General features: G+C 39.3%; 3 protein-coding genes across 8 annotated transcripts in view; all 3 read left to right on the plus strand.

The window, feature by feature from the left end:
* Window positions 1–11,046, plus strand: part of LOC133615155 (microtubule-associated serine/threonine-protein kinase 1-like) — a 137,546-nt gene extending 126,500 nt beyond the window's left edge. For both annotated transcript variants that reach the window (XM_061973531.1, XM_072915703.1), the window contains 4 exons: window positions 3,651–3,773; window positions 4,026–4,159; window positions 4,225–4,412; window positions 9,461–11,046. In XM_061973531.1, coding sequence (XP_061829515.1) covers window positions 3,651–3,773; window positions 4,026–4,159; window positions 4,225–4,412; window positions 9,461–10,782 — 1,767 coding nt within the window. In that variant the 3' untranslated portion in view covers window positions 10,783–11,046. The remainder of the gene's footprint in view (window positions 1–3,650; window positions 3,774–4,025; window positions 4,160–4,224; window positions 4,413–9,460) is intronic.
* Window positions 11,047–29,141: 18,095 nt separating this feature from the next.
* On the plus strand, window positions 29,142–57,288 carry LOC133615001 (cysteine protease atg4da-like). 3 transcript variants are annotated; one of them, XM_061973323.2, is made up of 11 exons: window positions 29,147–29,467; window positions 41,064–41,269; window positions 41,344–41,427; window positions 41,493–41,666; window positions 44,894–45,194; window positions 45,266–45,330; window positions 45,420–45,547; window positions 47,614–47,692; window positions 48,061–48,137; window positions 56,905–57,024; window positions 57,085–57,288. In XM_061973323.2, the coding sequence occupies exons 2-11, from the start codon at window positions 41,110–41,112 to the stop codon at window positions 57,265–57,267; spliced, it is 1,371 nt and encodes a 456-aa protein (XP_061829307.1). In that variant the 5' UTR covers window positions 29,147–29,467; window positions 41,064–41,109; the 3' UTR covers window positions 57,268–57,288. The 3 variants fall into 3 exon arrangements, with proteins under 3 accessions (XP_061829308.1, XP_061829309.1, XP_061829307.1); XM_061973324.2 differs by lacking the exons at window positions 56,905–57,024; window positions 57,085–57,288 and adding an exon at window positions 48,201–49,137 and having other exon boundaries at window positions 29,142–29,467; XM_061973325.2 differs by lacking the exons at window positions 56,905–57,024; window positions 57,085–57,288 and adding an exon at window positions 48,204–49,137 and having other exon boundaries at window positions 29,142–29,467.
* A 12,401-nt stretch (window positions 57,289–69,689) lies between these two features.
* smarca4a (SWI/SNF related BAF chromatin remodeling complex subunit ATPase 4a) overlaps window positions 69,690–72,089 on the plus strand; it is a 58,376-nt gene continuing 55,976 nt past the window's right edge. For 2 of the 3 annotated variants that reach the window (XM_061973528.2, XM_061973530.2), the window contains exon 1: window positions 69,690–69,833. The gene's annotated coding sequence lies outside the window, so the exon portion shown is untranslated. The other variant, XM_061973529.2, reaches the window with a different exon arrangement.

The raw sequence follows: 72,089 nt of genomic DNA on the forward strand, positions 1-72,089 counted from the left end.
ATACAGTATATATATATATGTACATATATTTATATATATATATATATATATATATATATATATACTGTATATCAGAGGTGTGGACTCGAGTCACATGACTTGGACTCGAGTCATGAATTTGATGACTTTAGACTCGACTTGACAAAATGTGAAGAGACTTGCAACTCGACTTAGACTTTAACATCAATGACTTGTGACTTCACTTGGACTTGAGCCTTTTGACTTGACATGACTTGACATGACTTGCCACTTTCCCCAAAATCCAAAGCTTAAAAAGTTATTTGGGAGCGCTCCGTATTTTTCATTTTCTTCGTCTGTCTATCAGCGTGTTATTCCTGTCAGCTGGTGTGCTGTCAGTACAACAGCCAATCAAATTAGATATACGTTGTTTTCATCACACAGCATTCATCCAATCAAATTGCAGGACAACCAATGAACTAGAGTTGTCCAACAACGTGCCAGTGATAAACAATTATGTTAAAGTTGGCTTCGTTCGGGTATAAAAACTACGACTTGGTCAACAAAAAACGAATTGCGGTATGCAAATCACACAGTTCGAATATTACAGACGGAGACGCAACAACTTCCAACTTCGTTCGACATTTGAAGTTGCACAAAGAAGGGTAAGTTTTGAATGTAAGATAACGTTTATTGGCTAAGTAACGTGACTTTTATTTGCTGTGTAGTTAAATCAGTGAGGCTGCAAACTCACTGCTGACGTTATAACCATAGACATCTTATAAGTAGACGCAGCATCGAGCGCTACTGCCTACTGGCGCAGACGAGGCGCGTGGCCGCCATCTTGGAGTGGTGATCCGCTCCACTCAGTGCAATTAATTTGGCAGGAGCAATGAACTGTCAGCGCATTTAATTCATTTTACCTCACTGAATACGACTGATTTTCACCCCCTTTTTTGTCATACGTGTAGCCATGATAACAGACACATGTTTTGGCGTGTTTTATTATTCATAGTTTGCTTAACAGTAATATAATATTCTTATACACTATAAATGACCAGACATCCGAGATCAAAACTGGGAATATAATCCCAGAGAAGGGGGAAAAAAACGGTAATCTATTTTTAAATTGAAGAAACAATATGATTAGGTTATATATACATATGTGTGTATCCTACATAAACAATGTATGAATACATTATATATCTATATATCTTAGGGACCTATAGACTGTATCTCTGTTGCTTCAGCAGCAGAGAGTTTATTCTGTCTTGACACTTTGTATTGATATTTTCTATTACATTCTTCCCTTAAATGATAATGTTTGCAGTGATTGTTTTATATGTATTATTTTATGTAAGTCGCTTTGGATAAAAGCGTCTGCCAAATACTTAAACATATATAAACACCTGAAAGTCTTCATATCAGCTAAAACCACCAATCTGTTTCACTGGATTCAGAATGAAACCAAATTCTGTTCAACCCAACAATGTTAGTATTTGAATATTGTTACTTGAAGACTGATTCCTGGTTACAATTATACTGTTAAGAAAGTATTGTCTTATACTTTGCCTAAAATGAGAATGCATCATAATCAGTGGCGGCTGGTGAATTTTGTTTTAGGTGGGGCTGAAAGTTTGTAAACCAAACCCCTGTAGGCGGGTCATCCTCCCCAAGAAGATTTCTTTGTTATTTTCACATACAAATATTGAAGATCTTTGATCCTTCTCAACTCTGTGGTAATATTATTTTCATAAAATACAACCAATAGTACGTTAATGTTAAATCTCACTTGTGAAAAGTAATCCCCCGATTCCTATTTTCAACAGTCCGCTCATTTGAGCAGGAAAACGGTGAACACCACCATCTTTGTTTTCTACCTGTCATCTGTCAGTTTCGGCTGCTCGCCGGCTCCTCATCAGCACTTCAAGATGGCGGCCAAATTGCTCACGTCACAGCAACCAATGCTGCGTCTACTTATAAGATGTCTATGGTTATAACGTCATTGCAAACACGGCAATCTGTTGCGTCCACTGCAGTTTGCTACCTTATTCATACTTTTTGTCAAGTGATTTTTTTTTAAGCAGGGTTTCATGAGGTACCTATACATAACGTTACGTTAGTCAATGTATCACACACAGTAACGTAACGTTAGACGGCAGTCAGCAGCACCGCGTATTTTAGCCACCTACAAAAAGACAAACATAGTCAAATAAAGGTCAGTTAAAATGTATACTATATTAAGAATATGTGTACATATTGCATAGGGTCCTGACATCTAAAAAGTACAACTCTGTTCATTGTTATGTTCATATATTTGTTATGTTTTTCATGTGTACGCACACATAAACACACATACAGTATGAGATGAGATCAATGAGATAAGGTAAGAACAGGATAGAAACTGCTGTGGAACTAGTTACAATGCAATATGCCATGGAAATACAATGTTAACACTTTTGTGCAAATAAGTACAGTTGCACTTGTTTTTTTTTCAAATGTGTTTATTCTGTAAAGGAATGAGTTACATGTTTAAAATGACTGGTTAATAGTGCTATTTTGAAGTGCAATGTCAGCACTATCTTTTTCCCTGCAATTTTAAATGCACTTGTTTTAATAAATAAATACAGCGTTTTAAAAGCATACACAATCTGTGTAAATATATTAGTCTGTGGTTAAATGACTTGAAAGGACTCGAAACTCAAAATGCAGGACTTGGGACTTGACTTGAGACTTTCCAGTCTTGACTTTGGACTTGACTCGGACTTGCCCTGTCTTGACTCGGGACTTGACTCGAGACTTGAGGGTAAAGACTTGAGACTTACTTGTGACTTGCAAAGCAATGACTTGGTCCCACCTCTGCTGTATATATATATGAAATACTTGACTTGGTGAATTCTAGCTGTAAATATACTCCTCCCCTCTTAGCCACGCCCCCAACCACGCCCCCCCACCCCGACCACGCCCCCCCACCCCCACCTCCCGAAATCGGAGGTCTCAAGGTTGGCAAGTATGACTTATAGTCCGAAAAATACGGTATACATTTTGTCAATTTTTTACGAGTCTCTTCTTATGCAGTATATTTGGCTAATACTTATTTTTCTAATCCGCCTGACCTAAGCCTAAGGTTTATGTTAAATAATTATAATATTTGTGATGAACACACATCATATGACACATTATAAGCAGTTTAGATATAATTAACGAATCCGATTCAAATCAAAAGCAAGATTACTAATTCAGTGCTAATATTTGAGTTTGCCCCGGGCCTCTGTGTAGTGGAAACATTGGGCCCTGGGGTCAAAAAAGTTAAAACCCCTGATGTAGGCGATCATATCTGCTGTGTTGGATACTTCTCTTCTTGACTTCATGACTAATATTAGTTGTAGTATTTTATATCAAAATGTCCCCCACATATTTAGACTTTCACATTTTGTTTTCCATTTTTAAATTTTTTTCTCATAAAATTAGGTATTTTTGCTCTTTTATTTTACATTTTTCTATTGTTTTTTTTCCCCGACAACATGTTGCTGGCCAACCAAAGTACAGCTGCAGGCCTCAAATTGCCCCTGGGCCACACTTTGGACACCCCTGCAGTCGCAATTTAAATGTCTATTTTACGTAAATGTGTTTACTGCAGTCAGGCCTGGAACCAATTAACAGTGCTATATTGATCTTGTCACTGTTTTCAGCATGTGGAGGACGGGGGCCCCGCCCAGGAGTCGGGACTTAGCGCAGGTGATCTCATCACCCATGTAAATGGAGAATCGGTGCACGGTCTGGTCCATACAGAAGTAGTGGAACTCATCCTGAAGGTGAGAATCTGTGTTCAGTAGGAAGGGGATTCACACCTTGGCCAAGGTTTACCTGACGCATGAAACGTGACAAATTTGCGGCGTGCACAATCCACTTTGGAGTGTTGAATATCTTAAAATGTGTTTTGTGGCAATTCCAACGAGAGTGGCCCTTTCTATCATTTCCAGCAGACTGCATTGCAAAATGATCTGGGGACCATATGGATGCCTTAAATAGATAAATAGCTGTTATATAATATGTGTCATCTTCAGAGTGGAAACAAGGTGACCGTTACCACCACCCCCTTCGAGAACACCTCCATAAGAGTCGGGCCTGCACGCAAGACCAGCTACAAATGTAAAATGGCTCGGCGCAGCAAGAGACCGGGAGCCAAAGAGGGTCCAGAGTAGGTCGACATAAAGCCTTTTTTTATGGGACCTCCATGACGTGTTTGGTTTGCTGTTCTTTCAGCAAGAAGCGCAGCTCCTTGTTCAGGAAGATCACCAAGCAGTCTAACCTGCTGCACACCAGTCGCAGCCTGTCCTCCCTCAACCGCTCGCTGTCGTCCGGGGACAGTCTGCCAGGGTCCCCCACCCACGGCTTCTGTGCCCACTCGCCCACGCAGACTTACCGTTCCACGCTGGAGTCCCCGCACTTGGGTGGGTATGATCAGCGCTATTCTCCCATGTGGGCCCTTTTTGGGGGAATTTGGCCGACCGTTCACAATCTTTACGTCTTTCTGTTTTGTTACGCATTCTAACTCGTAAATAAACGCTAGCAAGAGTCAGCTAACAATAGGATTCGCTCTATTCCGCCTATAAAGCACTTCCAAAAACTTCCAACATATCCGTCATAAAATATTTAAGTATGGAGGTTGAATTGTCTTTATCAACAAAGCTTTTTTTGACACTTAATTTATGTCACTGATTTTTTTTGCGTTTGAATTTTGTGAACTGAATTTTTTTTTTTTACATCAAATTATGCTGACAATTTCATTGAAAAATAAACATTTGTTAGCAAAATGCGTGTTTAAAAATTCAGTTTTTTAAAAATATGTTTCAAAATTCAGTGTGTAAAAATTCAGTGTACCGTATTTTTCGGACTATAAGTCGCAGTTTTTTTCATAGTTTGGACGGGGGTGCGACTTATACTCAGGAGCAACTTATGTGTGAATTTATTAACACATTACCGTAAAATATCAAATAATATTATTTAGCTCATTCACGTTAGAGACTAGACGTATAAGATTTCATGGGATTTAGCGATTAGGAGTGACAGATTGTTTGGTAAACGTATAGCATGTTCTATATGTTACAGTTATTTGAATGACTCTTACCATAATATGTTACGTTAACATACCAGTTATTTATGCCTCATATAACGTACACTTATTCAGCCTGTTGTTCACTATTCTTTATTTATTTTAAATTGCCTTTCAAATGTCTATTCTTGGTGTTGGGTTTTATCAAATACATTTCCCCCAAAAATGCGACTTATACTCCAGTGCAACTTATATATATTTTTTTCCTTCTTTATTACCGTATTTTTCGGACTATAAGTCGCTCCGGAGTATACGTTGCACCGGCCAAAAATGCACAAAAAAGAAGAAAAAAAACATATAGCGGTATACGTCGCACTGGAGTATAAGTCGCATTTTTGGGGGAAATTTATTTGATAAAATCCAACATTTCCGGAAATTTACCAGAAACTTTCCACCCCTTTGCAAACCTAATAATAAGGCCATGCAGAATAAGGCATTAATAAGTACTTAATGACTAATTAAGAGCCAATATGTTACTAATTTGTATGTTAATATGCAACTAATTAATTAATGGTGAATATGTGTTCCCCATACTAAGGTGTTACCAAAAATTCAGTGGAAAAATATTCAGTATTTAAAAATTCAGCGTAAAAAATATTCAGTGTTTAAAAATTGAATATAAAAAAAAAATTTAAAATTCAGAGTAAAAAAATTAATAGTATACAAATTCAGTGGAAAAAAAAATCAGTGTATACATCAGGGGTAGGGAACCTATGGCTATAGAGCCAGATGTGGCTCTTTTGATGACTGCATCTGGCTCTCAGATAAATCTTAGCTGACATTACTTAACAAGATAAGTACTGAATAATTCCGCTGGTAATCACAGTGTTAAAAATAACGTTCAAAATATAAAACATTCTCATGCATTTTAATCCATCCATCCGTTTTCTACCGCACCTGTTCAAGAAGTCGCATTAATGGTAAGAAGTATTTTATTTATTATTGGTTAGCTTCAGAATAACAATGTTATTAAAAAGAATGAGAGACTTACTCTAAAAATGTTGGTCTTACTTAAAAATGCACGCATTTAGTTGTATTCAGTATTAAAAAAATATATTATATGGCTCTCACGGAAATACATTTTAAAATATTTGGCTTTCATGGCTCTCTCAGCCAAAAAGGTTCCCGACCCCTGGTATACATATTCAGTGTATGAAAGTTCAGTGCATAAAAAAATCAGTGTTTAAAAATTCAGTGTCAAAATATTCAGTGTATAAAAATTAAGTGTAAAAAAAAAAAAAATCAATGTATAGAAATTCAGTGTTTAAGAATTGAGTGTAAAAAAATTAAGTTTTAAAATTCAGAGTAAAGAAATTCATAGTATAAAAATTCAGTGAAAAAATTGAGTGTAAAAAAGTTCATATATAAATTCAGTGTAACAATATTCAGTGTTTAAAAATTCAGTGTATAAAAAAATCAGTGTAAACAAATGTTATGTATAAAAATGTAATGTATAAAAAATCGGTGGAAACAAATTCATGGTATAAAAACATTCAGTGGAAAAAAAAGTTCAGTGTGTATAAATTCAGTGTGAAAAAAATTCAGTGCTTAAAAATTAGCTGCTTCAAAAAGCAAAAACTCACTTCCGGTAAATTAAGACTGAAGCACCCAATGAGGGGTGGAGTTTGGAGTCACGTGACACAGGTCTTACCAAACAGCATAAAAAAAGCAGTCAGTGGGCATACATAATACAACAAAATTAACATTTCAATGGATATGGTTCAATCCCGGGCTCGGGATCTTTCTGTGTGGAGTTTGCATGTCCTCCCCGTGACTGCGTGGGTTCCCTCCGGGTACTCCGGCTTCCTCCCACTTCCAAAGACATGCACCTGGGGATAAGTTGATTGGCAACACTAAATTGGCCCTAGTGTGTGGATGTGAGTGTGAATGTTGTCTGTCTATCTGTGTTGGCCCTGCGATGAGGTGGCGACTTGTCCAGGGTGTACCCCGCCTTCCGCCCGATTGTAGCTGAGATAGGCTCCAGCGCCCCCCGCGACCCCAAAGGGAATAAACGGTAGAAAATGGATGGATGGATGTTCAAACTATAGGAATGTTTCAAAGTGACACGAACACGGTGGGACAGAGTGGGCGGGGCTTGTTGGTCACACACATTTTTTTTCAATGAAATTGTCAGCATAATTTGATGAAAAAATGAACTTCACGAAATTGGAACGCAAAAAAGCAATTTTCAGTGTTCAGTGTAAAAAATTTTTTTTAAAAACGCTTTTGTAATAAAGACACAAATGAACCTCCGTAATAAGTCATGTAATAACATTCATAATACCAAGATTTTATGTATTTTGCTCCGTTTAAGCATATGGCGGCATATTAATTTCACTCACTTTTTAACAAGGACACTCCACTAATCATGGCAGACTTGATGAGAGACAACGACTACTTTGTGACAAATGATGATCCAGAAACTAATATTTTTAAGCTTGAATATGGTAAATGTTTTGTATTTTATATCGCGCTTTTACTATACCTGTATGATAGCCAAAGTGCTTTACATTATACGTCACATTCACACACTAATGGCGCTCATCAGGAGCAAGGTGGGGAAAGTGTCCTGCCCAAGGGCACAACGGCCGTGACCATCTGAGCCATTCGCACCTACATAAGTAGCTTGAGCTACAAAGCTAACAGAAATACCAACTAGGGAACGTAATAAAACAATCACTTACTGTACAATGTCTGCTCTCACTGGCATGCTAACTGATGGGATGTTTATATCTTCCCGTTTAGATGAAGATTTAAACATAATCCTCACAAAGGGTTAAAAAAAAGGTGTCTTTTTGTGTCTTTATCCCTATCTCCGGGTCTAAGTTGGATGTCAAAGTTGACCAACTTCTCAGTTTATGACCACATCCTTCTACTATCCAAGTGAGAGGCATGATTTACCGTATTTTACGGACTATAGAGCGCACCGGAATATAAGACACACCCACTACATTTTAGAAGAAAAAAATGTTTTCCATTAATTAGCCGCAGGACTATATGCCGCAGATATATATGTTGTGAAATTAGTTATTTACACAGAAATATTTTGTAAATGTTTATTTACATTCGGGCTGGGCGATAGGGCCTTTTTTTAATATCTCGATATTTTTAGGCCAAGTCACGATACACGATATATATCTCGATATTTTTTTTTGCCTTGAATGAACACTTGATGCACATAATCACAGCAGTATGATGATTCTATGTATCTACATTAAAACATTATTGTTCATACTGCATTAATATGCTCATTTTAAACTTTCAGGCAGAGAAGGAAATCACAACTAAGTCAATTTACCAAAACTGTATTTATTAAACAGTTATTAAGCAGTGGCACAAACATTCATGTCATTCCAAAACAGAAAGTGCAAGATTGTCAGAGACATTTTAAAACAAGCTATTAGTGCACTTTTGTGCATGATGTCACTAAGATGACTTATCAAAACAACACTAAATTAAAGTGCACTGTTTGTACAGAACGCCACTACAATAGTTTAAAAACATGATGTCACACAAGATATTTCAATAAGTGTCAAATAAAAATGAGCTGCATAATAGGAAATCAAATAGTGTTCGTCCCTCGCTATGTGGTAGGTTCCTGCGGACATTATGTCCCTTTGTTGTCTACTCTTTTTTTCATACGGTGTTGATCTGGAAATGTTTTCCTCGGCATTTTGATGGTGTGGGCGTGTGGCACCAAACGGAGATGTTGACGTGCGGAGTAAGCACTCTTCATTCCCTCGCAGGTGACTTTTCAAATGATGCTACATATTAGCAGTAATGCTACTTTTTGTAGAAACGCTACAAAAAAAAACGTGGAACTATACAGACATGGACTGTAATGATACCAAGTACAAGAGCCGTACATAGTCGATACGGCAATGATTATATCAATATTTTTTACTTTTCACAAAATCTTTCGTCTTTTTTTATTGTTTATAAATTTAGGAAATAAGGTCCATGGACACAGGAGAACTTTAATTATGACCAATGTATGATCCTGTAAATACTTGGTATTGGATTGATACTAAAACTTTTTTTTGAAAAGTATCACAATAAATTTTGGTAATGGTATTAAAATATTGGTACCGGGACAGGCTGTTGGCTGTTTTTCGATGTTTTTACAGGGCTTTATTATTATTATTATTATTATTATTATTATTATAAGCACAATAGAGTACTCCCATTATTTGCATTGTTAGCCACCTTGCCATATTTTACGAGCTAGAATGCATCAAAAAAGAAAGACGTGTGTTCTTGTCCTACATAAAGATTGTGAATGATGGACTAAATAAAAAACAAAAAAAGTGCACTTCCCCTTTAAGGCTTGCTCCAACCAAAGAGTGCCCTGTACCTGACCACATGTCACTTCCTGTCCCCGTGCAGGCACTTCCTCCCAGAGCAGCTCGGCGGCATCGAGCACGCCCAACTCCCCCGCCGCGTCCCACCACATGAGGCCCAGCTCGCTGCACGGCCTATCGCCGAAGCTCCACCGCCAGTACCGCTCGGCTCGCTGCATATCCACGGGCAACATCCCCCTGTCGCCCCTGGCCCACACCCCCTCGCCCACCACCTCCTCGCCGCCGCCCCTGAGCGGCCACACGGTGGGCAGCTCCAACAACACGCAGACGTTCCCCGCCAAGCTGCACCCGTCGCCCCCCGTCGCCCGTCCCCGCCCCAAGAGCGCTGAGCCGCCAAGGTCGCCGCTGCTACAGCGGGTGCAGTCGGCGGAGAAGCTGGGCGCGCCCGCTGCGCCTCCCTCGTCCCCTCTGACGGGCGGGGTGTGCCTGCGCAAACACAGCCTGGAGGTGGCGCACGGCGACTACCGCAGGGAGTCCTTCCACCAAGAACACAGCCTGCAAAGTCTGCTGGAGATGGAGGGCGAGAACGCACCTGCTCTTCCCTCCCCGTCGTCCTCCTCCTCGCCTTCTCCTCCTCTTGGAGGCCAGCCCAGCGCTCCCAAGCCAGTCCGAAGGCTCGGAAGGCAGGAGTCGCCCCTGAGCCGCGACAGGATGGCCGAACCAGTGAAAGACACACAGACCCCAGCATCGGATCTTACTCCGGGTACGACGCCCCCTACCGTTTTCCCCGCCTCCGCCACGGAGAGCAAACATGGCGAGGAAATGTCAAACGGCACTCCACCATCTGAGGCTACCAAGGGTAAGGTCTCTACTTCTATAGCATGCAGGAAGCTTGCTCAGACGGAAGGCGTCCCTTCGGACAAATTCAAACAGGTGGCAGCCGCAGAGCCGCCCAAACCTCGCAGAGGCGCGGAGACGCTGGATAAGAAAGTCAAAGGTCCCGCCCCGCCGATCCCGACCCAAGTCCAGAGCGCGACCAAAGCAGAGCGAGTGCCAAAGAGCTACCGCGGCGTGAAGGAGGACCGGGCGCACCTGGAGGTCCTGGAGGAGAACCCCGCGTCGCCGTCCTCCAACGCGTCCTCGCCATGTTCCGGCAAGCCCCGCGCCATGTCGCCCGGGGAGCGCGGTGGCTTTGTCACCCAGCTCACCAGCGTGGCCAAAACGGTGCTGGCGCCCATAAAAGGCGGGTCGCAGGAAGCTCCTCCAAGAGGCAAAGACAGGCCGCCGGCCGAGGAGAAGCGGGGGAGCTCGGGCGGGGCCGGACGCCGGGGGGCTCAGGCGGCGTCTGGCGGCGGCGCTCTCCAGGCGGAGAAAGGAAACAACCGGAGCTCAAAGCATCACTCATGATAAAGGAGCGCTCTGCTGTCGCAACATATCATGACTCAACAAACGTGCAGGAGAAAAATATCTACAAAAAAAGAGAATAATAATAAGATGCTTCAACTGCTGTGTGCACACTGGAGGTTCTGTTTTGGTCAAATATTTCAACACTACAGAAACATGTCGTACAACACGGGTCTCAAACACACTTGGTGGCTCTCCACTTAACTTCATAGTTTAATTGTGGCCATACAATATATATATATATATATATATACACACACACACATATACACATATATATGTATAAATATATATATATTTATATATATATGTATATATATATATATATATATATATACATATATATATATATATATATATATATATATATATAAAATACACATACTGTATATATATATATATATATATATATATGTATATATATATATATATATATATGTATGTACACACATTTATATACTGTATGTATATATCCATATATATGACAGTTAATACATATATACATGTATATACAGTATATATGTACATGTATATATGTATGTATACACACACACACTATATATATATATATATATATATATATATATATATATATATATATATATATATATATATATATATATATATATATAGCTAGCCATGGGAAATCCGCACATTGAGCAACACAAAGAGCAACTTCCTGTAAGCAAGCGGAATGGTCTCTGACCATCAATACCATTTTGACATGTTTGGCTAAAGGCTGAACATGGCTGAGGATCACTATAGCAATGGGTAGGAGTCGTTAACACAGGGGTGTTCAAAGTGCGGCCCGGGGGGCCATTTGCGTCCCAAAGCTTATTTTTAACAGCCCACAACAAATTCAACAAATACAAGTTACAATGTCGCTTTCCATTATAGCAGTCAATGCTCAAAAAATTATAATGATTCAAAATCAATGTTATAATTTATTGACCTGTTCAAATAAAAAATTCCTCTTTAAAATGTTTTTTGGGGAAAATATGCAATATTTCAAAGAAACCTTTGATTTCTTTGACAATAAGGGCATAAAACAAAACAAAAAACATAAAAAAATTAAATTTACTATTGACTATAGATCTGAAGTTGATCTAGATACTTAAGCGTAGAAAGTAAAAAAAAAAAAAAATGTAAATGCATAATTATTTTTAACACTTTTATGAGCTTTTGGATCCGCAAGAATTTTAGTGGTTCTTCTTTTTCTTTTTTGTCATTTGACAACGTTTATTCAATGTCAGGTTGTGATGTTGATTTGACATTGAAATTTGGTAATTTCCCAACCAAGATTCTACAACACAAATACAACAATGAAACAACATGCTTTTTGACAATGTTTTATCAATGTCAGGTTGTGACGTTGATTTGATATTGAAATTTGGTCATTTCCCAATCAACATTCTACAACACAAATACAACGTTGGAACAACATGCTTTGTGACAACGTTTATTCAATGTCAGGTTGTGACGTTGATTTGACCTTTGAAATTTGGTCATTTCCCGACCAATATTCTTCACCACAAATACGTTGAAACAACATGCCTTTTGACAACGTTTATTCAATGTCAGGTTGTGACGTAGATTTGTGAAATTTGGTAATTTCCCAACCAACATTCTACAACACAAATACAACGTTGGAACAACATGCTTTTTGACAACGTTTATTCAATGTCAGGTTGTGACGTTGATTTGACCTTTGAAATTTGGTCATTTCCCGACCAATATTCTTCAACACAAATACGTTGAAACAACATGCCTTTTGACAACGTTTATTCAATGTCAGGTTGTGACGTAGATTTGTGAAATTTGGTCATTTCCCAACCAACGTTCTACAACACAAATACAACGTTGGAACAACATGCTTTTTGACAACGTTTATTCAATGTCAGGTTGTGATGTTGATTTGACCCTTGAAATTTGGTCATTTCCCGACCAACAACATGGATCCAACGAGGGCTGCAACAAATAATCGATTAAATCGATTAAAATCGATTATAAAAATAGTTGGCGATTAATTTAGTCATCGATTTGTTGGATCTATGCTCTGCGCATGCGCAGAGGCAATTTTTTTTTTTTTTTTTTTTTTTTTGTAAAAACAAATGTTATATATATATTTATATATATATAAACCTTTATTTATAAACTGCAACATGTACAAACAGCTGAGAAACAATAATCAAAATAAGTATGGTGCCAGTATGCTGTTGTTTTTTTTTCCAATAAAATACTGGAAAGGATAGAAATGTAGTTTGGCTCTTTTATCCGATTATTAATCGATGAATCGAAGTAGTAATCGACAGATTAATCGATTATCAAATTAATCGTTAGTTGCAGCCCTAGATCCAACGTTAGACATCAATGTTGTCTCAATGTACAAATACAACCATTTTGCAACGTTTTTTCAAAGTCAGTTTTAAAGGACATGTGCGTTTAATCAACGTTGTATCAATGTCTTGTGCCTGCTGGGGAGGGGAGTCCCCAGCAGTCCAAAAACTATATATATATATATATATATATATATATATAATGTATACTGTATATATATATATATATATATATATATATATATATATTGTATATATATATAGGTTTTGAAAAAGATAAACTATGAAAGCGGTTCCAGTGTAAAAAGTTTGGACACCCCCGAGTTAACAAATGTGGACCCATGGTTAAAACTGAAGTGAATACTTAGTGAGAGCCACACTCTAAAGTGAGTTTGAGACCCCTAACGTACACGGAAGATGAAAGCTGTCAAAAGAGCGGATAAAAAAAAAAAGACCCTAAGGTAGAAAACACTGTGAGCAACTTAGTTTTAGTCTGGATTTAGATGTTTATGTCAGTGGGTGATGGTTTTATTGAGGTGTGTTAAGTTGACATAACTCCAGTCTGCACCAAGATAGCTGCAGAAGGAGCTGAGTGGTAAGACGAGCGTGCACCGGGGCGTGGTGGGGGTTGGGACACTATGCAATGTGTTGTCCTGCTGGGAGGAAAGAAGCAGTTGCAATAAGCAAAGCAAATCTATTTTGCTTTTTCAAGTCGTCCCTCGTTTTTTGCTCGCAATAATGACATGTGCAATTGTTACTGTATCATGGTGTAAATGAAGTAGCGCTTACCAGCTGCTTGAATACATGTTTGTTTGTTTACTCATGTGTACTCACGGAAAGTTAGCCATGTTCGGCTTTCAGGGGAAACGTGTAGCGTGTACCTAAAAAGCACAACAAGGTGGACTTGATTGGACTTTCTCAGTTTTCATAACCTAGTAGGTAGGGCTGTCACCAAAACAAAAAAAGATTTTCAAATGAATCGCGATTCTTATTCGATTAAAAAATGATGTTATTAAACAAAACCAGTTTACTTTTGAAGTAATATACAAACTTATCAGAGCTGTTTGTTTCATGGAGAAATGCAGTTAATCATTAAAACGTTAAACATTAAACATTAAAAGTTTACACAGTGCATTGCTTTAAATGTAAAACGATACTTTTATGTGTACGGTTGAATTCCGGCAACTAAGCAGCAAGTTGTGTGTACCATTAAATCTATGGCCGTCGTTTTTACAGTACATTGTTGTAAATGGACAAAACGGTACCGTGAAGTTGTTTTTACTGTGTACCATAAAGGGAAAAACGGTACCACTGTGTTTTACAGTAAAATATGGAGACTGACAGTTTTTGGCTTTTTTACCATAAAATATCAACAGTTTTTACAGTAGCAGCTAGGCGTTTATACCATAAAATCTTATTTTTACAGTTCATTGTTATAAATGGGAAAAACAGAATGTGTTTTATTTTTACAGTAAAATTCCTGCAACTTGTTTTACCATTAAAAATGTAAGGTCGTTTTCACAGTGCATTACTGTAAATGGAAAAAGGGTACGACTGTTTTTTTCATGGCAAAATGATGCTGTTTTTCACAGTAAAATGCCAAAACGGTACTCCTTTTACTTTGAAGTAACATTTTGGCGACTGAGCGGCCAGTTTTTTTTACCATAAAATCTCAACAGTTTTTTTTTACAGTAGCAGCCAGGTGTTTATACCATGAAATATTGTTTTTACAGTTCATTGTTGTAAATGGGAAAAACAGAATGTGCTCTATTTTTACGGTGAAATTCCGACAACTGTTGTTTTACCATTAAAAATGTAAGGTCGTTTTCACAGTGCATTTAAATGGCAAAAAAGGTAGGACTGTTATTTTCATGGCAAAATTATGCTGTTTTTCACAGTAAAATCTGTGGTATAAATGCCAAAACGGTACCCTTTTTACTTTGAAGTAACATTTTGGTGATTGAGCGGCCAGTTTTTTTTTACCATTAAATCTCAACAGTTGTTTTTACAGTACATTCCTGGAAACTGAGCTGCCAGGTGTTTATACCATAAAATATTGTTTTTACAGTTCATTGTTATAAATGGGAAAAACAGAATATGTTTTATTTTTACGGTGAAATTCCGGCAACTGTTTTACCATTAAAAATGTAAGGTCGTTTTCACAGTGCGTTACTGTAAATGGAAAAAGGGTACGACTGTTATTTTCATGGCAAATTGATGCTGTTTTTCACAGTAAAATCTGGGGTGTAAATGCCAAAACGGTACCCCTTTTACTTTGAAGTAACATTTTGGCGACTGAGCAGCCAGTTTTTTTTTAACCATAAAATCTCAACAGTTGTTTTTACAGTACATTCCTGGAAACTGAGCAGCCAGGTGTTTATACCATGAAATATTGTTTTTACAGTTCATTGTTGTAAATGGGAAAAACAGAATGTGTTTTATTTTTACGGTAAAATCCCGGCAACTGTTGTTTTACCACTAAAAATGTAAGGTCGTATTCACAGTGCATTACTGTAAATGGAAAAAGGGTACGACTGTTATTTTCATGGCAAATTGATGCCGTTTTTCACAGTAAAATCTGCGGTATAAATGCCAAAACGGTACCCCTTTTACTTTAAAGTAACATTTTGGCAACTCCAGACCCCCCGCGACCCAATAAGGGACAAGTGGTAGAAAATGGATAGATGGATGAATGTTTTCACAGTAAATTCATGGAAACTGAGCAGCCAGGTGTTTATACCATAAAATATTGTTTTTACAGTTCTTTGTTGTAAATGGGAAAAACAGAATGTGTTTTATTTTTACGGTAAAATCCCGGCAACTGTTGTTTTACCACTAAAAATGTAAGGTCGTATTCACAGTGCATTACTGTAAATGGAAAAAGGGTACGACTGTTATTTTCATGGCAAATTGATGCCGTTTTTCACAGTAAAATCTGCGGTATAAATGCCAAAACGGTACCCCTTTTACTTTAAAGTAACATTTTGGCAACTCCAGACCCCCCGCGACCCCATAAGGGACAAGTGGTAGAAAATGGATAGATGGATGAATGTTTTCACAGTAAATTCATGGAAACTGAGCAGCCAGGTGTTTATACCATAAAATATTGTTTTTACAGTTCTTTGTTGTAAATGGGAAAAACAGACTGTGTTTTATTTTTACGGTAAAATCCCGGCAACTGTTGTTTTACCACTAAAAATGTGAGGTCGTTTTCACAGTGCATTACTGTAAATGGTAAAAGGGTACAACTGTTATTTTCATTGCAAAATAATGCGTTTTTTCACAGTAAAATCTGCTGTATAAATGCCAAAACGGTTTGAAGTAACATTTTGGCGACGGAGCGGCCATTTTTTTTTTTTTACTTTAAAATTGACTGTGCATTTTAGGTACATCCTAAAAATATCACCTGAAAGCCCAACTTTTTGTGAGTATTGTATGACGCATATTGTGGAAGACTTGTCGTGTTTCGGTTTTTTGTTTACCAATAATGTATACCTGTGTCTGTTAATGAAAAAAAAGTAATGCATGTAGACGGCTCTTACCATTATTCACCTGAATACAACACAGAACTGGTACTTTATTCATCAATGTGATTCAACAATGAAAGGGGTAAAGACAAAAACTTACCCTGGATGTCCGTGGCCAGCGTTTTCTCAGCTTTTTTGCGATGAAAAAAAAAGAAATGCATGCATATTAATTGGCAATGTGCACTTTTAAGAACGTCTGCCGATTATTCGGCCACAGTCCAAGTGTGTGAAAATAAAATGTAAGTATTTCACTGGGCATGGACATTCAAGTAGGATTCAGATGTTCTTTAGTTGTGTTGTCAGTCATCCTGTTTGTCCTCTTCATCATCCTTTTAAGATAGGGCTTAAGTGTTTGTAGGATGTTTTCTTTCTAAAGGACAACTGGGCTTCCACTTCGAACATTTCATCCGATTAAGTCACGTCTGTTCCTAATGTGTGCTGAAAAAGAAGTCTTTTAAAGCGAAATTGGCCGTCCGTAGAGGGAGGGTCTCGGTTTCAGAGTGGGTCCGAAACATGGCGCCCGGAGGTCACATGAGTCACTTTCGACCAATCATTTAAGAGATACCATGAATCGATTTAAGTGGACCCCGACTTAAACATGTTGAAAACCTTATTCGGTTGTTACCATTTAGTGCAGGGGTGTCAAACTCAAATACGGAGTGGGACAAAATTTAAAACTTAACAAAGCCGCGGGCCAAGGTTGAACAAATTAACCTTTTGATAGGGACCCAAACAAGTTTTGCATTGAATATTGAACAAGCAAGGCTTATATAACTTCATAGTGACATGCAAAATCGAGTTTCAAATAATAATAATAACTAAAAAATATCAATGGCATATCAAATACAATTTAAATAAAAATTGAATGCCTCTTTTCTATTTGCAGCCTTCTGAGGTAAATATCAACATTAACTTTTTCCACAGGCTAATAAATTTGAAAATAAAATAACAATGAATAAAACAACCATTCAGGACTTTAAACTGCTCAGTCTGCAACACACTGATCTAATCTGATGTGCCCAAGCCAGATACCTGCCATCTTTTCTTGGATGCTAGTTCATTAATGTCGGGGCTCAGGCTTTGAGCTGAGGCAACCTTCATTATCGAACGAAGGTGTTCATCAGTCATTATATCTCGTAGTCCACCCAGACCACATTCTTGGGGGCGTGCCTTAAAGGCACTGCCTTTAACGTACTCTACGAGCTATCGTCACGTCCGCTTTTCATCCATTCTAACATCGTTCAGACCCAGTCACAAGATATGTGCGGTTTCTGTACGAACACATGAGTGAATGCAATGCATACTTCATCAACAGCGATACAGGTTACACTGAGGGTGCCAGTATAAAAAACTTTAACACTGTTAGAAATATACGCCACACTGTGAATCCACACCAAACAAGAATGACAAACACATTTCGGGAGAACATCCGCACCGTAACACAACATAAACACAACAGAACAAATACCCAGAATCCTTTGCAGCACTAACTCTTCCGGGACGCTACAAAATACACCCCCGCTACCACCAAACCTCCCCCCCCCCCACACACACACACCTTGTAGCGTCCCGGAAGAGTTAGTGCTGCGAAGGGTTCTGGGTATGTGTACTGTTGTGTTTATGTTGTGTGGATGTTCTCCCAAATGTGTTTGTCGTTCTTGTTTGGTGTGGATTCACAGTGTGGCGTATATTTCTAACAGTGTTAAAGTTTTTTATTCGGCTACCCTCAGTGTAACCTGTATCGCTGTTGATGAGGTATGCTTTGCATTCAAATGTGTGTGCGTGCAGAAGCCGCACGTGTTATGTGACCGGGCCAGCACTCGTTGGACTGGCTGAAAAGCAGACGTGACGATTTTCAGGAGGGGCACTGAAATTTGGGAGTCTCCCGGGAGAGTTGGCAAGTATTAGATTTAGCGGTGAATGCGGTGTTACCGCGGCACCGCCGCAATATATAATCGGCGGGCCAGCTTTAGTGTTAATTTGATATCGCCTCAAGGACCAAATTTGGCCCGGGGGCCAGAGTTTGACACCCATGATTTAGTGGTCAATTGTACGGAATATGTACTGTACTGTGCAATCCACTAATAAAAGTTTCAATCAATCAATCAAAGATTGATTGGTCAAAAGCCCCTCACGTGACCTTAGAGCGCCATGTTTTGGACCATACTCTCGGACCAGTGTTTTTCAACCACAGTGCCGCGGCACACTTAGTGTACAGTGAGATATTGTTTGGTGTGGCATGGGAAATTATGCAATTTCACCTAGTTGGTCGGAAAAAATTTTTTTTGCAAACCAATAATTATAATCCGCAAACAATGTGCCAATGTGTAGAGTGTCTGGAGATCAGCAGAGTAACTATGTAATACTCATCCCTACCAGTAGGTGGCAGCAGGTATCTCATTGCTTTGTAAGCCTACTTTGAGACAAAAGAATTAATGATGGTTATGGTTTGAAGTCATATCGAACAATTGCGTCAGGTATTTGATGAGAACGACTCTATATTGTCAATATGGGCTATTGGGTTTCGTTTTTAACATTTTCTGCTGGTGGTGTCTGTCATGTATTGGTTTACTCGGGTCACAGGACAATACCGGAACCATTGTAAGGGGAACTTTAGGGCGGGGGACACCGGATATGATGACACGTGTTGTGTGTTGGACACCTAGAAGTGCATAAAGTAAGAGCGGGAATATAAAAGGCAGAAAAAGACTATACGCTTTCTTTTGGTGTATTATTAAGCTTAGATTGCTAATAAGTGACACATTTGGCACACAACAATGGCGACGAGGATGGGATAGTGTCCCCTTGGATTTTTTCAATTAAAAAAATGTTCCTTGGCTCAAAAAAGTTTGAAAAACACTGCTCTATACCCGGCTCTGATTAGACTTGTGTTACACCGCCATCTCGTGGCGGACTTGTTACATGGCAGCCATGTGACAACCAAAGCGGGATTTGTGTTGGTTTCTGTAAGAAATCTGTTAGTAAAATGTTGTCGGTGAAGATATTTATGGGTTGTCATTTTCATATCAGCTTCTGACTTTTTATCTGACCCCATGTGCTGTGTAAGGGTAGAGGAAAGTGGCATCCTTTTTTTTTTTTTTTTGCATTAAATTTTGGCGTGTAATGTCAAGAGTTGTCAAATGTTTTTCTTGGGTTTAAACCCATTATAATACGCGTGCTTTTAAATGACATTTGAAGTTGTACATACACACAAGGTCTTATGAACACACAAATATATTCTCTTCTATATGGGAATCCAAAATGAAGCTCGGAGGGCATTTGCGGCCTTGGCTTGTTTTAAGATATTATAAACATACAATTAACACACAAAAAAATCTATCAAAATGTAAACATAAAGGTAAAAGGCCTAATGTAAAAAGAAAAGGCTAAAATGTTGACATTAAAATTTACAAAACATAATTTAATTTAATTTAATCCTCATAACACAAAGCTTTGTCTTTAAATATATACAGTATATAACATTTAAGCTTCCATAGAAAATATTAAGAAATGCATGAAAAAATATCAAATATTTCCGCTGATTTTTTTTTTTTCAGTGTTCAGCCCTCGGTGGAGAAAAAAGTTTGGCCATGCGTCATGTACCATTGTACTGTACGTGTGCAGCATGTTGGCCTGCAGCAGTGCTGCTCAGATATATAATATAGTATAACATCATTTATATAGTATGATCAAATATATCATAACCCGAAGTTGAAGAAGGTCTTGGTGCATTCAAGTGCTAGTCAACCATAGCTTGACCTTCACCTCATCCGGCACTTCATGTTTTGTGCAACAAACATTAATTTGTGTGGCTGAGCTGCCCAATATGGAGGACGATACCTGACATAAATACTGGAATACATAAATAAAAGAATGAACAAATAATTAAATGCTTGAATAAATCAATTAAAGTTGGTAAAGAAATGTTACAGAAATAATAAGGGAAAAGGGGTAGAAAATGGATGGATAAATAATCAAATGTTTTACATTTATACCTACATGTATTTTATTTCCACATTGATTTGTTTCTACATGTATTCATTTCCACATGTATTTATCTATACATGTATTCATTTCCACATTGATTAATCCCTACATGTATTTATTTCTACATGTATTTATTTCCTTATTCATTAATGCCTATATTTATTTATTTTTACATGTATTTGTTACTACATGTACTGTATTTATTTCCAAGTTAATTCATTTCTACATGTATTTATTTCCACATGTATTTATTTATGCATTTATTTGTTTCTACATGTATTTATCCTTCCATCTATCCATTTTCTTTCGCTTATCCGAGGTAGAGTCGCGGGGGCAGCAGCCCAAGCAGAGAAGACCAGACTTCCCTCTCCCCAGCCACTTCGTCTCGCTCCTCCCGGGGGATTTCGAGGCGTTCCCAGGCCAGTCGGGAGACATAGACTTCCCAACGTGTCCTGGGTCTTCCCCTTGGCCTCCTGCCAGTCGGACGTGCCCAAAACACCTCCCTAGGGAGGCGTTCGGTGGCATCCTGAGCAGATGCCCGAACCACCTCATCTGGCTCCTCTCGATGTGGAGGAGCAGCGGCTTTACTTTGAGTTCCTTCTGGATGACAGAGCTTCTCACCCTATCTCTAAGGGAGAGCCCTGCCACCTGGCGGAGGAAACTCATTTCGGCTGCTTGTACCCGTGATCTTGTCCTTTCGGTCATGACCCAAAGCTCATGACCATGGATGAGGGTGGGAACGTACATCGACCGGTAAATTGAGAGCTTTGCCTTCCGGCTCAGCTCCTTCTTCACCACAACGGATCGATACAGCGTCCGCATTAATGAAGACGCCGCACCGATCCGCCTGTCGATCTCACAATCCACTCTTCCCCCACTCGTGAACAAGACTCCTAGGTACTTGAACTCCTCCACTTGGGGCAAGATCTCCTCCCCAATTTGGAGATGGCACTCCACCCTTTCCCGGGCAAGAACCATGGACTCGGACTTGGAGGTGCTGATTCCCATCCCAGTCGCTTCCCACTCGGCTGCGAACCGATCCAGTGAGAGCTGAAGATCCTGGCCAGTTGAAGCCATCAGGACCACATCATCTGCAAAAAGCAGAGAACTAATCCTGCAGCCACCAAACTGGATACCCTCAACGCCTCGACTGCGCCTAGAAATTCTGTCCATAAAATTTATGAACAGAATCAGTGACAAAGGGCAGCCTTGGCGGAGTCCAACCCTCACTGGAAACGGGTCCGACTTACTGCCGGCAATGCGGACCAAGCTCTGACACATACACATACAGGGAGCGGACCGCCATAATCAGACAGTCCGATACCCAGTGTTGGGTTAGTTACTGAAAAGCAGTAACTAGTTACAGTTACTAGTTACTTTATTTCAAAAGTAACTCAGTTACTAACTCAGTTACTTACACCAAAAAGTAATGCGTTACTGTGAAAAGTAACTATTTAGTTACTTCTTCTACTTTTTGTTTTTAAAGCTCCCATTAATGCCCTTTTAGCCTTCATTTTAGTACTGTTATTGCACTGGAGAATAATACAATGTGTTGATCAACTTGACATGCATTTTTATCACTGAACTCTGCTAAGCAATGTGCTCTACATCAACACACAAAGACAAAGATATGTTACAAAGGGCCAATTTATTTCAGGCCAGAACAAATTGACAAAACTATTTTAAATAGCTGCAACATAACATACATAAGTAACAAACAGCATAATAACAGCATAGATGTAAAGCAAGAAAGGCACACACTACATACATAAAGTCTAACCAGGAGTTTTCTCAAGGAATTCTGAAATAAAATCATGTCTGAAACCCAGAACACTCTACACATTTCCCCAGTTAGTTTAGAGAAAAGGAAATACTGGCCTGGCCCACTAGCATCCCTCTTTATGTTTGTCAACTTTATAGTCTAAACATTTAGAGTGATGTGATAATCAAACACTCTAAAAGTCTAAAATGAAAGAGTATATAAGAGAATTGACAGAGGTGTGTACCTTCAGTGTGCAGTGCCTCGTTAAAATCCAGCCGCTGTTGGAGGTGGAGGTGAAGTGTGTGTCTCTTTACTAGCTTCGTCGAAGCATGTTGTTTTTGTCGCTGTTTCAGCATATTTGAAACTTACATTCAGCTAAAATGTTCTTTTCTTTGTGGCCGATAAAAGAAACGTACTGAAAATATCTCCATTTTAAGAAACTCGGCTTTGGGGTTCGCCATGACGTCTTGATAGTAGGCACAGACACGCCCCCTCCACACACACACACACACACACACACACACACACACACACACACACACACACACACACACACACACACACACACACACGTACACACAGACCTCTTTTTTGTCGCCTCTTCAGCAGCACTGCAACACTCAGATCTTCTCAGTTTCTAGCCAATACTACATAAAAAATAACGCAAAATAACGCAGTAACGCATCATGTAGTAACGGTAACTGAGTTACTGAATATAAAAAATAACGCGTTAGATTACTAGTTACCGCCGATAGTAACGGCGTTACAGTAACGCGTTACTTTGTAACGCGTTAGTCCCAACACTGCTTATATGTCACTTATATGTCACTTATATGTCCTGTTCATTCACCGCCCTTATAGCCTCACACTTATGTCACTTATATGTCACTTATATGTCACTTATATGTCACTTATATGTCCTGTTCACTCACCGCCCTTATAGCCTCACACTTATGTCACTTATATGTCACTTATATGTACTTATATGTCACTTATATGTACTTATATGTCACTTATATGTCCTGTTCACTCAGCGCCCTTATAGCCTCACACTTATATGTCACTTATATGTACTTATATGTCACTTATATGTCCTGTTCACTCAGTGCCCTTATAGCCTCACACTTATATGTCACTTATATGTACTTATATGTCACTTATATGTCCTGTTCACTCAGTGCCCTTATAGCCTCACACTTATATGTCACTTATATGTCACTTATATGTCACTTATATGTCACTTATATGCAGTGTTGGGTTAGTTACTGAAAACCAGTAACTAGTTACAGTTACTAGTTACTTTATTTCAAAAGTAACTCAGTTACTAACTCAGTTACTTACACCAAAAAGTAATGCGTTACTGTGAAAAGTAACTATTTAGTTACTTATTTTTTTCTCCTTTTTTTTAAGGCTCCCATTAATGCCCTTTTAGCCTTTGTTTCAGTACTGTTATTGCACTGGAGAATAATACAATGTGTTGATCAACTTGACATGCATTTGCATCACTCAACTCTGCTAAGCAATGTGGTCTACATACAACACACAAAGACAAAGATATGTTTCAAAGGGCCAATTTATTTCAGGCCACAACAAATTGACAAAACTATTTTAAATAGCTGCAACATAACATACATAAGTAACAAACCGCATAATAACAACATAGATGTAAAGCTGGCTTCACCCAAGGAAGGCACACATGACATACACAAAGCCTAATCAGGCATTTTTTTTCTCTCAAGGAATTGTGAAATAAAATCATGTATTCAGGAGATCAACACTGTAGTGAAGCCCAGAAGACTCTACACATTTCCCCAGTTTTAGTTTAGAGAAAATGAAAGATTGGCCTGGCCCACTAGCATCCCTCTTTATGTTTGTGAACTTTATAGTCTATACATTTAGAGTGATGTGATAATCAAACACTCTAGAAGTCTAGAATGAAATAGTATATAAGAGAATTGACAGTGTGTACCTTCAATGATGAGCAGAGGCAGAGTTTGGAGTGTTTTCTTTAGCTCGCTTTCCATGTTTATGTACTCACTGTCCAGGTACTTGGAACATGTTTTCTGTGCCATTTGTTGTTTGATGCCGGTATCATGCTATTTAGCTGCCAGAAAACGGGTGACTCCACTGTAGAAATAGCCTGCATGTCTTCTAGCACATACGCTGCAATGGCTCTATCAATGTTGTCCTGGCTAGCAGTCCCTCCGTTAAAATCCTTAGGTGGAGGTGAAGTGGCATCGGAGTCTGTGTCTCTCTTTACTAGCTTCGTCAAAGCATGTTGCTTATGTGGCGTGGCGAAGTTGGGAGAGTGGCCGTGCCAGCAATCTGAGGGTTACTGGTTCAATCCCCACCTTCTACCATCCTAGTCACGTCCGTTGTGTCCTTGAGCAAGACACTTCAACCTTGCTCCTGATGGGTCCTGGTTAGTGCCTTGCATGGCAGCTCCCTCCATCAGTGTGTGAATGTGTGTGTGAATGGGTGAATGTGGAAATAGTGTCAAAGCGCTTTGAGTTCCTGAAAAAGGTAGAAAAGCTATACAAGTATAACCCATTTACATTTATGTAGCTGTTTCAGCAGATTTGAATTGCTGTTTTGGGCAGTATTCCCGGGTGCGGTCACTGTTGCTACTCACTGCTCCCCTCACCTCCCAGGGGGTGATCAAGGGTGATGGGTCAAATGCAGAGAATAATTTCACCACACCTAGTGTGTGTGTGACAATCATTGGCACTTTAACTTCAAGTAGATGGGATCTTTGATCCAAGACACAACTTACATTTAACTAAAATGTTATTTTCTTTGTGCTCGACAAAAGAAAAGTAGTGACAATGTCTCCATGTAACTCGACTTCTGGCTTCGCCATGATGTCTTTTTAGTTGTTATGAGAGTAGCGTGTGTGTGTGTGTGTGGCCCTTTAAGAAATGACAGCATGTGAGGTGAGTGACGTCAGTGAGTGAGTGGGCGAGAGAGGTGAGGGAGCGCAACAGTGAGTACGTGCAGGTGCTCTAGCTTGGTGGATGGCTGCGTGCAAGACACCAATAAAGTCACAAAATTGCAACAAACCGCCGGCCTCGTCATTCACCCTCGAGTCCGGAGCTGTAAAGACCCACTGCCGGGTAAAGTGAAGGGTGTTAGCCCCGAAGTACATAGGCCCTGGAGGAACGTCTCCCCTGCGCTCCGCTCCTCGGTCGAGGAAAGCACGCCTTTTCTTTTCCTTGTGAGACAGAAGGACGACACTTCTTCTGTTTCTAGCCGATACTACATTAAAAAATAACGTAAAATAACGCAGTAACGCATCATGTAGTAACCGTAACTGAGTTACTGGATATAAAAAAATAACGCGTTAGATTACTAGTTACCGCCGAAACTAACGGCGTTACAGTAACGCGTTACTTAGTAACGCGTTAGTCCCAACACTGCCGATACCCCATACTCTCTGAGCACTCCCCACAGGACTTCCCGGGGTACACGGTCGAATGCCTTCTCCAAGTCCACAGAGCACATGTAGACTTGTTGGGCAAACTCCCATGCACCCTGCCGAGAGTATAGAGTTGGTCTACCGTTCCACGACCAGGACTAAAACCACACTGTTCCTCTGTCGGTTCGACTATCCGGCTTTGCCTCCTCTCCAGTACACCTGAATAGACCTTACCGGGAAGGCTGAGGAGTGTGATCCCACGATAGTTGAAACACACCCTCCGGTTCCCCTTCTTAAAGAGAGGAACCACCACCCCGGTCTGCCAATCCAGAGGTACCGCCCCCAATGATCACGCGATGTTGCAGAATCTTGTCAACCAAGACAGCCCCACAGCATCCAGAGCCTTAAGGAACTCCGGGCGGATCTCATCTACCCCCGGGGCCTTGCCACCGAGGAGCTTTTTAACTACCTCAGCAACCTCAGCCCCAGAAATAGGAGAGCCCACCACAGATTCCCCAGGCACTGCTTCCTCATAGGAAGATGTGTTGGTGGGATTGAGGAGGTCTTTGAAGTATTCCCCCACCGTTCCACAACAGTTGCAGTCGAGGTCAGCAGCACACCATCCTCACCATACACGGTGTTGACAGTGCACTGCTTCCCCTTCCTGAGGCGGCGGATGGTGGACCAGAATCGCTTCGAAGCCGTCTGGGAATTTTCCATGGCTTCCCCAAACTCCTCCCATGTCCGAGTTTATGCCTCCGCGAGCGCTGAAGCCGCACTTTGCTTGGCCTGTCGGTACCTGTCCGCTGCCTCTGGAGTCCCATGAGCCAAAAGGACCCGAGAGAACTCTTTCTTCAGCTTGACGGCATCCCTCACAGCTGGTGTCCACCAGCGGGTTCTAGGATTACCGCCACGACAGGCACCAACCACCTTGCGGCCACAGCTCCAATCAGCCGCCTAGACAATAGAGGCACGGAACATGGTCCACTCGGATTCAATATCCAGTGTCTCCCTCGTGACATGTTCAAAGTTCTTCCGGAGGTGGGAATTGAAACTCTCTCTCACATGAGACTCTGCTAGACGTTCCCAGCAGACCCTCACAATGCGTTTGGGCCTGCTAGGTCTGTCCGGCATCCTCCCCCACCATCGGAGCCAGCTCACCACCAGGTGGTGATCGGTAGAAAGCTCCGCCCCTCTCTTCACCCGAGTGTCCAAAACATGAAGCCGCAAATCCGATGACACAACTACAAAGTCAATCATGGAACTGCGGCCGAGGGTGTCCTGGTGCCAAGTGCACATATGGACACCCTTATTGTTGAACATTGTGTTTGTTATGGACAATCCGTAACGAGCACAAAAGTCCAATAACAAAGCACCACTTGGGTTCAGATCCGGGCAGCCATATATTTATATTTTACATAATTTTTTTCCACATTATTTATTTTTACATGTATTTATTTCTACATGTATTCATTTCCATATTTGTTAATTCTTACATTTATTTATTTCTACATGTATTAATTTCTACATGTATTCATTTCCACATTTATTAATCCCTATATTTATTTATTTCTACATGTATTTATTTCTACATGTATTTATTTCCTCATTCATTAATTCCTACATTTATTTATTTATACATTTATTTGTTACTAAATTTATTTATTTGCAAGTTAATTAATTTCTACATGCATTTATTCCCACATGTATTTATTTATGCATTTATTTGTTTATGCATGTATTTATTTTTTACATAATTTTCTTCCACATTATTTATTTCTACATGTATTTATTTCCATATTTATTTATTTCTACATGTATTTATTCCTACATGTATTTATTTTCACATTTATTTATTTATAAATGTATTTATTTCAGCATTTATTAATTCCCATGTTTATTTTTTCTACATGTGTTTATTTGCACATATATTTATTTCCACATTTATTTATTCCCACATTTATTTATTCCCACATTTAATTATTTCTACATGTATTTATTTCTACATGTATTTATTTCCACATGTATTTCTTCCTACATTTATTTATTTCTACATGTATTTATTTCCATATTTATTTATTTCTACATGTAGTTATTTTCACATTTATATATTTCTAAATAGATTTATTTCCACATTTATTTATTCCCATGTTTATATTTTCCTCATGTGTTTATTTGCACATATGTATTGTACCATATGTCCCGGCAAGAAATCTGCGTTCAAAGAACTCCGGCTTATTAGTGATTCCCAGAGCCCAAAAAAAGTCTGCGGGCTGTAGAGCGTTTTCTATTCGGGCTCCAGCACTATGGAATGCCCTCCCGGTAACAGTTAGAGATGGTACGTCAGTAGAAACATTTAAGTCCCATCTCAAAACTCATTTGTATACTCTAGCCTTTGAATAGCCCCCCTTTTTTAGACCAGTTGATCTGCCGTTTCTTTTCTTTTCTCCTCTGCTCCCCCCTATCCCTTGTGGAAGGGGAGACACACAGATCTGGTGGCCATGGATGGGGTGCTGGCTGTCCGGGGTCGGGACCCGGGGTGGACCGCTCGCCTGTATATCGGTTGGGAACATCTCTGCGCTGCTGACCCGTCTCCGCTCGGGATGGTTTCCTGCTGACCCCACTGTGGACTGGACTCTTACTGTTATGCTGGATCCACTATGGACTGGACTCCCACAATATTATGTTAGACCCACTCGACATCCATTGCATTCGGTCTCCCTAGAGGGGGGGGGGGGGGGTTACCCACATATGCGGTCCTCTCCAAGGTTTCTCATAGTCATTCACATCGACGTCCCACTGGGGTGAGTTTTTCCTTGCCCTTATGTGGGCTATACCGAGGATGTCGTTGTGGCTTGTGCAGCCCTTTGAGACACTTGTGATTTAGGGCTATATAAATAAACATTGATTGATTGATTGATATATTTATTTCTAGATTTATTTATTTCCACCTTTATTTATTCCCACAGTTAATTATTTATACATGTATTTATTTACACATGTATTTCTTCCTACATTTATTTATTTCTACATGTATTTATTTCCACATATATTTATTCCTACATGTATTTATTTCGACATTTATTTATTCCTACATGTATTTTTTTCTACATGTATTAATTTCTAGATGTATTTATATCCACATGTATTTCTTCTTACATTTATTTATTTCTACATGTATTTATTTCCACATATATTTATTCCTACATGTATTTATTTCGACATTTATTTATTCCTACATGTATTTATTTCTACATGTATTAATTTCCAGATGTATTTATATCTACATGTATTTATTAATTTCCACATTTATCTATTTTTACATGTATTTATTTATTACATAACCCAAGCCACGTTGAGATAAAAAAAAACATGAATACAAAGAAAAGTACAAATGAATACAGTCACGTTGGCTCTACTATGCATACAGTATTTTACTTCCATTGATGGCCAACAGGAAGAGGCGGGGACTAGGTCGGCCATTGGTTGTTTTGTTGACCAATCACAGACGAGTTTACTCGTTCCCAACGTAAACAAGGAAGTGGGAGCGAATAATGACTTTTTCGCGGAGTAGTGTGAAGGAGAAGAAATGGCTCCGCTGGGAATTCCTCTGACAAACATGACTCGTTAAAGGTTACAAAAAGACGTTCTCTCGATGAAGGTAAGGACGAGGCTTACACACCAACAGCTTTCTTTCATTGTGAGTTTTCGGTAACTTAATTTAAAGATAAGTGTTCGATGGACTGGTTTAATGACAAGGAAGGAGTTTTATATTCATTATTATCACCTATTTCTGCTCCATTTATTTTTAATCATTTATTTATGTTCAGTTTTAGGTTCGCTGTTCAGTTCGTACTTAGATAATACAATAATTAAGCTATTGCTGCTTGTCTTTTTTTCGACACATTCTTTTAAAAAAAATTTTTGATTTTGTTTAGAATTATGTTGAAGATAAGTTGTAAGTTGTGTTCGAAATAAAGTAAATACTGCACAGTAAAATAATATAGAACATTTAAACCATTGTGTAATTTTTCCCCTTCTTTGACATTTTTAGAGGGAGCAAATATACAGTAGACATACTTGATAAACATATATAAAGTAGAGGTGCACAAAAAAAATCGATTCACATCCTTCAATATAATTATTCATCCCGATTCTAAATCAATTCATAATTTAAATTTTTTTATTTAATAATTACTACATGTATTTATTTATATATGTATTTATTTCTACATGTATTCATTTCCACATTTATTAATCCCTACATGTATTTATTTCTACATGTATTTATTTCCTCATTTATTAATTCCTACATTTATTTATTTCTACATGTATTCATTTCTACATGTATTCATTTCTTCATGTATTTATTTCTACATGTATTTATTTCCACATTTATTAATCCCTACATTTATTTATTTCTACATGTATTTATTTCCACATTTATTAACCCGTACATGTATTTATTTCTACATGTATTTATTTCCACATTTATTAACCCGTACATGTATTTATTTCTACATGTATTTATTTCCACATTTATTAATCCCTACATGTATTTATTTCTACATGTATTTATTTCCTCATTTATCAATTCCTACATTTATTTATTTCTACATGTATTCATTTCTACATGTATTCATTTCTAGATGTATTTATTTCCACATTTATTAATCCCTACATATATTTATTTCTACATGTATTTATTTCCTCATTAATTAATTCCTACATTTATTTATTTCTACATGTATTCATTTCTACATGTATTCATTTCTAGATGTATTTATTTCTACATGTATTTATTTCTGCATGTATTTATTTCTACATGTATTTATTTCCACATTTATTAACCCGTACATGTATTTATTTCTACATGTATTTATTTCTACATGTATTTATTTCCACATTTATTAATCCGTACATGTATTTATTTCTACATGTATTTATTTCCACATGTATTAACCCGTACATGTATTTATTTCTACATGTATTTATTTCCACATTTATTAATCTCTACATGTATTTATTTCTACATGTATTTATTTCCTCATTTATTAATTCCTACATTTATTTATTTCTACATGTATTTATTTCTACATGTATTTACTTGTACATGTATTTATTTCGACATTTATTAGCCCGTACATGTATTTATTTCTACATGTATTTATTTCCACATTTATTAATCCCTACATTTTTTTTATTTTCACATGTATTTATTTCCTCATTCATTAATTCCTACATTTATTTATTTCTACATGTATTCATTTCTACATGTATTTATTTCTACATGTATTTATTTCCTCATTTATTAACCCGTACATGTATTTATTTCTACATGTATTTATTTCCACATTTATTAATCCGTACATGGATTTATTTCTACATGTATTTATTTCCACATTTATTAACCCGTACATGTATTTATTTCTACATGTATTTATTTCCACATTTATTAATCCCTACATTTATTTATTTCTACATGTATTTATTTCCTCATTTATTAATTCTTACATTTATTTATTTCTACATGTATTCATTTCTACATGTATTCATTTCTACATGTATTAATTTCTACATGTATTTATTTCCACATTTATTAACCCGTACATGTATTTATTTCTACATGTATTTTTTTTCCACATTTATTAATCCCTACATTTATTTATTTTTACATGTATTTATTTCCTCATTTATTAATTCCTACATTTATTTATTTCTACATGTATTCATTTCTACATGTATTTATTTCTACATGTATTTATTTCTGCATGTATTTATTTCTACATGTATTTATTTCCACATTTATTAACCCATACATGTATTTATTTCTACATGTATTTATTTCCACATTTATTAATCCGTACATGTATTTATTTCTACATGTATTTATTTCCTCATTTATTAATTCCTACATTTATTTATTTCTACATGTATTCATTTCTACATGTATTCATTTGTACATGTATTTATTTTCACATTTATTAACCCGTTCATGTATTTATTTCTACATGTATTTATTTCCACATTTATTAATCCCTACATGTATTCTACATGTATTTATTTCCTCATTTATTAATTCCTACATTTATTTATTTCTACATGTATTCATTTCTACATGTATTTATTTCTACATGTATTTATTTCTGCATGTATTTATTTCTACATGTATTTATTTCCACATTTATTAACCCGTACATGTATTTATTTCCACATTTATTAATCCGTAAATATATTTATTTCTACAGGTATTTATTTCCACCTTTTATTTATTCCTACAATTATTTATTTCTACATTTATTTGTTACTACATTTATTTATTTTCAAGTTAGTTCATTTCTACATGTATTTATTTCCACATTTATTTATTTATGCATTTATTTGTTTCTACATGTATTTATTTTTCTCCACAATATTTTCACATGTATTTATTTCTACATTTATTTATTTATTTAAAAATATGTTGAAGATAAGTTATAAGTTGTGTTTGAAATAAGGTAAATACTGCACAGTAAAATAATATAGAAAATGTAAAACATTGTGTAATTTTTCCCCTTCATTGACATTTCTTGAGGGAGCAAATATACAGTAGATATACTTGATAAACCTATAAAGTAGAGGTGCCCCAAAAATCGATTTACATCCGGATCACTATTCTTATTCATCCCGATTCTAAATCGATTCATCATTTTTTTTAAATTTAGGAATACTTTTGTGAAAATGTGTTATTGTCATCTCCATGCAACCAGAGAGAGCTTTTCCAACCTTTAGTTTGTTGTAAAAAAGTTTATTTACAATTTTCATACTAAATAATACAATGCGAGAATCGGTTTGAATCGAAAATCCTGTTAAATCGAGAATTGATTCTGAATCGAATAGTCACCCCAGGATTTGGAATCGGGTGGAATCATTAGGTGCCCAAAGATTCACATCCCTATTATAAAGTTATCTTAATTGAAATTTAGAAAAACTAAGCTAAAGGAAGAAATATGACTGTATCTGTTTAAATATAGAAAAATTAAAAAACCCATATCAATATACATAACAATAATAATTTTTACTGCCATTAACGATTTTCCATGAGTGAAATTGTCCAATACCGATACGATCACATGTATTACATTGCTGTCGGTGTGTAACATTGTCCTCTAGTGATAACGATATCTAATTGGAGTTTATTTGCCGCAGTGTAGGTGATTAGCTTAGGAGAGCGGTTCCCCACTGTGTATGGAGACACATAATTGGCTGCTAGCCGCTTGTTGGCGGAGGGACTAAAAAAACAACAACTCAATGAAAGCCAGAGCGGATCAACGTTTGTGATTGGCACTGACCGGCAATGGCCATTCCCTATTTTTTCATGACAAAGGCCCATTGATTGCCACATCGCTAATAATAAATAAACAGAATAAAACTACATTTGCTTGTGAAAATACATTTTTTCACTATTTAATTTTATTCGTTCATCTTTCCAGTTGGTTACTTATCATCAAAAAGCTGCTTCTATGCCAAACATGTATCATATACTGTATTGATTGTCCACTTCAGCCATCTTTTGTCCAACAGTTCTTTCCTCAAAGGTAATCTATGAGTCATTTTCTCCACATTTCCTTCATAATGTATAGCCACAGATTTTAAGTAGGAGGTCCGAGTTTATGTGTCTTGTGATGGCTATTTATAGCTGAATCCCGATTCTTATTCAGCCCGATTCTAAATCGATTCATAATTTTCAAAAATCTATTTAAAGTAATAAGTAGTAAACAGCACCTTAACGATCCTCTGCACATACCACTGATGTGGTAATAATACAAAACCCAAAACCAGTGAAGTTGGCACAATGTGTAAATGGTAAATAAAAACAAAATACAATGATGTGCTAATCATTTTCTACCTATATGCAATTGAATAGACTGCAAGGACAAGATACTTAACGTTCCAACTGGAAAACATTGTTATTTTTTGCAAATATTAGCTAATTTGGAATTTGATGCCTGCAACATGTTTCAAAAAAGCTTACACAAGTGGCAAAAAAGACTGATAAAGTTGAGGAATGCTCATCAAACACTTATTTGTCAATAGCACTCACCATAAATACATTGAAATATTTACAGTCGATACACGTCATCAGTATTGGTATCGGACAATCTCACTCATACCATTAAAAACATAAAAACAATCTCAGTTAAAATACAAACATATAAAAGCAGAAAAGTACAGAATAAAACATAGTTTAAAGTAGCAGTAGAGTGGAAAAACAAGTAGACTTTGTATGCCTAATTGTGTTCCATTGTATCCATTAAAAGACATGCACCTGGGGATAGGTTGATTGGCAACACTAAATTGGCCCTAGTGTGTGAATGTGAGTGTGAATGTTGTCTGTCTATCTGTGTTGGCCCTGCGATGAGATGGCGACTTGTCCAGGGTGTACCCCGCCTTCCGCCCGATTGTAGCTGAGATAGGCTCCAGCGCCCCCCGCGACCCCGAAGGGAATAAGCGGTAGAAAATGGATGGTATCCATTAAGCATATCCGATTGTATTTGCAGTCTGCAAAGTATGTGAAAATACTGTCTGAACATTACAAAATGCCACAGATTCAGTCAGCCATTTTGAATATTCTGTTCCAAACGTTTTCAGTAATTTCCGTAGCTTGACGTCACGGTAGCAACATTTCTGCACTCTGACCATATTATTATCAATCAATCAATCAATCAATGTTTATTTATATAGCCCTAAATCACAAGTGTCTCAAAGGGCTGCACAAGCCACAACGACATCCTCGGTACAAAGCCCACATAAGGGCAAGGAAAAACTCACCCCAGTGGGACATCGATGTGAATGACTATGAGAAACCTTGGAGAGGACCGCATATGTGGGTAACCCCCCCCCCCCCCCCCCCCCCCTCTAGGGGAGACCGAAAGCAATGGATGTCGAGTGGGTCTGACATAATATTGTGAGAGTCCAGTCCATAGTGGATCCAACATAATAGTAAGAGTCCAGTCCATAGTGGGGCCAGCAGGACACCATCCCGAGCGGAGACGGGTCAGCAGCGCAGAGATGTTCCCAGCCAATGCACAGGCGAGCGGTCCGCCCCGGGTCCCGATTCTGGACAGCCAGCACTTCATCCATGGCCACCGGACCTGTGCCCACCCCCCTCCACAAGGGATAGAGGGGAGCAGAGGAGAGAAGAAAAGAAACGGCAGATCAACTGGTCTAACAGGGGGGCTATTTAAAGGCTAGAGTATACAAATGAGTTTTAAGATGGGACTTAAATGCTTCTACTGAGGTAGCATCTCTAATTGTTACCGGGAGGGCATTCCATAGTACTGGAGCCCGAATAGAAAACGCTCTATAGCCCGCAGACTTTTTTTGGGCTCTGGGAATCACTAATAAGCCGGAGTTCTTTGAACGCAGATTTCTTGCCGGGACATATGGTACAATGCAATCGACAAGATAGGACGGAGCTAGACCGTGTAGTATTTTATACGTAAGTAGTAAAACCTTAAAGTCACATCTTAAGTGCACAGGAAGCCAGTGCAGGTGAGCCAGTATAGGCGTAATATGATCAAACTTTCTTGTTCTTGTCAAAAATCTAGCAGCCGCATTTTGTAGCAACTGTAATCTTTTAATGCTAGACATAGGGAGACCCGAAAATAATACGTTACAGTAGTCGAGACGAGACGTAACGAACGCATGAATAATGATCTCAGCGTCGCTAGTGGATAAAATAGAACGAATTTTAGCGATATTACGGAGATGAAAGAAGGCCGTTTTAGTAACACTCTTAATGTGTGACTCAAAGGAGAGAGTTGGGTCGAAAATAATACCCAGATTCTTTACTGATTCGCCTTGTGTAATTGTTTGGTTGTCAAATGTTAAGGTGGTATTTTTAAATAAATGTCGGTGTTTAGCAGGACCGATAATCAGCATTTCCGTTTTCTTGGCGTTGAGTTGCAAGAAGTTAGCGGACATCCATTGTTTAATTATTAGATCAGTCATACTGGAAATATGCAAACATTTGAGAGAGATGTGCTGTCTGCTATTCACAATCCCTATATAAGACATGAACACATGTATTTTATTTTTTAAATGCATTCTAAGTCGTAAATAAATACATACATAAATACTCTGTCAATGGGGTGCTCTCTATTCCGCCCACAAAACTCTCTAGATCAGTGTTTTTCAACCTTTTTTTAACCAAGGCACATTTTTTCATAGAAAAAATCCCGATGCACACTACCAGTAGAAAATAAAAAAATAAAAATGAAACTCAATTGAGGCAGCACGGTGGCCCAGGGGTTAGTGCATGTGCCTCACAATACGAAGGTCTTGAGTTCAATCCCGGGCTCGGGATGTTTCTGTGTGGAGTTTGCATGTTCTCCCCGTGACTGCGTGGGTTCCCTCCGGGTACTCCGGCTTGGGGATAGGTTGAATGGCAACACTAAATTGGCCCTAGTGTGTGAATGTGAGTGTGAATGTTGTCTGTCTTTCTGTGTTGGCCCTGTGATGAGGTGGCGACTTGTCCAGGGTATACGCCGCCTTCCGCCTGAATGCAGCTGAGATAGGCTCCAGCACCCCCCGCGACCCCGAAGGGGACAAGCGGTAGAAAATGAATGGGATGGAAACTCAATTGCTTATGTTAATATAAAGTCGTTCTCTTCAAAATGAAGAATTATCCTAAACAAATTCAAACCATAAACTTTCAAACATCACTAATTCTCTTGTCTCAAAGTCAATCAATCAATCAATGTTTATTTATATAGCCCTAAATCACAAGTGTCTCAAAGGGCTGCACAAGCCACAACGACATCCTCGGTACAAAGCCCACATAAGGGCAAGGAAAAACTCACCCCAGTGGGACGTCGATGTGAATGACTATGAGAAACCTTGGAGAGGACCGCATATGTGGGTAACCCCCCCCCCTCTAGGGGAGACCGAATGCAATGGATGTCGAGTGGGTCTGACATAATATTGTGAGAGTCCAGTCCATAGTGGATCCAACATAATAGTAAGAGTCCAGTCCATAGTGGGGCCAGCAGGACACCATCCCGAGCGGAGACGGGTCAGCAGCGCAGAGATGTTCCCAGCCGATGCACAGGCGAGCGGTCCACCCCGGGTCCTGACTCTGGACAGCCAGCACTTCATCCATGGCCACCGGACCTGTGCCCCCCCCCCCCCCCCCCCCCCCCCTCCACAAGGAAGAGGGGAGCAGAGGAGAAAAGAAAAGAAACGGCAGATCAACTGGTCTAAAAGGGGGGTCTATTTAAAGGCTAGAGTATACAAATGAGTTTTAAGATGGGACTTAAATGCTTCTACTGAGGTAGCATCTGTAATTGTTACCGGGAGGGCATTCCATAGTGCTGGAGCCCGAATAGAAAACGCTCTATAGCCCGCAGACTTTTTTTGGGCTCTGGGAATCACTAATAAGCCGGAGTTCTTTGAATGCAGATTTCTTGCCGGGACATAGTAGGCCTACAAAGCAAGTAGCTACCTGCTGCCACCTACTGACATGAAGGAGTATTTCATGGTTACTCTGCCAATCTCTCAACAGCACAGACACTCAACAACGGCACATTTTTTGTGGATTAAAATTATTGGTTTGTAAAAAATATTTTTCAGAACATCCATCCATCCATTTTCTACCGCTTATTCCCTTCGGGGTCGCGGGGGGCGCTGGAGCCTATCTCAGCTACAATCGGGCGGAAGGCGGTGTACACCCTGGACAAGTCGCCACCTCATCACAGGGCCAACACAGATAGACAGACAACATTCACACTCACATTCACACACGAGGGCCAATTTTAGTGCCAATCAACCTATCCCCAGGTGCATGTCTTTGGAGGTGGGAGGAAGCCGGAGTACCCGGAGGGAACCCACGCAGTCACGGGGAGAACATGCAAACTCCACACAGAAAGATCGGGATCGGGATTGAACCCAAGACTACTCAGGACCTTCGTATTGTGAGGCACATGCACTAACCCCTGTTTCACCGTGCTGCCTTTTTCAGAACAATTATGTGAAATTGCAGTATTTCGCATGGCACACCAGACAATATCTCACAGCACACTAGTGTGCCCCGGCATCCATCCAAATCCCGCCAACAATACTCTAAATCACACATGGGCAAATTAAGCGTTTCAATCTGGCCCGCCGGACATTCCCAAATAACTATTTTAGATCTTTAAGATTGAAACTTTAGCTGCCATTATGATGTGCAGTGATGTTTCCAACTGACCGTAAGTCTTGAACTATACAAAGTATTTCAATGGTTGGAATATGCACTTTTGCATGATATACTAGTTACTATGGTCATCTAATTAGTTACTGTGGTCGTCTAATTAGTTACCATGGTAATCTAAGTCACAGCAGCTCAGACGAGGCACCCAGCAGTGTGGGTGGGGTGTGTTTCCACAGAGTGTTTCCAGAGTGGCCAGCCTGAAATGCGGGTGTCAGGGACAGACGCGGAAGGAGATTTTTATAACAAAGTTCTAAAGCTTAGTGATACATCAGATATATCAGATTGTAAGTTGTTTTTTTTTACTCTTCGCGTTCATATTTCGCTGTGTTTGTTGCATTTTTGTTGCGTTTTGTTTGATTGTAAAATATGTCGATCGAGAGGGGGTGTGGCGTTCATATGTAGTCAATATTCAGTGTTTTATTGGTCATAGTTAATATTGTAAATCCCACATTCTTTATTTTCATGGGTGTCTCATTCAGTAAAAAATTTTTTTAATTCCATTCCGTTTTTTAAGGCGGTCTGTCATAACGTTTTTAGCTTTCAATCAGACATTATTGTGAGGTTTTTTATTAGTGTTCCTCAAAATCAGATATACCGGCCCACAGACACATTTCTTTCTCAAAATTTGGCCCCCCGAGTCAAAATAATTGCCCAGGCCAGCTCCATATACTGTACATATTGTGACCTGAATATTAACCAAATATTGGCGATGTTATTATAAGCAGACAAACTATTTTTTGGCTGCGCAATGATACAGACAACTAAGTAGCCCTGTGCTGCTTTACTGTGAGCTGGTCGCCATGTCCTGCTGCTCCCACATCATCACGTCTCGGCCCGTCAACGTTATTCTAGATTATAAATCATGCCTCTCATCTGGATATTAGGAGGATTTAGCCATACATTTAGAAGTTGTTCATATGTGACATTCAATTTATACCCAGATATGGATAAGATATGGACATCCAATCAGTCATCTTCGAAGTATTAGCAGACATCGTACAGTAAGCTATTGTTTTCTTATGTTTGTAGTTTGTATATTTTGTTCGGCACTTAGCAATAATGCTACATGATGCTTAGTCTTTCACTAAAGCTGGATCTGTTTAGCACAGAGCTTCTAAAAGTCATTGCTCATATATTCAGGATCAACAATATAAGGTTCTGGATCATAATTGTTCCAAAGGTAATCGTCGTTGGCTCTCACAAAGTCTGCTTGATTAGCATTGTTGTTGGTAAGGAAGGGATCTAGGCTCCTCCTCTACGTCACAGTTCACATGACTCATTATCTCTCAAAATGGCTCTCTAATCTCTGTGAGATTGATATTATTTTGATCGTATCCATTTATTCTCAAACTTTGGAAGTCTTTGGGTGTCATAAATCAGATATACACTATATTGCCAAAAGTATTTGGCCACCCATCCAAATGATCAGAATCAGGTGTCCTAATCACTTGGCCCGGCCACAGGTGTATAAAATCAAGCACTTAGGCATGGAGAATCTTTCTACAAACATTTGTGAAAGTATGGGCCGCTCTCAAGAGCTCAGTGATTTCCAGCGTGGAACTGTCATAGGATGCCACCTGTGCAACAAATCCAGTCGTAAAATTTCCTCGCTCCTAAATATTCCAAAGTCAACTGTCGGCTTTATTATAAGAAAATGGAAGAGTTTGGGAATACCAGCAACTCAGCCACCAAGAGGTAGGCCCCGTAAACTGTCAGAGAGGGGTCAGCGGATGCTGAAGCGCTTAGTGCAAAGACTTTCTGCACAGTCAGTTGCTCCAGAGCTCCAAATTTCATGTGACCTTCCAATTAGCCCACGTACAGTACGCAGGGAGCTTAATGGAATGGGTTTCCATGGCCGACAGCTGCATCTAAGCCATACATCACCAAGTCCAATGCAAAGCGTCGGATGCAGTGGTGTAAAGCACGTCGCCACTGGGCTCTATAGCAGTGGAGAGGCGTTCTCTGGAGTGATGAATCACGCTTTTCCATCTGGCAATCTGATGGACGAGTCTGGGTTTGGAGGTTGCCTGAAGAACGGTACATTTCGGACTGCATTGTGCCAAGTGTGAAATTTGGTGGGGGAGGAATTATGGTGTGGGGTTGTTTTTCAGGAGTTGGCTTAGCCCTTTAGTTCCAGCGAAAGGAACTTTGAATGCTCCAGGATAGGAATGGGATGGCACTTCAAGTGGCCTTGTGATTAGAGTGTCCGCCCTGAGATCGGTAAGTTGTGAGTTCAAACTCCGGCCGAGTCATACCAAAGACTATAACAAATGGGACCCATTACCTCCCTGCTTGGCACTCAGCATCAAGGGTTGGAATTGGGGGTTAAATCACCAAAAATGATTCCCGGCGCGGCCACCGCTGCTGCTCACTGTTCCCCTCACCTCCCAGGGGGTGATCAAGGGGATGGGTCAAATGCAGAGGACAAATTTCACCACACCTAGTGTGTGTGTGACAATCATTGGTACTTTAACTTTAACTTTTAACTTTAAGTCCATATTTGAGTCAAGGCAGGTGGCCAAATACTTTTGGCAATATAGTGTATATGATAGTAGCTTCAATATGGAGGCAACTTGTTTTTCCACTCTACTGCTACTTTTAAAACAAAGGTAAAATATGTAAACATTATTTTAAGAACAAGTCAATCAGATAAAAGGCGTGGATGGATGATCGAACAGCAGAAAAACCCTGATCGGAACATTGCAAATGTTTTCATTTTATTGTGTTTTATAATGCATGTACAAACGTTAGTAATACTATACAGAGTGATTACATGATGCAAATATGAAAAGGAATAACACTCCCAGCTCCTCCTCGGCTGTAGCTGAATAACTGGCATTCTTTGAGTCACGGGGTGCAGTCACACGCTTTCTTCACTGTCCTAGCTAATTATTCACTTTGATGTAGCTCAAACTATCAAACCGCTTGTTGCAAGTTCAACTGGCAAACACACCCGTTCTTTCCCTCATACATGGAAGATCAGTAACAATAGTACTTTCTTGTGTTTCTTCATCGGCGTACGCAGCTGCTATGGCCATAAGGAGTGCTCCCATGGTTCGGATCTGTTGGTTATGAATCCAAGTGCCTCCTCGACTTGCCCCGCAGATGAGTTTATGGATGACTGGCTCTTCCTCTCTCCTACCTCAGCTGCTTCTCAGAGTGGAGAAGAGGCGGAGGAACGAGGCAAACTCAAATCCAAGTTGGTCTCAGCATGGAACAGTGTCAAATACGGTTCGTCTGCATTACAAGGTGCTTTTATTGTCCTAACATTTGGTCTCTTTATGACTTTTTTCATTTCTTTTTAGGCTGGTCCTTCAAACAAAAATCGACATTCAGCAAGACCTCCCCTGTGATCATGTTAGGGCATCCATATAATCTCAGTGATCAAGGTGAGCGGCCTTCAAAGCACGATGCCACATTGTTGATCTAATTCACCTTTCTGTTGGCATGTCAGCTGAGAGGGAGTGTTTCCACCACTCTTTTGCTTCCCTCCTGTGGTTGACGTACAGACGAGGCTTCCCTCAGCTGAGCGGCTGCGCACTGACCACCGACAGCGGCTGGGGATGTCTCCTCCGCACGGGGCAGATGTTGTTAGCGCGAGGGCTGCTTTTACACCTCATGCCACAAGGTGACGTCACATTTGTTATCAGCATAGAAAGGATTTGGGAATTTTGCCTATCGTTCACTATCATTATGACAGACAATAACTTTTTTGGGGGATGGGGGATTTTAAAGATGATAAAAAACGTGGGAGCCGTCAAAGCCCTCTTAAACAACTTCAAAACCACTGCAAGTATATATATTGCATAACGGATATATAACGGACAAGTACATATAAGGCAAGGCAAGTACATATATATATATATATATATATATATATATATATATATATAAAATGTAGTAACAGACACCTTCATAACGATATATAATATGTACAATATACACACTGCAAGTATGTGTATATATATATATATATATATATATATATATATATATATATATAATAACAATATGTACAATATACACACTGCAAGTATATAGATAATGTAGTAACAGACAACTTCATAACAATATGTAATGTAATATGTACAATATACACACTTCAAGTATATATATATATATGTATATCATGTAGTAACCTTCATAAAATATGTAATATGTACAATATACACACTGCAAGTATATATATATATATATATATATATATATGTATGTATGTATGTATGTATGTATGTATGTATGTATGTATATATATATATATATATATATATATATATATATAATTTAGTAAGAGACACCTTCATAACAATATGTAATATGTACAATATACACACCGCAACCATATATATAATGTAGTAACAGACACCTTCTAAATATGTAATGTATACAATATACACACTACAAGTACCGTATATATATATGTATGTATATATATATATATATATATATATATATATATATACAGTATATATAATGTAGTAACAGACACCTTCATAACAATATGTAATATGTACAATATTCACACTGCAAGCATATATATAATGTTGTAACAGACACCTTCATAACACTATGTAATATGTTCAATATATATGTTCAATATTTGCCATATTTTGATCATTTTAATCATTGCTCTGACTGATTTTTTCAGCGCATTGATTTCCGTTTCTAGAGCAGCACACTCCCAACTTCTGGCAACAAATGTGTTTTCTACTTCAGGAATCAAACACGCGTGCATGTCTTCTAATCATGGCAGACTTGGTAACAGACAATGAAGATGACTGTTTTTGGACAAATGAGGATTCACAACCATATCTTTTTGAAGCTGAATATACGGAGGATGAAATGCTGCTTATAGAAGCGGTCGCAAAGGAAGAGTGGGACGTCGGTGCAGACGGAAGCCGAGAGTGTGAGGTGAAAGCTGCAAAATGTGGAATTTGAAGCCAAGCTATTTCGACATAAATGGAGTGCTTACCCAAACTAACCGGAAAAAAACATACCCTGGCCAGTTGGACCAAACAGACAACTGTCCATCGAGTGAATCACACTTTAAATTGATCATGATACACGCAACACGTCACGCGTGTTAGTACAACGACAGTACATGCACTGTCTGGCTAGCTGTGTACAAACAAAACATGAAATAATACTTTACAGATACTGTAATATGATTGTTCATGTTTTTCACTCAGTACAGATTGTGTTGTGCATTACAAACTCAAACACGTTTTGTGTTGACATAGAAGCTAACTTATCACTTTCCGTAGTTAGCTTTTCCATAGTTAGCGTTTACGTAGTACGCTAGAAAAAGAGTTTCTCAGTGTTCACTCTTACGATAAAAATGTTACTACAGTTTGGTTATTATGCAGGTTACAGAACGTAAATAAAGTATTGTTGACGGTTTTTGAATGCATTTTTAAAGTGATTTGGAGGAAGCATTGATCGCTCTAATTAGCTGCATTGCTAGCCACCAAGAACAAGCCGATTTTTACATGTTAGAATGCCAAAGAAAACAACCTTTTGTCTTCTTGTCTCTTATAATGGTTGTGAACGATAGGTAAAATTCCCCAAAAAGTGCAGTTCCCCTTTAAGGCTCCAATTATTTCACATCAAATATTTCACTTTAAAATTTTGGGGAGTGAAGTATTGCATATTTTGCATTGTTGCATAAAAAATAGTATTTTCTTTGACTAAAGGGCATAAAACACAAATTAAAATAATTACTTAATATCGACCAATGGACTTGAAGTGGCGAAGGCGAGGTTGGTAGAGTGGCCGTGCCAGCAATCGGAGCGTTGCTGGTTACTGGGGTTCAATCCCCACCTTCTACCATCCTAGTCATGTCCGTTGTGTCCTTGGGCAAGACACTTCACCGCTTGCTCCTGATGGCTGCTGGTTAGCGCCTTGCATGGCAGCTCCCGCCATCAGTGTGTGAATGTGTGTGTGAATGGGTGAATGTGGAAATACTGTCAAAGCGCTTTGAGTACCTTGAAGGTAGAAAAGCGCTATACAAGTATAACCCATTTATCATTTATCATAAGTTGATTAAAAATATAAATTTATATGACTTATTTTCACGGTGGCAGAGGGGTTAGTGCATCTGCCTCACAATACGAAGGTCCTGAGTAGTCTTGGGTTCAATCCCGGGCTCGGGATCTTTCTGTGTGGAGTTTGCATGTCCCCCCCGTGACTGCGTGGGTTCCCTCCGGGTACTCCGGCTTCCTCCCACCTCCAAAGACATGCACCTGGGGATAAGTTGATTGGCAACACTAAAATTGGCCCTAGTGTGTGAATGTGAGTGTGAATGTTGTCTGTCTATCTGTGTTGGCCCTGCGATGAGTTGGCGACTTGTCCAGGGTGTACCCCGCCTTCCGCCCGATTGTAGCTGAGATAGGCTCCAGCGCCCCCCGCGACCCCAAAGGGAATAAGCGGTAGAAAATGGATGGATGACTTATTTTTACAATTTTTATGACCAAACTTGAGGAGGGCCCTAAATCTTAATCTAAATGTATATATTGTATTGGTTTTGAAAATTAAAAATATAAAAATTACCCAAGCATGCTTTAATTTTTCATTATGCGGCCCTCAGTGGAAAAAGATTGAAAACCCCGTACTAGTGCCTAAAACAGTCATACATCCCTCGTTAATCGCTGTTTATTGGTTCCAGACATGACCGCGCAAAATTAATTTCCGCATCGTAGGACTCGTTAATTATTGTTTTTTTTAAATGAATTGAAATGTCCCTGCGACCGGAATCCTTCTTAAACTCATGACGTCTCGCTGGCCAAATTTAGACACCCCTGGTGTAAGGGAAATGACTGTTAAAAATTGCTCCTCTTTGTCTTCTATTTGTTCCAGGCTTGACATGTACTATTAGCCAGCACGTGTTCAAAGATGACATGGATCTCCCTGAGGTCCGCCCTGAAACCAGTGCAGCGGGTTTAGAAAAATCCAAAGGGCTCAGTAAGTGGGGCCGATCGTTGAGTTTGGGTTCCCTCCTCGCCAGAGGCATGGAGTCCACACACAGGAGGGTGGTATCGTGGTTTGCAGATCACTCCTCGGCCCCCTTTGGGATCCACCAGCTGGTGGAGTTTGGCACAACGTTAGGGAAGAAGGCAGGGGACTGGTATGGCCCCTCGATTGTGGCACACATCCTCAGGTGAGTCCTTCCTGGCCTGGTATGCCTCTCAACTCCAGCGACATATTTCCATTGATGTAATTTTGTCTCAGGAAAGCTTCTGAAGCATCAACTCACCTTCCCAATCTTGTTGTCTATGTTGCACAAGATTGCACCAGTTAGTATTTTTTTTTCTTTTCACAATACTATATGTTCATACGTACAGTAGTGCAAGTACTTATTACTTATTAATGCATATCTCTCCAGTCTACAAAGAGGATGTGAAAGCGCTGTGTGGACCTTCTCCTACTCAGCCCTGGAAGTCTGTCATCCTCCTGGTGCCTGTGCGACTTGGAGGACAAGATCTCAATCCTGCCTACATCGCCTGTGTAAAGGTATTCCGATCCTGCTTTACTTTAGGGACGGGCGATACGGCCTAAAATCTATACCGCAATATATACTGGAGTCTTTTGCGATAACAATATACACTATATTGCCAAAAGTATTTGGCCACCCATCCAAATGATCAGAATCAGGTGTCCTAATCACTTGGCCCGGCCACAGGTGTATAAAATCAAACACTTAGGCTTGGAGACTGTTTCTACATACATTTGTGAAAGAATGGGCCGCTCTCAGGAGCTCAGTGATTTCCAGCATGGAACTGTCATAGGATGCCACCTGTGCAACAAATCCAGTCGTGGAATTTCCTCGCTCCTAAATATTCCAAAGTCAACTGTCGGCTTTATTACAAGAAAATGAAAGAGTTTGGGAACAACATAAACTCAGCCACCAAGTGGTAGGCCACTTGAACGGACAGAGAGGGGTCAGTGGATGCTGAAGCGTATAGTGCAAAGAGGTCGCCGACTTTCTGCACAGTCAGTTGCTACAGAGCTCCAAACTTTATGTGACCTTCTAATTAGCCCACGTACAGTATGCAGAGAGCTTCCTGGAATGGGTTTCCATGGCCGAGCAGCTGGGTTTGGAGGTTGCCAGGAGAACATTACATTTCGGACTGCATTGTACCGAGTGTGAAATTTGGTGGAGGAGGAATTATGTTGTGGGGTTGTTTTTCAGGAGTTGGGCTTGGCCCCTTAGTTCCAGTGAAAGGAACTTTGAATGCTCCAGAATACCAAAACATTTTGGACAATTCCATGCTCCCAACCTTGTGGGAACAGTTTGGAGCGGGCCCCTTCCTCTTCCAACATGACTGTGCACCAGTGCACAAAGCAAGATCCATAAAGACATGGATGACAGAGTCTGGTGTGGATGATCTTGACTGGCCTGCACAGAGTCCTGACCTGAACCCGATAGAACACCTTTGGGATGAATTAGAACAGAGACTGAGAGCCAGGCCTTCTCGACCAACATCAGTGTGTAACCTCACCAATGTGCTTTTGGAAGAATGGTGGAAAATTCCTATAAACACACTCCGGAACCTTGTGGACAGCCTTCCCAGAAGAGTTGAAGCTGTAATAGCTGCAAAAGGTGGACCGACATCATATTGAACGCTATGGGTTAGGAATGGGATGGCACTTCAAATTCATATGTGAGTCAAGGCAGGTGGCCAAATACTTTTGGCAATATAGTGTATGTCAGAATATATTATTTAGCATATAGCCATCAGGCACATGAACAATAACAAGATTTGATAGCTCAGTTACAGCTCATGTTATTCTATTCTGTGTTGTATGTGTTTTATGTTGCACGATTGCGCCAAGTAAAATTCCCAGTTTGTGAACCCGTTCTCAAACAATGGCAATAAAAACTCTTCTGATTCTGATTCTGATATGAATGCTAATAGATAAGAACCATTTCAAAACGGGTTACAAACAACATTCCCCTTAATTTGTCTGAGCAAACGCACCAACTCTCTGTCCCAAACCTGACATCATGACAAGTTTAATGTCTTATTATTATTATTATCATCAAATGACAGTAGTAATTTCCATTAGGTTATTTTCTAAGACAGATGTTTTGGCCTATTTACAAAAGAAATAAAAACCCATGAAATTTTTTGTTGTTATGTACTAGTATTGTATGTCTGGGTGGGGGTCCTGCTTTAGTAAGACATGTACCCCTTTCAGAGATTACATTTAGTTCCCTTAAAACATTCACATGTTTCACAATGAGATGGAAGCATGGGATAAAGTGTACATTCCTGTAACTTTCTGTCTGTAAAATATATCAATACAGTTTTTATTAGTATTTTTGTAATTTAGGAACATAATTTCATAATTAATATCCATAAATGTATATTCTTAATATAGAATAGGCACACATCTGTAAGCATTTACCTCTCTTAACTTTGCTGCTTTGTTAGCTACAAGCTAACTGGCAAAACAGCAACGCATAACACAATGTTAATGACATTGATTGCATGTGAGTAGCATCATAGTGTATTTGTAAATGCATTGTTTTTTAAACACACATAACCAAACTAATCCTCTATTTCCCCCCATAGAAACTCTTGAAGTTACAATGTTGCATTGGTATCATCGGGGGCAAACCAAAGCACTCCCTCTTCTTTGTTGGTTTCCAAGGTATGTCATGCATTTTATACAATACCGTATTTTCCACACTATAAGGCGCACCGGATTATAAGGCGCACCTTCAATGAATGGCCTATTTTAAAACGCTGTTCATATATAAGGCGCACCGCATTATAAGGCGCACCGCATTATAAGGCGCATAGAATAGACGCTACAGTAGAGGCTGGGGTTACGTTATGCATCCCGTAGTTGCGAGACCTGTTGTGGCTCAATATTGGTCCATATATAAGGCGCACTGTCAGCTTTTGAGAAAATTTGAGGTTTTTAGGTGCGCCTTATAGTGTGGAAAATACGGTAATTGAGATCAGCAAACTTTTAAATGATTGACCTTTTCTCTTTCTGACCATGCTTTGTTGAAGATGACCACTTGTTGTACTTGGACCCTCATTACTGTCAGCCCACAGTGGATGTAACAAAGGACGACTTTCCTTTAGAGGTATCGGGATACACACTACTGTTATTCTTTTTGCTTGTCTGAGGCCACATTCCTTTGTTTTAGCAGTGCCATAACTTGTATCCTGCTAACTTGGTCTCTCCTACTATTTTCGAGTGGACTGCTGTGAAAAAAGTTACTTCAACTTGTGTTTCTTAACCATTGGGGCGATGGCGGCCGAGGAAAAATATCGATTTCTCAGCAGTACTTAGTTATAATACACTTTTCCACCACTTGTGGCAGTAATGTCAATGTCAAATAAACAGAAGATGTCTGGAGCTAAAGTCATAGAGAAGTTTCTTAAGTTTCTCAATGGGATGCCGACTGACGGGATGTTTATATCATCCCGTTCAGATGAAGAAAAAATCACAATCCTCACGCAGGTTTCAAAAAATAAAAATAAAAAAAGATGACGCAAACATCTATGTCCACGATCTTCTACTATCCAGGTGAGAGGCATGATTTATAATCTAGAATTACCTTTCACCAAGTCAATGGCGATGCAGCAGCTCACCGGCTCAATATGTCAATATCACTAATACTTTGTTTACATGTTGTGACCTGAACATTAACAGATTATTGTTGGCAATTTTTCGATGTTTGTCCCATTAGCTGTATCGTTAGCCACTTCGTACTTGCCATATATTGCAACTTAGAATGCATAAAACTGAAAAGCATGTTATTTTCTTACGAAGGGATTGTGAACGACAGACAGAATTCCACAAATAGTGCAGTTCCCCTTCAAAGACAGCATAAGTCAGTTCCAAACGTGTGACTATCAGTGGTACTTTAACTTTTAATAATAAATAGTTTAGTTTTTCAAACCTACCGTTGTTTTCTGAGTCATTTCACTTGATCAAACTTTTTAACATTTCACACTACAAAAAATCTATTAAAAAAAATGTATGATTCGTACTGATGCCGTATCGGACCAATATCAGTCTCAGCCAATACTCAAGGCTCCAATATGGGAAATAAAAAGGGGTATAGGGACACCTGTAATGTACACAAAGTAGTTAGTTAGTTTCAGTTTATTTGGAACATGCATACAATACAATGTCATACATCACATATTTCCAGTTGTTTCATTACAGCACATCGGAAAAGGAGTAGGAAGAAGCAGCGCTTATTTAATCCTACCCCGTATCATAGCAGTTTTTTTCCCATTTCCTTGTTCTCTGTAACAGAACAGTGAATAAATAAATAATAAATAAATTATTATTTATTTATTATAGTAAATATACAAATATTAAATACTTACATACATATTAGACACATAAACATATACACAATAATTTAAGTTCTCATAAATAGTTAAGTAATTGATGGTTCCCCGAGGACATTAATGAGATTCTCTTTTTTATTTTTTTTAAAGGTTCAAGATGTTCAATAATAATTGTTCTTCTTTGTACTTTGTGAACACTTGAACAGTTTCTTAAAGTAGATCATATCAGAGCTTTGTCTGATTTCCTTACTTAAATCCATTCCATAATTGAATTCCACATATTGATATGCTAAAGGTTTTAAGTGTTGTTCGTGCATACAAATGCTTTAAATTGGATTTTCTCTAAGGTTATATTTTTCCTCTTTTGTTGAGAAGAATTGTTGTATATTCTTCGGTAGCAGGTTATAGTTTACATCATTTTAGCTATTTGCTAATGCACCAAGTCGTTGAATTTCAATATTTCATCATTATTTGTGAATCAATACATTTGTTTGTATGTTCTCTATATCCAACATGATGTATTATTATAACTGATCTTTTTTGTAACAAAGTTAGTGAATGAAGCGCATATTTGTAGTTGTTTCCCATGTTTCTGCACAATAACTCAGATATGTAACACTTGTGAGCAGTAGAGAATATGAAGTGATTTTTGATCCAGAACAATGCTCCCTCTAATCCCTTTCATGTTTGTGAGTAAACACAAAAACTCCCCGAGCATTGTGTGGAGCACATGTGAGCGACATCAAACTGCAGCACACCTGTCCCAAACCTGACTTCATAAAAAGTTCAATGTCTTATTATAATAATCAAATGACAGCCATGAGTTTATTTTTTAATATTAGTGATTTGCCCCACTTACAATAAAAATAACAAAAAAATCTTGTTTTTCATGAGCTGTGTGTATTGTATGTCTGGGTGAGGTCCTACTTCCCTAGGTCGTACTAGGTCCTAGAATGTGTATCCCTTTCAGAGTTTACATTTAGTTCCCCTTTTGCCCGGATCATGTTTTGTTTTGTTTTTTACTCCCTCAGTTCTGTTTTGAACACCCCTGGGTTTGTGTTGTAGTCTTAGCCTCTAGGGTTGTACGGTATACCGGTACTGGTATAGTATCGCGGTACTAATGAATCAAAAACGGTACTATACTCTGTTTGAAAAGTACCGGTTCCCGGGCATGACGGCGAGTCGTCACGTCGTGACATTGTTGGTTTTACAAGCAGAGGAGCATGTTCAGCAGCGCACACACACAGAGTACTTACAAGCAGACAGTGTGTAGACAGAAAAGTGAGAACGGATGCATTTTGGCTTAAAAACTAAAGATAAAGGTGAAGTTATAACACTGAAACGCCCTCAGGAAGAGGTGCTTTAAGACATGGCCAGCTAGCTAGCGGTGAACGTCCATTCGCAGTCGGCAGTGCTTTAGCTACTTCTAAATCACTAATCCTCGCCTCCATGGCGACAAATAAAGTAAGTTTCTTACAAGTAGCATTATCACTGGAGGACAAGGAATAGCTAAACATGCTTCACTACACACCGTAGGAATATACAATAGTGAAGTGAATTATATTTATATAGCGCTTTTCTCTAGTGATTCAAAGCGCTTTACATAGTGAAACCCAATATCTAAGCTACATTTAAACCAGTGTGGGTGGCACTGGGAGCAGGTGGGCAAAGTGTCTGGCCCGAGGACACAACGGCAGGGGCGGAAGTAGGGTTCGAACCTGGAACCCTCAAGTTGCTGGCACAGCCACTCTACCAACCGAGCTATACCGCTCACTGCTAACAGCAAGCTAGCACCCTGAATGTAAACAAATGCCATGGGTGGATCTACAGTACACCCGACATCCACTGTAATGATACCAAGTGCAATATCGTATCTAGTCAATACCACTATGATTGCATCTATATTTTAATTGTTACAAAATCTTTTTTCCTTTTTTTAAATTCACATTATGTTTATAAACTCAGGAAATATGTCCCTGGACACATGAGGACTTTGAATATTACCAATGTATGATCTTGTAACTACTTGGTATCGGATCGATACCTGCATTTGTGGTATCATCCAAAACTAATGTAAAGTATCAAACAACAGAAGAATAAGTGATTATTACATTTTAACAGAAATGTAGATAGAACATGTTAAAACAGAAAGTAAGCAGGTGTTAACAGTAACTGATCAAGTGGATTAATAATCAATGTTTACAGTTTGTCCCTCATAATTTTGACAAAATAGAATGATAAATGACACAATATGTTACTGCATATGTCAGCAGACAAATTAGGAGCCTTTGTTTGTTTACTTACTACTAAAAGACAAGTTGTCTAGTATGTTCACTATTTTATTTAAGGACAAAATTGCAATAAGAAACATATGTTTAATGTACCCTAAGATTTTTTGTTAAAATAAAGCCACCAATGCCATTTTTTTGTGGTCCCCCTTATTTAGAAAAGTAACAAAGTATCGAAATACATTTTGGTACCGGTACCGGTACTAAAATATTGGTATCGGGACAACACTACCTGCCTCTGATTAAAGGTATTTAGTCATGTTTTTTCGCCACTCTCAGGCTGGCTGTCTTGTTTGTTTTCACGCAACAGTTACGACGTTACCTTCTTGATTCCTGAGCTAAGCTTCGCCATTTGTTTGCCTGTTTTTATGCTAAGCTTTCGCGCTAGATATTTTCTTTTAGCTTTCCGTGCTATCGGCACGCTTGTTTTGTTTGTTTCATATCCTGTATGATTTATGACAATAAATCATTGTCTCACCTGCACCTTGCCTCCCGAGTTTCCGTTTGCATCCTGGGAGAACGATCCATGCATAACCATGCGACCACGCCGTATAACACCTTTAAACTAGGCCGATAAATGCGTTAAAATGTAATATTGGAAATTATCGGTATCGTTTGTTTTATTATCGGTATCGTTTTTTTTTGTTTGTTTTTTTTATTTTTATTAAATCAACATAAAAAACACAAGATACACTTACAATTAGTGCACCAACCCAAAAAACCTTCCTCCTCCACTCATTCACATTCATTCACACAAAAGGGTTGTTTCTTTCTGTTATTAATATTCTGGTTCCTACATTATATATCAATATAGATTATTACAGTCTGCAGGGATACAGTCCGTAAGCACACATGATTGTGCGTGCTGCTGGTCCACTAATAGTACTAACCTTTAACAGTTAATTTTACTAATTTTCGTTAATTACTAGTTTCAATGTAACTGTTTTTATATTGTTTTACTTTCTTTTTTATTCAAGAAAATGTTTTTAATTTATTTATCTTATTTTATTTATTTTTAAATGTACCTTATCTTCACCATACCTGGTTGTCCAAAATAGGCATAATAATGTGTTAATTCCACGTATCGGTATCGGTTGATATCGGTATCGGTAATTAAAAAGTTGGACAATATCGAAATATCGGATATCGGCAAAAAGCCATTATCGGACATCCCTACTTTAAACATTCTCATGTTGCACAATGAGATGTAAGCATGGGATAAAGTGTACATTCCTGTAACTTTCAGTCTCTAAAATATGTATTTTTATGCGCATTTCAGTAATCTAGGAACATCATTTCATGATTAATATCCATAAAGTATCATTCTTAAAGGGGAACATTATCACCAGACCTATGTAAGCGTCAATATATACCTTGATGTTGCAGAAAAAAGACCATATATTTTTTTAACCGATTTCCGAACTCTAAATGGGTGAATTTTGGCGAATTAAACGCCTTTCTATTATTCGCTCTCGGAGCGATGACGTCACAACGTGACGTCACATCGGGAAGCTATCCGCCATTTTCTCAAACACATTACAAACACCGAGTCAAATCAGCTCTGTTATTTTCCGTTTTTTTGACTGTTTTCCGTACCTTGGAGACATCATGCCTCGTCGGTGTGTTGTCGGAGGGTGTAACAACACGAACAGGGACGGATTCAAGTTGCATCAGTGGCCCAAAGATGCGAAAGTGGCAAGAAATTGGACGTTTGTTCCGCACACTTTACCGACGAAAGCTATGCTACGACAGAGATGGCAAGAATGTGTGGATATCCTGCGACACTCAAAGCAGATGCATTTCCAACTGGACTGGACAGATCAGCTTTCAGGAAAAGAGAGCAGATGAGGGTATGTCTACAGAATATATTAATTGATGAAAACTGGGCTGTCTGCACTCTCAAAGTGCATGTTGTTGCCAAATGTATTTAATATGCTGTAAACCTAGTTCATAGTTGTTAGTTTCCTTTAATGCCAAACAAACACATCCCAATCGTTGGTTAGAAGGCGATCGCCGAATTCGTCCTCGCTTTCTCCCGTGTCGCTGGCTGTCGTGTCGTTTTCGTCGGTTTTGCTTGCATACGGTTTAAACCGATATGGCTCAATAGCTTCAGTTTCTTCTTCAATTTCGTTTTCGCTACCTGCCTCCACACTACAACCATCCGTTTCAATACATGCGTAATCTGTTGAATCGCTTAAGCCGCTGAAATCCGAGTCTGAATCCGAGTCTGAATCCGAGCTAATGTCGCTATAACTTGCTGTTCTATCCGCCATGTTTGTTTGTATTGGCATCACTGTGTGACGTCACAGGAAAATGGACGGGTGTAAATAACGATGGTTAAAATCAGGCACTTTGAAGCTTTTTTTAGGGATATTGCGTGATGGGTAAAATTTTGAAAAAAACTTCGAAAAATAAAATAAGCCACTGGGAACTGATTTTTAATGGTTTTAACCCTTCTGAAATTGTGATAATGTTCCCCTTTAATAAATGACAGTAGAAAAGCAGTCATAGTGTAACGACTTGGTATTTACACTTTACGTAGTGTTAGAGTTGTCCGACTTTTTGTGTGGCCATAAACGCATTACTGGCTAAGTGCCATGAGTATGTGTGTTGGTGCAGGTGAGAGAGAGAGAGAGCAAGAGGCTGCTCCACATGACAGGAGATAGTTGGTTTGGCCTGGTTTTTACGGCAGAAAATTACCACTTCTTATAGATATCGTTTTTTTAGTATTTTTTTGGTTTTGTTACGGCGGAATATAAAGAGTTTTGCTCAATAAAGTGATTGATGAAATTCTTGTCCTCTTTAAAGCCACTGGCCAGACCTTACAGGGGCGGTATAGCTCGGTTGGTAGAGTGGCCGTGCCAGCAACTTGAGGGTTCCAGGTTCAATCCCCGCTTCCATCCTAGTCACTGCCGTTGTGTCCTTGGGCAAGACACTTTACCCACCTGCTCCCAGTGCCACCCACACTGGTTTAAATGTAACTTAGATATTGGGTTTCACTATGTAAAAGCGCTTTGAGTCACTAGAGAAAAGCGCTATATAAAATATAATTCACTTCACTACAATAATTGGATGAACATAGTTTTATCTGTCTTGTCGTCACTGTCACTCACAGTTGCATTGCAACATCCTACAGCAGTGTTTTTCAACCTTTTTTTGAGGCATGGCACATATTTTTCATAAAAAAAGACGGAGGCAAACTACCAGCAGAAAAGTTTAAAAAATTAATCTCCACCAGGTCGCCGTGCCTTATTTTGAGTTTGTTTGTGTTTTCCTGTGTGTAGTGCTTTAGTTCTTGTCTTGCGCTGTTATTTTGGTGGCCCTTCCTGTTTTGTTGGTGTTTTCCTGTAGCATTCATGTCTTCCTTTGAGCGCTATTCCCCGCACCTGCTTTGTGTTAGCAAGCAAGACTCTTTAAGTTGTTGCTATCCTTCTTTGTGTGGACATTGTTGATTGTCATGTCATGTACAGATGTACTTTGTGGACGCCATAAGTTTTTGCTGTCGTCCAGCATTTTGTTTCTGTTTACTTTATAGACAGTTCAGTTTTACTTTCATTTTGCAAAGCCACTGCCTTTTCCTTTCCCTTTTGTTCATTTTTGGTTTAAGCATTACATACCTTTTTGCCTGCACGCTGCCACCCTCTGTGGTCTGCATATTGGGATCACAACAAACTATCCTCGTCTCACCCGAAAACATTCCGACTTTTACAAAGCAATTAACTGCCACCTACTGACATGGAGTATTACGTGGTTACCCTGCCGAGCTCCAGACAGCACAGACACTAAGCCACGGCATATTATTTGCAGATTAGAATTATTGATTTGCAAAAAATATTTTTTGGACCAATTAGGTGAAGTTGCATAATTTCCCACGGCACACCAGACAATATCTCACGGCACACTAGTGCAGTGTTTTTCAACCTTTTTTGAGCCAAGGCACATTTTTTCCTGTTGAAAAAATCCGGAGGCACACCACCAGCAGAAATCATTAAAAAACAAAACTAAGTTGACAGTAAAAAGTTGTTGTCACAATTGTTGGATATTAATTTAAACCATAACCAACCATGCATCACTATAGCTCTTGTCTCATGACCTGTCACATCACACCGTGACTTATTTTGAGTTTTTTGGTGTTTTCCTGTGTGTAGTGTTTTAGTTCTTGTCTTGCGCTGCTATTTTGGTGTTTTTTTTCTCTTTTTTTGGTGTTTTCCTGTAGCAGTTTCATGTCTTCCTTTGAGTGTTATTTCCCACATCTGCTTTGTTTTAGCAATCAAGAATATTTCAGTTGTTTTTATCCTTCTTTGTGGGGACATTGTTGATCGTCATGTCATGTTCGGGATGTACGTTGTGGACGTGATCTTTGCTCCACAGTAAGTCTTTGCTGTCGTCCAGCATTCTGTTTTTGTTTACTTAGTAGCCAGTTCAGTTTTAGTTTCGTTCTGCATAGCCTTCCCTAAGCTTCAATGCCTTTTCTTAGGGGCACTCACCTTTTGTTTATTTTTGGTTTAAGCATTAGACACCTTTTTACCTGCACACTGCCTCCCGCTGTTTCCGACATCTACAAAGCAATTAGCTGCCTGCTGCCACCTATAGATATGAAAGAGTATGACATAGTTACTCTGCCGCGCTGTAGACAGCACCGACACTCAACCATAACACATACTTTGCAGACTATAATTACTGGTTTGCAAAAAATATTTTTAACCCAAATAGGTGAAATTAGATCATCTCCCACGGCACACCAGACTGTATCTAACGGCACACAAGTGTGCCGCGGCACAGTGGTTGAGAAACACTGCACTAGTGTGCCGCGGCACAGTGGTTGAAAAACACTGTCTAACAGAACAAATATTTTTTGTTCATTTTGTTTACACTTCATAGTGGATTTTAATTTGTGCGCGGCATAGATTTGTAACGTGTGAGCAGTGCACATTTGCACCTTGGAGGGAACGTTGGTCCAGAACATATTTAGTTTTATACATTATTTGTGTGTTTCTTGCTACTTTATGTTGTGTATTTTTTGCATGAGATTTCCAGTTCATTTTATTATCTATTATTACACCCAAAATGAGTTTTCTTTTACCCTTTCAATGTCTACTCCGTCTATTCGTATTTGTGTTTGACTTTTCCTTCTACTGTTACCAAATAACATTGTTTTAGTTTGACTCAAAGATACACTGTTTTTGTCAAACCATCTGTTTCTAGCTTCTAGTAGCTTCTGATTGTCACCTTTGAATCTGATCTCCACACCTTGCAGTCATTTCACTGTAAACATCCGAGGAAAATGCCTTTCTCCCGCATGGATCCCAGCTGCACCGTAGGGTTCTATGCCAAAGGCCGGAGGGACTTTGAAACGCTGTGCACACTTGTCACCCAGGTAGGCAACATCCAATCAGCGAGATGCTTCCGTTACTTTGTTTTTTTTTCTCTCCCTCAGGCCGTCTGCGCAGCTGCAGAGACGTACCCCATGTTTGTATTCACAGAAGGTCATAGTCGAGACCGGGAGGAGGAGGAGGAGGAGGAAGAGACGAGCACCAGCAACTTCACTTATATCAAGAGGAAACATGAGCGAAGGCGGGTGGACACTTGCAATAGTTTGGATGAGTTTGTTCTATTGTGAGCAACCTTTAGATATAACTATTATATACTTCATTATACATGTATATATATATATGTATGTATATTTGTACATATTTGTATGAATATAAACATATGTATATATAAGTATAGATATATGTATACATACAGTATATAGATGTATGTATGTATGTACATATTTATATGTATATATGTAAATATTTATATGTATATATACATGTATATAAAATACTTATATGTATATATGAATATAGATATATGTATATACATATATGTATGTATGTATGTACGGTATGTATATAGGTACATATTTATATTTATATAAACATATGCATATATAAATATAGATATTTGTATGTATGTATATACATACATATATATATATATATATATATATATGTATATTTATATATATATATATATATAGATGTGTATATATATATATATATATAGATGTATGTACATATTTATATGTACAGTATATAAACATATGTATATATCTAATTATTAGGGATGTCCGATAATGGCTTTTTTGCCGATATCCAATATTCCGATATTGTCCAACTCTTAATTATCAATACCGATATCAACCGATACCGATATATACAGTCGTGGAATTAACACATTATTATGCCTAATTTGGACAACCAGGTATGGTGAAGATAAGGTCCTTTTTAAAAAAAAATATAAAATAAAATAAGATAAATAAATTAAAAACATTTTCTTGAATAAAAAAGCAAGTAAAACAATACAAAAACAGTTACATAGAAACTGGTAATTAATGAAAATGAGTAAAATTAACTGTTAAAGGTTAGTACTATTAGTGGACCAGCAGCACGCACAATCATGTGTGCTTACGGATTGTATCCCTTGCAGACTGTATTGATATATATTGATATATAATGTAGGAACCAGAATATTAATAACAGAAAGAAACAACCCTTTTGTGTGAATGACTGTGAATGAGTGTAAATGGGGAAGGGAGGTGTTTTGGGTTGGTGCACTAATTGTAAGTGTATCTTGTGTTTTTTATGTTGATTTAATTAATACAAATTAAAAAACGATACCGATAATTTCCGATATTACATTTTAAAGCATTTATCGGCCGATAATATCGGCAGTCCGATATTATCGGACATCTCTAATAATTATAGATATATGTATGTACAGATATATGTATGTATGTACAGGTAAAAGCCAGTAAATTTGAATATTTTGAAAAACTTGATTTATTTCAGTAATTGCATTCAAAAGGTGTAACTTGTACATTATATTTATTCATTGCACACAGACTGATGCATTCAAATGTTTATTTCATTTAATTTTGATGATTTGAAGTGGCAACAAATGAAAATCCAAAATTCCGTGTGTCACAAAATTAGAATATTACTTAAGGCTAATACAAAAAAGGGATTTTTAGAAATGTTGGCCAACTGAAAAGTATGAAAATGAAAAATATGAGCATGTACAATACTCAATACTTGGTTGGAGCTCCTTTTGCCTCAATTACTGCGTTAATGCGGCGTGGCATGGAGTCGATGAGTTTCTGGCACTGCTCAGGTGTTATGAGAGCCTAGGTTGCTCTGATAGTGGCCTTCAACTCTTCTGCGTTTTTGGGTCTGGCATTCTGCATCTTCCTTTTCACAATACCCCACAGATTTTCTATGGGGCTAAGGTCAGGGGAGTTGGCGGGCCAATTTAGAACAGAAATACCGTGGTCCGTAAACCAGGCACGGGTAGATTTTGCGCTGTGTGCAGGCGCCAAGTCCTGTTGGAACTTGAAATCTCCATCTCCATAGAGCAGGTCAGCAGCAGGAAGCATGAAGTGCACTAAAACTTGCTGGTAGACGGCTGCGTTGACCCTGGATCTCAGGAAACAGAGTGGACCGACACCAGCAGATGACATGGCACCCCAAACCATCACTGATGGTGGAAACTTTACACTAGACTTCAGGCAACGTGGATCCTGTGCCTCTCCTGTCTTCCTCCAGACTCTGGGACCTCGATTTCCAAAGGAAATGCAAAATTTGCATGGTTGGGTGATGGTTTGGGGTGCCATGTCATCTGCTGGTGTCGGTCCACTCTGTTTCCTGAGATCCAGGGTCAACGCAGCCGTCTACCAGCAAGTTTTAGAGCACTTCATGCTTCCTGCTGCTGACCTGCTCTATGGAGATGGAGATTTCAAGTTCCAACAGGACTTGGCGCCTGCACACAGCGCAAAATCTACCCGTGCCTGGTTTACGGACCATGGTATTTCTGTTCTAAATTGGCCCGCCAACTCCCCTGACCTTAGCCCCATAGAAAATCTGTGGGGTATTGTGAAAAGGAAGATGCAGAATGCCAGACCCAAAAACGCAGAAGAGTTGAAGGCCACTATCAGAGCAACCTGGGCTCTCATAACACTTGAGCAGTGCCAGAAACTCATCGACTTCATGCCACGCCGCATTAACGCAGTAATTGAGGCAAAAGGAGCTCCAACCAAGTATTGAGTATTGTACATGCTCATATTTTTCATTTTCATACTTTTCAGTTGGCCAACATTTCTAAAAATCCCTTTTTTGTATTAGCCTTAAGTAATATTCTAATTTTGTGACACACGGAATTTTGGATTTTCATTTGTTGCCACTTCAAATCATCAAAATTAAATGAAATAAACATTTGAATGCATCAGTCTGTGTGCAATGAATAAATATAATGTACAAGTTACACCTTTTGAATGCAATTACTGAAATAAATCAAGTTTTTCAAAATATTCTAATTTACTGGCTTTTACCTGTATGTATGTATGTATGTATGTATATATATATATATATATATATATATATATATATATATATATATATATATATATATATATATATATAATATGGATGGATGTATATATGTACATATTTACATGTATATGTAAATAGATATATGTATATATATATATATATGCATGCATACATATGTACATATTTATATGTATATATACATGTGTATGTACATATTTATATGTATATATAAATATAGATATATGTATATACATACATATGTACGGTATGTATATATGTACAGAAAAATATGTATATATAAATATAGACATATGTATGTATATACATACATATATATGTATGCATGTATATATTTATATGTATTCCGTACATACATATATACATATATATATATATATATATATATATATATATATATATATATAATCTCTATAACTGGTTACTGTATTTAACACACTAAAGCAATAATGGAGAATCGATCCATACAGTCTGAAAGTGTGACACATGCAGCCTTTTGCTGCTTGAGGACATGTGACTTGTCTCTGATTGGATGAAAAAAGTGCTTCTAACGAGCATGTGACATGCTTTTTAAGTCACCAGCAACGTTCCGGGGACTCAGGGGAAAAAAAAACACCAACTCTCTGTGACCTCTGCATTGTGATTGTGTTTTATTCAAATGTTTGAAAATATACACTTTAAAACCATGTCAATGTCGTGCTGTATTATTTTTCATAAGGAATGGGGCCAACAAAGCAGCATATTGATGGTCTGCTTTTTTCAATACTGGGAAAAAATTGCTGTGTGTCCTAAAAAAGTTTCATTGTTTTTATGAGGTATGCTGCATACGTCAATGGTGAGTGTAATAATATCAACACCATATTTCAACTTATTCTCTTCTATTATATACAAATGTTAGAGCAGAACAAAGTCAACAGTACACAAGAACTAAACAAAGGTCAAAACTACTATCTTTTAAATCCTCTGGTTTTGCCCTCCTAGTCTTTCTGTGTGCAGGGAATTATTCTACATTTGTAAACATGAACAAAAAAACGTTTTTGGGAAAAATATCAACCTAATCACTCCAATATTGATTATATTACTGACACCACCATAGGTATCGACACCACCAATTTATGGATGGAGTCACCCTCCTCTAACGTGTATTTCTGGCCACACCAACAGTTGTTACGTTATCTTCGCTCTAGACTCCTGTTTTGATAATTTCCTGTTAATAGCTGCTTACTTTTTGCTGTTTTTAAACTTTACTAACTTTAATCAGAGTTGTTTAAAGCAAAGGCACTCAAATGACCCCATTTCTGGGTGGATCTCGTGTGAGAGGAAGAGGGGGTTTGAACATTTTGCAATGCAGTCTGCTGAAAATGATGGAAAGCGCCACCAGACATAGCAACTGAAGCAGGGGTCAAAGTTGCAATTGCCACAAAACCCATTCAACACTCAACCGCCATCTGGCGGCTGAAGTGGATAGTGCACCTCTCAATTTGTCATGCTTCATGTGTCAGGTAAACCGTGATGAACTGGGCCATATAAAACCCTTTCGTACTGTAGCTATTAGCATGATTGCTCCTGGCTTGCTCTAGGTGTGTAACATGTTTAGCATTGTTCTCCAGTGATAATGTTACGTAAGAAATCAAGAAATGAATTTTATTTGCCGTAATGTAGGTGATTATTACGAGCTTATGGGATGGGAGACGCATAATTAGCTGCTAGCCCCTTGTCAGCCAGGGTAATTGATATACAAACCCCGTTTCCATATGAGTTGGGAAATTGTGTTAGATGTAAATATAAACGGAATACAATGATTTGCAAATCCTTTTCAACCCATATTCAGTTGAATATACTACAAAGACAACATATTTGATGTTCAAACTGATAAACTTTTTTTTTTTTTTGCAAATAGTTATTAACTTTAGAATTTGATGCCAGCAACACGTGACAAAGAAGTTGGGAAAGGTGGCAATAAATACTGATAAAGTTGAGGAATGCTCATCAAACACTTATTTGGAACATCCCACAGGTGAACAGGCAAATTGGGAACAGGTGAGTGCCATGATTGGGTATAAAAGTAGATTTCATGAAATGCTCAGTCATTCACAAACAAGGATGGGGCGAGGGTCACCACTTTGTCAACCAATGCGTGAGCAAATTGTTGAACAGTTTAAGAAAAACCTTTTTCCACCAGCTATTGCAAGGAATTTAGGGATTTCACCATCTACGGTCCGTAATATCATCAAAGGGTTCAGAGAATCTGGAGAAATCACTGCACGTGACTTTCGATCCCTCAGGCTGTACTGCATCAACAAGCGACATCGGTGTGTAAAGGATATCACCACATGGGCTCAGGAACACTTCAGAAACCCACTGTCAGTAACTACAGTTGGTCGCTACATCTGTAAGTGCAAGTTAAATTTCTCCTATGCAAGGTGAAAACCGTTTATCAACAACATCTAGAAACGCCGTCGGCTTCGCTGGGCCTGAGCTCATCTAAGATGGACTGATACAAAGTGGAAAAGTATTCTGTGGTCTGACGAGTCTACATTTCAAATTGTTTTTGGGAACTGTGGACGTCGTGTCCTCCAGACCAAAGAGGAAAAGAACCATCCGGATTGTTATAGGCGCAAAGTTTAAAAGCCAGCATCTGTGATGGTATGGGGGTGTATTAGTGCCCAAGACATGGGTAACTTACACATCTGTGAAGGCGCCATTAATGCTGAAAGATACATACAGGTTTTGGAGCAACATATGTTGCCATCCAAGCAACGTTACCATGGACGCCCCTGCTTATTTCAACAAGACAATGCCAAGCCACGTGTTACATCAACGTGGCTTCATAGTAAAAGAGTGCGGGTACTAGACTGGCCTGCCTGTAGTCCAGACCTGTCTCCCATTGAAAATGTGTGGCGCATTATGAAGCCTAAAATACCACAACGGAGACCTCCGAACTGTTGAACAACTTAAGCTGTACATCAAGCAAGAATGGGAAAGAATTTCACCTGAGAAGCTTAAAAAATGTGTCTCCTCAGTTCCCAAACGTTTACTGAGTGTTGTTTAAAGGAAAAGCCATGTAACACAGTGGTGAACATGCCCTTTCCCAACTACTTTGGCACGTGTTGCAGCCTGAAATTCTAAGTTAATTATTATTTGCAAAAAAAATAAAGTTTATGAGTTTGAACATCCAATATCTTGTCTTTGTAGTACATTCAATTGAATATGGGTTGAAAAGGATTTGCAAATCATTGTATTCCGTTTATATTTACATCTAACACAATTTCCCAACTCATATGGAAACGGGGTTTGTAGATAGTGTCAGCTAGAGGCCGTATGTGATCGACATGAAAAAAGACATTCATCAGCAATGGCCATCACATACTTTTTCACAAACATGGGCCGATACTGAGCAGTGGCCGATCGATTTGGCACATGCCTGGTTTTTTATACGTTTGTATATCAAACAACATTACTGGTCGTGTTGCAATGAAGGTTGGAAATGAGAGTTAACAAAATATTGGGAACAACTCTCAGTTCAACAACATAAATATTGAAACCAAAATAGATCAAACCAATCATATTAATGTTAGCCTGTTTTATAATAGGCCTACATTCTTGTCATGTATCTAAATCTACCTAATAAGGAGTATGCTGCATTTTTGTGTGTGTATATATATATATATATTTTTTAATATATATGCATATGCATATATACATATGCATATATACATACATATATATGTATATGCGTGTGTATATATATATATACATGTGTATATTTACACGTATATACACATATATGCATATATGTGTATTTCTGTTTATAATGTATATTAATGCATGCATATATACATGTATATATGTGTGTAAATATTCATATGTGTATGAATGTATGTGTATATATGTATATATTTATATTAAATATATACATATATAATAAATACATACATATGTATATATATATATATATATATAATGTATATTGATATATGTTTATACATACAGTATATTGTATATATGTCTGTGTATATCAGAATCAGAAGAGTTTTTATTGCCATTGTTTGAGAACAGGTTCACAAACTAGGAATTTTACTTGGTGCATTCATGCAACATAAAACACATATAACACAGAATAGAATAACATGAGCTGTAACTGAGCTATCAGATCTTGTTATTGTTCATGTGTCTGATGGCCAAGGGGAAAAAACAGTTCAGGTGGCGGGAGGTGTGGGTCTGGATGGACCGTAGTCTCCTGCCTGAGGGGAGAGCGGAGAATAGTTTGTGTCCAGGGTGAGAAGAGTCAGCTGTGATCCGACCCACACGCCTCCTGGTCCTGGAGGAGAACAGGTCCTGGAGGGATGGGAGTTTGCAGCCAATCACCTTCTCAGCAGTACGTACCATGCGCTGCAGTCGATGTTTGTCCCGGACTGTGGCGCCGAGGAACCACACGGTGATGGAGGAGGTGAGGATGGACTTGATGATGGCTGAGTAGAACTGCACCAGCATCTCGGTCGGCACCTTCAGTTTCTTCAGCTGCCGCAGGAAGTACATCCTCTGCTGGGCCTTCTTGAAGAGGCAGCTGATGGTTGGCTCCCACTTGAGGTCCTGGGTGATGGTGGTGCCCAAGAAACGGATGGAGTCCACAATGGAGACGGGGGTGGTAAAGTCAATCAGGGTGAAGGGGGATGGTGGGGCTTTGACTTTCCTGAAGTCCAAGATCATCTCCACTGTTTTCTGGGCGTTCAGCTCCAGGTTGTTGAGACTGCACCAGGACGCCAGCCAGTGTTGGGACAAACGCGTTACAAAGTAAATAACGGCGTTATTTTCGGCGGTAACTAGTAGTCTAACACGTTATTTTTTATATTCAGTAACTCAGTTACCGTTACTACATGATGCGTTAGTGCGTTATTTTACGTTATTTTTTATGTAGTATCAGAAGAAACAGAAGAAATGAGTGTGTTTTATTAGAGAGTTGCAGTGTCGTCCTTCTGAATCTTCTTGTGTCACAACGGGGAGAAGAGAAGAGTCGCACTCTGTGTGTGTCTGGGTGAGGGGGGGGGGCGTGTCTGTGTTTCAGTCGAGTTTCTTAACATGGAGATATTCTCACTACTTTTCTTTTGTCGAGCACAAAGAGAAGAACGTTTTAGTTAAATGTAAGTTGTGTCTCGGATCAAAGATCCCATCTACTGCCCAAAACAGCAAATCAACTCTGCTAAAACACCTACAAAAGCAACATGCTTCGACGAAGCTAGTAAAGAGAGACACCGACTACGATGCCACTTCACCTCCACCTCCACCTAAAGATTTTAACGGCGGCACTGCTAGCCAGGACAACGTTGATAGAGCCATTGCAGCTTATGTGCTAGAAGACATGCAGGCTATTTCTACAGTGGAGTCACCTGCTTTCAGGCAGCTAATTAGCATGATACCGGCGTCAAACAGCAAATGGCATGGAAAACATTTTCATGTACCTGGACAGTGAGGACATAAACATGGAAAGCGAGCTAAAGAAAACACTCCAAACTCTGCCTCTGCTCATCATTCAGCACTGAAGGTACACACACTCTGTCAATTATCTTATATACTGTTGCTCTTTCATTCTAGACTTCTAGAGTGTTTGATTATCACATAACTCTAAATGTATTGACTATAAAGTTCCCAAACATAAAGAGGGATGCTAGTGGGCCAGGCCAATCTTTCCTTATCTCTAAACTAAAACTGGGGAAATGCGTAGAGTGTTCTGGGCTTCAGTACAGTGTTGATCTCCTGAAGACATGATTTTATTTCAGAATTCCTTGAGAGGAAAAAAATGCCTGATTAGGCTTTGTGTATGTCATGTGTGCATTCCTTGGTTGAAGCCAGGTTTACAGCTATGTTGTGACATGTTGTTATTATGTTGTTTGTTACTTATGTATGTTATGTTGCAGCTATTTACAATAATTGTGTCAATTTGTTCTGGCCTGAAATAAATTGGCCCTTTGAAACATATCTTTGTCTTTCTGTGTTGTATGTAGACCACATTGCTTAGCAGAGTTCGGTGATGCAAATGCATGTCAAGTTGATCAACAGATTGTATTATTCTCCAGTGCAATAACAGCACTGAAATGAAGGCTAAGTGGACAATAATGGGAGCTTGAAGAAAAAATAAGTAACTAGTTACTTTTCACAGTAACGCATTACTTTTTGGTGTAAGTAACTGATCAAAATGTTTTGATCAAAAGAGGGAAACTGCACTGAAGAGGAAAGAGAGCGGGAGCCCTCGTCCGTCTCCGCAGACGAGGGTTACGCACGCCTTTACCTGGCATCTTTCTCTCCAACGTCCGCTCACTTCCCGACAAGATGGAAGAACTAGCGTTGCTGATGAGAAGAAACAAGGAATCTTCCTCTTCTTGTGTTTTGTGCTTCACTGAGACGTGGCTGAGCGCGAGTTTCCCGGACAGCTCGGTTCAACTGGAGGGCTTTCATCTTCTCCACGCGGACCGAGACGCGGGGCTCTCCGGCAAAACAAGAAGCGGTGGAGTCTGTTTCTTCATCAACAGCAACTGGTGTACAGACGTGACGGTGATATCCCAACACTGCTCTTCTGCTCTGGAATATATTTTCATTCACTGTAAGCCCTTTTACTCACCGCGTGAGATTGTTTCAATCATACTGGTGGCTGCCTACATGCCACCCAGCGCAGACGTGCATGACGCTCAGCGCACGCTTGCAGACCAGATCTTACATGTGGAACGGTCTTTTCTGGACTCTCTTGTTATCGTGCTTGGTGACTTTAACAATGGAAATTTGAGCCAGGAATTACCCAAGTATAGGCAGTTTATTAAATGCCCGACCAGAGAGGAGAACACTTTGGATCACTGTTACACCACAATAAGCAAGGCATTCCATGCAGTCCCGCGTGCTGCTCTCGGACTATCAGATCACGTGATGGTGCACTTAATCCCTTCATACAGACAGAGACTGAAACTGGCTAAACCTGTTATGAAGACCATTAAGAAGTACACAGCTGAGGCTGTGGGGGAGCTGCGCGCATGTTTGGAGACCACAGACTGGGGGGCAATTGGAGCGGCAACGGACAATCTGGACGAGTATACGGACACTGTGACCTCATACATACAGTTCAATGAGGCGCGCAACATTCCAACGCGCACCAGGGCTTGTTATAACAACGACAAGCCCTGGTTCACACCCAAGCTCCGACAGCTGCGGAAGAAGAAGGAGACTGCGTGGAGGAGCGGTGACCAGGGTACCTACAGAGAAGCGAAGTACCACTTCAACATGGAAGTGGAGAAAGCTAAATCTGTGTACTCTAACCGTCTACAGGAACAGTTCAGCTCCAATGACTCTGCAGTCGTGTGGAGAGGACTAAGGGCCCTTACGAACTATAAGCCCAAAGCCCCCCAGGCCCTGAATGACCGGACTCTCGCTCAGGCCCTCAACACACATTACTGTCGTCACAAATGGCCTTCAGCTCATCAAAGCTCTGCTCCCCCCACTGCAGTTCGCCTACAGAGCCAACAGGTATGGGGATGATGCAGTGAACCTGGCCCTCCACTTCATCCTGGAGCATCTGGACACCCCAGGAACCTACGCCAGGATCCTATTTGTGGACTTCAGCTCTACCTTCAACACCATCCTCCCTGGACTGCTACGAGACAAGCTCTACCAGCTCAGCGTGCCCAACTCCCTCTGCAGCTGGATCAATGACTTCCTGACGGACCGAAGACAGCACGTGCGGCTGGGGAGATTGTCTCGGACAGTCGAACCACGAACACTGGTACTCCTCAGGGCTGTGTACTTTCCCCCTGGCTCTTCTCCCTGTATACAAACTGCTACACCTCCAGTCACCAGTCGGTGAAGCTGCTCAAGTTTGCGGACGACACTACCCTCATCGGGCTCATCTCGGGTGGCGATGAGTCTGTATATATATATATATATATATATATATATATACAATGACAAAACTTTATAGTCCTAATAAAAAGTTTGTTTTTTATTAGTTAATACTATCAAAATGCATGTTTTGTTTTTTTTGTTTTGTTTTTTCTTACATTTTACATTACAGGGTCCTTGGGGGTGCATGGGAGTTTGCCCAACCAGTCTACATGTGCTTTGTGGACTTGGAGAAGGCATTCGACCGTGTACCCCGGGAAGTCCTGTGGGGAGTGCTCAGAGAGTATGGGGTATCGGACTGTCTGATTGTGGCGGTCCGCTCCCTGTATAATCAGTGTCAGAGCTTGGTCCGCATTGCCGGCAGTAAGTCGGACCCGTTTCCAGTGAGGGTTGGACTCCGCCAAGGCTGCCCTTTGTCACCGATTATGTTCATAACTTTTATGGACAGAATTTCTATAGGCGCAGTCAGGGCGTTGAGGGTATCTGGTTTGCTGGCTGCAGGATTAGGTCTCTGCTATTTGCAGATGATGTGGTCCTGATGGCTTCAACTGGCCAAGATCTTCAGCTCTCACTGGATCGGTTCGCAGCCGAGTGTGAAGCGACTGGGATGGGAATCAGCACCTCCACGTCCGAGTCCATGGTTCTCGCCCGGAAAAGGGTGGAGTGCCATCTCCGGGTGGGGAGGAGATCTTGCCCGAAGTGGAGGAGTTCAAGTACCTCGGAGTCTTGTTCACGAGTGAGGGAAGAGTGGATCGTGAGATCGACAGGCGGATCGGTGCGGCGTCTTCAGTAATGCGGACGCTGTATCGATCCGTTGTGGTGAAGAAGGAGCTGAGCCGGAAGGCAAAGCTCTCAATTTACCGGTCAATCTACGTTCCCATCCTCACCTATGGTCATGAGCTTTGGGTCATGACCGAAAGGACAAGACCCCGGGTACAAGCGGCCGAAATTAGTTTCCTCTGCCGGGTGGAAGGGCTCTCCCTTAGAGATAGGGTGAGAAGCTCTGTCATCCGGGAGGAGCTCAAAGTAAAGCCGCTGCTCCTCCACATTGAGAGAAGCCAGATGAGGTGGTCCGGGCATCTGCTCAGGATGCCACCCGAACGCCTCCCTAGGTAGGTGTTTCGGGCACGTCCGACCGGTAGTAGGCCATGGGGAAGACCCAGGACACGTTGGGAAGACTATCTCTGCCGGCTGGCCTGGGAAGGCCTCGAAATCCCCCGGGAGGAGCTGAACGAAGTGGCTGGGGAGAGGGAAGTCTGGGCTTCCCTGCTTAGGCTGCTGCACCCGCGACCCGACCTCGGATAAGCGGACGAAAATGGATGGATGGATGGATAATTGAGGGGTGCCCCGGGCCCCTCAGTAGTGGAAAAGTTGGGCTTCGAAGTCAAAAAGGTTAAGAAACCCGATGTAGACCACAACAAAGTTTTAAAAATGTAGGGGGAAAAACAAAATATGACCCCTGTAAGTTAAAAGAATATATGAAGAATTTAATTGACATTTGGCATGCCTTTATGATCAAATTTAATGGAAAAAAACATTCTAAAATAAAAAAATAAAATTAAAAAGTTAAAGGTATGTACTCTTTATGAAGAGGAAAAACTAATAATAAAGTGGCAGGCTTATTTTTTTCGGTATGAGCCGCTTGCTGAAAGGGGATTTTATAATCATGATAAACAAATTACGGCTAAAAAAAAACACAGATATTGACCATGTTCAAGTATCGATTTATTGTATTAAATACCATGGCACAAAGTGCAGTGCGAGGCAGTGGCCAAAGGGGGCGCTGTTGAGTGAGAAGAGGGGAGGGGGCGCGGGGACAAAACACGACAGGCTCGCTCTTTGTTTTCTGCCAGGGAGAAAAACCCGGAGACTTTTGCCACCGGCGAGCTTCCAAACGCCGCTCTTTAGCACTCGTGTAAGTCCAACATTACGGTCCTGATCCACGAAGACAACCGGCGTGTGTTCGGCGTGTTGGCGAGCGCGGTTGTGCTGTTTCGATGTGTTTGTGTTTGTGTGGAGGACAGTCAACCGTCATCAGTTACCGGCGGCGGCGCGACTGTGTGAGCAATGAATGAAATGTATTTGAGGAAATGTTGTGAGCGGAGCGCACTGGGCCCGTCAACACAAGCGGCCGGGGATGCTGTAACTTTTTCCAACAAACGGCTCTTTCTTTTTCGCACCGATTTGGCCTAAAAGAGCATGGCCGGCTAGGCTAGGTTGGCTAACCCGCTAGCATGCTAATCAAGTAACAACTTATTCTCTTCTTTTACCTCGCCTGCTAACATTTTTAACTTGTGTTTTCGTTCGAAAAGACACGTATTTGTTGATAAATCTTCCTATAGTTTAATCATTTGATGTGGGATATGTTGCTTTTGACCAACACTTCTGTGGTAACGTTAACAATAAAACATGCTAGGCCCGGCTAACATTACTATTGCTACTGGACTATAAGCCGCAGATATATGTTAAATATGACAATTATCTACTTTGACTGATATTAACGCACTTTTAGAGCCCTTTTTTATCCAGTAAGTAACAATAGCTATATAAATGTTGTATGCCTGACTCTTAGAAGTGAACTATAGGTCAGACGATTGGGTTGTTCCTGAAATGACTCCAAATTTAAATGGTTGAAAATTGTTATTGATTTCTGAAATACTTTTAAAAATCACACATTTTACAATACTGTTTTAAATGTCCTGTATTGTTAAAAGTTAAAGTACCACTGATAGTCACACACACATTAGGTGTGGTGAAATTACCCTCTGCATTTGACCCATCCCATTGTTCACCCCCTGGGAGGTGAGGAGAGCAGTGAGCAGCAGCGGTGGCCGTGCTCAGGAATAATTTTTTTGGGGATTTAACCCCCAATTCCAACCCTTGATGCTGAGTGCCAAGCAGGGAGGTAATGGGTCCCATTTTTATAGTCTTTGGAATGACTCGGCCAGGGTTTGAACTCACAACCTCCCAGTCTCAGGGCGGACACTCTAACCACAGGGCCACTGAGCAGGTTCTGTACGTATTTGTTTGTAAATATGAATTGATTTACACAACACCACTATTACCAGACAGGTCATATAAATACGTTTCCAGGGATATAAGTATCGTTTGCCCGTGCTAAATTTTAAAACCTGTGAAAAAGCACTTGTTTATGGTCAACCTCTTTAATACAAATTCAATGAGGCTCAAGATTTTAGATGACAGCTTTTTGTTCAAAATGTCATCATAAAAATGAGTATCATTGGATGGCTTGCTAAACAAAGAAACAGGAAGAAAAGGTTGCACAGTTAGTGTATTTTCAATAGATTAAATGAATGAAAGAGAGAATGAAAGATTGGAAGAGAGAGAAAATTGAAGTAAACATCGCTGCTCGGACTCGACATGTGAGTCACAAAACGAACGGTCAGGCACTCGGCGGGTCCCAAAAATCACTATGCCAATCGATGTTTGACTGACTCACATACAAATGTATGATTTATGTTCTAATATGGATTCTTTACTCAGTGTTGGTGCTAGGAACGTTCAAAATGGGGTCCCAGGGACCCCATCAAGTCATAAAAACGGCATATTTTTGGGGTCCCACTTTTTTGTAACCGTTTTGAAAAAAATGCATTATCCTGTTATATCTCACATTCTATATTGTGTTTTGCAAAAAGGTTGTCATAAACGTTAATTCATAAAAAATTTTTATAGAAAAGTAAACAAATTTGTAAGCATATGTAAATGTATTAAGTTAGAAACATTCATTCACTTTCTTCTGTGCTTCATGGATCTAAACTTTACCACTGCCGGTAATTTTTTTCTATATTCTCATTTTTTAATAAGTTGTTGGTGTATTTATTTCAGTATAAAGTGTTTTGCGTCAGTCATGAAATGATGATAATGGTGTGCCAGGGCATACATACATTATTTATTTAACGTTTAAATCTCTAGAGTCTACATCAACTTCAGAGCTGTCCGTCAATTCTAAGTAGTTTTTTTTTCTTTAATGTTTTTTTGTTTGTTTTCTGCCCTTTCTGTCAAGGAAAACTGTTTTTTTAAGGCAAACACACAAAATATGCAAAATCTTCCACAAAAAATATTTTTCAAAGTGGAATAATTAATGTGAAGTAATCGGAGCCTTGGATAGGTCAATAATTCATAAAAACATTGATTTAGATTCAATATTATG

This window comes from Nerophis lumbriciformis, linkage group LG22, assembly GCF_033978685.3.
Source record: "Nerophis lumbriciformis linkage group LG22, RoL_Nlum_v2.1, whole genome shotgun sequence".
In the NCBI taxonomy this organism is placed as follows: Eukaryota; Metazoa; Chordata; class Actinopteri; order Syngnathiformes; family Syngnathidae; genus Nerophis; species Nerophis lumbriciformis.

Coding starts and splice junctions, on each gene's coding strand:
- LOC133615001 (XM_061973323.2), top strand. CDS start 41,110: ATGAATCCAAGTGCCTCCTCGACTTGCCCCGCAGATGAGTTTATGGAT. Junction 41,270..41,343: donor ATGGAACAGTGTCAAATACG/GTTCGTCTGCAT, acceptor ATTTCTTTTTAG/GCTGGTCCTTCAAACAAAAA. Junction 45,548..47,613: donor CCTACATCGCCTGTGTAAAG/GTATTCCGATCC, acceptor TTCCCCCCATAG/AAACTCTTGAAGTTACAATG.